The 72089-nt window shown below is 41.2% G+C and overlaps 2 protein-coding genes across 16 annotated transcripts; one reads left to right on the forward strand and one right to left on the reverse strand.

Annotated features, from left to right (window-relative positions):
* Nucleotides 1–459: 459 nt before the first annotated feature.
* LOC140496032 (uncharacterized) lies at nt 460–23285 on the reverse strand. 4 transcript variants are annotated; one of them, XR_011964140.1, is made up of 7 exons: nt 23173–23285; nt 7860–10308; nt 5750–5897; nt 5533–5635; nt 3863–3939; nt 1659–1713; nt 848–946 (listed from the first exon to the last, which is right to left on the reverse strand). XR_011964140.1 is itself a non-coding variant. In XM_072595484.1 (6 exons), exons 1-6 carry the CDS (start codon nt 23181–23183, stop codon nt 822–824), a joined length of 2865 nt encoding a protein of 954 aa, XP_072451585.1. In that variant the 5' UTR covers nt 23184–23285; the 3' UTR covers nt 460–821. The 4 variants fall into 4 exon arrangements, 3 of the variants coding, with proteins under 3 accessions (XP_072451585.1, XP_072451587.1, XP_072451586.1); XM_072595484.1 differs by lacking the exon at nt 5533–5635 and having other exon boundaries at nt 460–946; XM_072595486.1 differs by lacking the exon at nt 5533–5635 and having other exon boundaries at nt 460–946; nt 23157–23275.
* Nucleotides 23286–23383: 98 nt separating this feature from the next.
* On the forward strand, nt 23384–52047 carry LOC140496033 (uncharacterized). 12 transcript variants are annotated; one of them, XM_072595487.1, is made up of 7 exons: nt 23384–23515; nt 28303–31030; nt 36191–36329; nt 37646–37801; nt 39381–39493; nt 45582–45636; nt 51581–52047. In XM_072595487.1, exons 1-7 carry the CDS (start codon nt 23505–23507, stop codon nt 51703–51705), a joined length of 3327 nt encoding a protein of 1108 aa, XP_072451588.1. In that variant the 5' UTR covers nt 23384–23504; the 3' UTR covers nt 51706–52047. The 12 variants fall into 12 exon arrangements, 5 of the variants coding, with proteins under 5 accessions (XP_072451588.1, XP_072451590.1, XP_072451589.1 ...); XM_072595489.1 differs by having other exon boundaries at nt 39393–39493; XM_072595488.1 differs by having other exon boundaries at nt 37646–37795.
* Nucleotides 52048–72089: the final 20042 nt, after the last annotated feature.

Consider the following 72089-nt stretch of genomic DNA (forward strand, 5'->3'; position numbering starts at 1 on the left):
TCAATGTGTTTATTGATGAGTTCCAGATGGAATGCCATGCTTCAAGAAATTCTCATGCGTGTCTCTGTTTGGCTTGTCCTAAGATGGATGTGTTGTCCCAGTTGAAATGGTGTCCATCCTTATCTGTATGTGAGGATACTAATTAGAGTGGGTCATGTCATTTTGTAGCTAGTTGGTGTTCATGTATCCAGGTGGCTAGTTTTCCGCCTGTTTGTCCAATGTAGTGTTTGTTACAGTTCTTGCATGGCATTTTGTAAATGACATTAGTTTTGTTTGTTGTCTATATAGGGTCTTTCAAGTTCATTAGCTGCTGTTTTAGTGTGTTGGTGGGTTTGTGGGCTAAGTAATAATTCAAGGAAAAACCTCAGGTAATTTTTATTGTGGACAAGGAGTGATGGGAGTCAAATGGATAACAGCCAAATGATGCAGCGAATCTTCAGCAAATACACTGACAACATGTGAATTTGATAAATTTTATTTGTTTAAAAAATTTACAGAAATACAATGTACACACATACATATAGAAAAGTGCAAGCAAGTCAGTGGAAAGCGAGATTAAATATTGAGGCATCTTGATTTTCAAAGTTAATACTGCAAGACTCAGAACCAGCAATGCTAAGGTCAGAATTAAACATGATTACAAAGTTCAAGAATTAGGTGACAATTTAGGACTTCTGTTCACAAAAGTACATTAATTACTTGTCTCCAGTCAAATTGAAGATGTCAGAGCAATTTCATATTATGTGAATGCTGGTTAGATTCATGACAAGATCCTTTTAAACTTAAAATGTTTCAAAGGTCAGGCATTTCTGCATAAGGCACTAGATATTGGATCCTTCTTCTGGGACAGGTACAAGATTCTCTTTCCCCTGCCGAAGAGCAGCATTTTCCTGCTCCAACATTATGATCTTCTCCTCCAACTCTTTATTTTTTCTCCGAAGCTTGGCTGAAACAACAAAAACAGCTTAGGAATCAGCCTCAAACCATAGAGATTACACTTCTTTCTCTAAAGATTTTAATACCATAGACTTGTATTCATCAGGTTGGGAATAGATCCTTATGCATCTACAAATAGATTGTTTTCAAGGGTTAGGCAGTGAATGATTACCATGTTTAAATTATTGCCTGGAGAGGCTCTTTTATTGTAGTACTAGTTTACTTCTAGTTTACTCCAGACAACACAAACAGGCACTCAACATGAGAGAATGAGATATGTTATTTCTCATCACCAAGTTCCAATTCAACAGAAACACTGAAATAAACCTGCGAGTTGCCCACGTCACAATGCAGATCATGATATCCAAAAAGGGAAAATAGAGTGATTACTTGGATTGCAAATGGACCTTCAAGTTCACAAAGTATCAAACAGGTAAAGATTGTTAGAACTGGGTCTGCTCTTCAATCCTAACCAGATTTTTATGGTGTCCCTATCTCTGATCCAGGAGAACTGGGTTCAAGTCCCATCTGCTCCAGAGATGTATTATAGCATATCTGAACAGGTTGATTTGAAAATCTCTCCCTTGTGAATCCTAAAAAGGAAAGGCTTTTCCTATAAAACACAGAGGACTATATACACCCATTTGAAACAATAGCAAAGACTCTTTTACTAAAGCACTGGAGACATCTCAGATGAATCGATGAACATTCAAAACTCTTACCCACTTCACGTTCCTGCTTGGATTTACATGTGGTTTCCAGAGCTGTAGTTTTAATCTGCAAAGACAAAGGAATTTTGAATAAGGGAAGTCATGCATTTCACAATTTAAATACATTATAAAATGACACAATTACACAAATGCAAAAATAAGAAAACCAGATTTCATGATATTCAGTGTGGAAATGTTACCGGACATGACAGCCAACAAGAAAGATGAGATAGGTATTTTCTGGATGAGCACACAAAGCATTCATTAATAATTAAAGGTTTGAGTCAAGATTTGTGGCCTGGGTGTCAGTTGCTGCAGTTGAGGGTATGTTTGCCAAGCTGGGAAGTTGATTTGCAGACATTTTGTCCCCTGTCAAAGTGACATCTTCAGTGATTTGGAGCCTCCTGTGAAGCACTGTTGTACTATGTCTTCCGGAATTTATTTGGTTTTGTTTGCTGCTTCTGGTTGCTAGTTCCAGTTGCTCATTGTATTGGCCGGTATATTGGGTCTAGGTCAATGTGCTTGTTGATGTCGTCCGTGCTTCTAGAAGTTCTCGAGCTGTCCTCTATTTGGCTTGTCCTATTTTCATTGTGTTGTCCCAGTTGAATTTGCAGTCCTTGTCAATTGTGCGTGTGGCTGCGAGGTACAGCTGTTCATGGTGTTTAGTGGCAAGTTGATGTTCATGGATGCAAGTTGCAAGTTGTCTGCCTGTGTTGCGTGAAGTCTTTGCATGGCATCTTGTAAATTAAGTTTGTCTTGCCCATAATGGGTATAAGACTTTTGTCCTGGTGAAGTGGTGTCTGAGGATGGCTGTCGGTTTATGGGCGGTCATGAATTCCAGTGGTCAGAGAGGTCTGGCTGTCAGATTCGAGACACTTTTTTTGTACATAAGGTAGTGTGGCTAGTGAGTTAGGTTGCTGGGTTGTTTGTCTGTTAGACACCTGCGGATGAAGTTGCAGGGATATCCATTCTTGGTAAATACTCTGGAGAGGTGTTCTTCTTCCCTTCATAGGTCAGGAGTGCTGCAGTGTGTTATAGCCCGTTTGAACAGGTTCTAATGCAGTTTCTCTTATGTGTGTTGGGTGATTGCTGTTTTAGTTCAGGACCTGGTTGGTGTGTGTGTGGTTTTCCTGTACACTTACGTGGTGCATTCACCGTTCTGTATTCATTCTACCATTATGTCTAGGAATGGGAGTTGAATGTTGGTTTCCTCCTCTCTTGTAAACCTGATCCCTGTGGGCATAGGGTTGATCCTCTGGTGTGTGCTCTTGATTTCTATTCTCTTAATGATACCTAAAGTTGTGTTCACGTATCTGATCCAGAGTTTGGATTGGATTTGTGGGAGGGCTGTTTGTTCCAGTCTTTGCATCACTGCTTCTGCAAGAGCCCAGAGGTGTGTGAGCCCATAGGTGTTCCATTGATCTATTCATATATTTGGTTGTTGAGTGTTAAGTGTGTCGTCAAGCACAGGTCTAGTAGTTTGAATACGTAGTCATTTGTTTTAAAGACTCCCTACAGTGTGGAAACAGGCCCTTCAGCCCAACCAGGCCACACTGACCCTCGGAAGAGTAGCCCCCAGACCCATTTCCCTCTGACTAATGCACCTAAAATTATGGACAATTTAGCATGGCCAATTCACCTGACCTGCACATCTTTGGACTGTGGGAGGAAACTAGAGCACCCGGAGGAAATCTACGCAAACTCCACACAGACAGTCACCCAAGGATGGAATTGAACCTGGGACCCTGCTGTTGCAAGGCTGCAGTGCTAACCACTGAGCCACCGTGCCACCCCACTTGTTGATAGGTTCCCGTCTTGTTGTCTGTTCGCCTGGGCCAACACAATAATCATAGGGACAAACCAAACAGTGGACAGCCAGAGAATTTCTATGATAGGTATATGAATTGGAAGGGTTTAGAGAGATATGGGCCAACTACTGGCAAATGGGACTAGATTAGTTTAGGATATCTGGTCAGCATGGACGAGTTGGACTGAAGGGTCTGTTTCCATGCTGTATTGTATGACTGTATTGGCCACTTTGCAGCATAAACGAAGTTGGTACACTCTATATGAGTAAAGACTGAATGTGTTTTTAAAAGTTGAGAGGGGAAAGAAAATTGCTTTCTCAGCCATTAGTTCCAAAATCCACTTTTAGCTTAATATACTCTCATATGGATAATTTTGACTTTTGGTTCTGACATTTGACTTTCTCGCACCTTCATCCCCATCTGCTGCTTACAGTTGCCCAAACATGATTTCATCTCACATCTTGCATATTTGGCAGTGATGTCTCCTGTAATAAGAAAAAACAGTATGCTTTGACAGAATGGATTTAAAAAAGGAACGGCAATGCAAATAGTTATAATAATACATTATAAATAAGTCAGATTGTTTCTGGTCAACCAGTTGAAGTTAAATCACAATATTCGATATTCTGCATCAAGACTTTGTCTTGAAATATTGGTGTGTCCAAGACACACTGATTGTTTGGATGAAAATACACCCTACCTCCTCAAACAAGAGATGGCACAAGTTAAATAAAAACTAAAATAACTGCAGATGTTGTAAATCAGAAACAAAAACAGAAATTGCTGGAAAAGCTCAGTAGGTCTGGCAGCATCTGTGAAAAGAAATCAGAGTTAAAGTTTCGGATCAAGTGACCCTTCTTCAGCACATGGGTTAGTTTGACCTCAAATTAGGGGTTTACACTGTTGTGTCACAAATAGATTGGAACCAATAGGCAAATGGCAGGCCAATGCAAGGAGCAAAAAAATACAAACAGCCTTGGATTTCTTTGGGGACAAATGTATAGACAGACCTAGGTGAATGGGGAAAATTACTTGCAAATGGTTTTCAATATAGGAAAACATGAGGACATCTGCTTTTGGTCTAAAGAAGGTAGTCCAGATAGTTTTGCAATGGTGAGAAGCAAGATGCAGCAAAGACTCAAAGAGACTTGGAGTTTAGGTACATAGATCGGAAAATGTCAATGCTAGTTATGATATTTAGACAACAAAAATATACGAGGAACAGAAGTCATGCTTGAAGTTATTCTAATCCCTTATTAAATCAAAACTTGGAGAATTGAGCACAGTTTTAAAGAGAAGAGGATAAGCTGCCTTTATGGAATTCAGTGTAGATTCACAAAAATAACCAAGACTTGGTGTCATGCTAAACGAGAGATCACGCAAATGAGAATTATATTGCTTGGACTTCACAAGGTTAAAAAGATGATTTTGATCAAAGTCAATGTAATGGACTGGGTAAATTGAAAGAAAACATTTCTACTGGTTGGGGACAGTTTGCAAACTAGAACTAGAACTAGAGTTATCAAAAGTGAAACTAAGAACCTCCTTTATACAGAAGGTAGGAGAGGTTTGGAATTTTCGACAAACTGCAACTGAATCTAGATTCGTATTTTTGTTAGCTAAAAAGGCACAAGGAACACGAGGCAAAGGCAGGTATATGGAGAGTTAAGTCACAGGTCAGCCATGGCATCACTGAAGATGGGACAGGCTCAAGGGGCTAGATGAACCACTCCTGTCCAACGATGGGACTTCGAATATAGATATCAATAAAAGGGTCAGGCTCATATGCAGAAAAAATGTCTTTTGAATAGTTTAGAATTTGCAACAGTAAGAAGTAGGAAGTAAAGGGCTTTTTGAAATCCCATCGGATAAATATTAATATTTTAGGTTGAATGGTCTATAAAAAGTACAAAGAAAATTGGAATTGTTGATGACAAATTTAAAGTCTCATGTGTCACCAACCATATTATTGAGCAATAAAAATTAATCAAAAACAATTATTTCCCATGAAATGAAGTTGAAATTCAATTTTAAAATTAAAGTTAAAAACACATATACCTGAATAAGATTATAAATACCTATTATGACATGACATCAAAATTTGCATATTTGTGATCCAAAACAAGTTCAGCGATATTAAGTTGTTCCTTAATGGTGGCTCCTCAAAATCCAGAATATACGCTGCAGGTGCAAGTGTAAACAGAATATGAAGTTCTTAGCAGCTCATAAGTGTTCATAGCCTCCTTCCCTTTCATTATGCGTTAACGCATCTTTTTTTCAGCATGCCATATTTACCTCTACTCGAGGCAGAAGCCTGTTTGAAATTTGCTTTTGTTTCTTGCACAATGAATTTTGACGAGTTCAGTGAAGACCTTTTGTTTAGTCCAGGTATCTTTGAGATACTTTTAGCCAAAGGTTGATTAGATTTGGCTTTAGGAGTCATCTGAAAGAGAGCAGAGTACTTATAAACAAAGATTTTCTCATTGGAACAACCATTCCAATGAGAGCAGGGACACCGTACAAAGGGTCTGCCAGCACATCATGCTGGATCATATCTATTCAAACTACTTGTTAAAAATGGAATACTAAAGTAGATTAGAGGATAGTGCAGTTGTGCAAATGGGATACAACTTCTGGCAATTGGTGACCATTCCAAAGATTAAAATTCACATAACAAAGGAGCCTGTAAGAACAAATGAGCCTGTTCTGCAAGAACAGTTATAAAGTATGGCAGATGCTGGAAGTCAAAACAGAGCTACTGAATTGGATTGAATTGAATTGAATTGAATTTATTGTCACGTGTACCAAGGCACAGTAAAAAGCTTTGTCTTGCGAGCAATATAGACAGATCACAGAGTTAAGTAGCATAGACAAGTAAATAAATAGGTCAACAGTGGCAAAAACAAAAACACAGGTACAGGCAAATGTTAAGAGTTTTGAGTCCATTCAGTATTCTAACAATAGGGTAGAAACTGTTACGAAATCGGCTGGTGTGTGTGTGTTCAGGTTTCTGTACCTTCTCCCCAATGGTAGAGGTGGTAGAAAAACATTGCCAGGGTGGGATGGATCTTTGAGAATGCTGGCAGCCTTTCCTGGACAGTGGGCCTGGTAGATGGATTCTATAGATGGGAGGTTGGCCTTTGTGATTGTCCAGGCCAAGTTCACCACTCCCTGTAATTGTTTTAGGAACTCTTGAAAGTTCACAAGATTTGTTCCTAGGATGGGAGGGATGAAGACTGATTGGGTAAACTGGGCTTGTATTCTCAGGTTTGAAGACAGGGAGGTGGTCTCATTGAAATGATATACTTAAAAAGGTACAGAGGATTGATGAATGCAAGACATTTCCCCTGGTTGGGGAATTTCAAATCAGGGGGCACAATTTAAAGTAACAAGATCCCTCTAGGATTCGCAATGAGGAGAAAGCATTTTACTCAGTGGGTTATGAATCTTTCAAACTCTCTATCACAGAGGGCTTTGGAAGTACAGTCTTGGAGCATGTTTAAAGTTGGAGATTGAAAGTTGTCTGATTACCAATGACATACAGGGTTATGGGGTAGCAATCGGTATAAGTCATTGATATGTTTGATCAGTCATGAGCATTTTAAATAGATGGGTAGGCTCAACAGGTTGAATGTAATACTCCTGTTCCTTTCTTCCTATTTCACCGGTCATCTGCGTCCAATCCTGGTCACTGTGTTATAGGGAGGGTATTATTAAGTTAGACAGGGTTCAAAAAAGATTTATCAGGATGTTGCCAGGAATGGGGAGTTTGAATTATAAGGAGAAGCTAGATAAGCTGGAACATTTTTCACTCAAGCATAGGCGGTTCAGGAGTGGCCTTATAGTGGCCTTATACCCCTATAAGGCGTATAGGTAAGTAAGGTAGATAAGGTAGTTGTCTTTTCCCTAGGCAGGGGATTTCAAGACTAGGATGCATCTTTTTAAGGTGAGAGGAGAAATTTTTTAAAAAAGACAGGAGGGGCTTTTTTTTTGTTTTATACAGAGTGGTTTGGGTAGAATGCGCTTCCAGAGGAAGTGGTGGAAGTGGGTACAGTTACAACACTTAAAAAAAGATAATTAGGAAAATATATGAATAAGAAATGTTTGGAGGAATATGGGCCAAGCGCAGGCAGGTGGGACTAATTTAGTTTGGGATTATGGTCAGCATGGATTGTTTCCATGTTGTGTAATTATCGATAACTGTCAGTACTTCTAAGTCTGGGAGAACACAAAAACTAGATACTTAAGATTTCCAATTGGGAGAAAAAGAAAATCAGTCTTAGCTCACAGGAAACCAGCCAGTCTTTCATCAAGTAAAGCACTGCAATGTTTGTCCACCATATTACACACAATTTCCTCCAATTGAAAGCAGAATAAATAAGATGGTTATGAAAATATAACTTACATTGGTATTGACTCCAATGTGGCATGATGAAAGCTTGTTATTTCCTGCAGTTTGCCCAGATCCTATTCCACTGGTCAGCTTTTTTGAAACTTGATGAGGTTTTGGAAGGCACGTCTTTGAAACACCAACTGATTGCGTTGAAGGCTTTCTTCCTCTGTCCACAACAGAGCAACCTACTTTGCAGATTTGAACAGGAGGTATAATGTCTTTTTGCGTTCCAGATTTACGTACTTGACTAACACTTTTCCTCCTGGCTCCTGGGAGATCAACACATTTCAAGGAATTCTCAGTTCCGATTTTGGCTTGCCTTAATTGCTGTCCAGATCTTGGTACATTTGAATTTTTTCCACTACTAGTTTCAGTGGCAACAGTGCCAAAACTTCTGTGTTCATCCAGGGACTCTTCTGCTCCAACATGCATGTCATCCTGAAGTATGGCGGAAGAAGCCAGGTTAGATTGGTCAAGTTGTTGATATTCTAGAAAACTTCGCCTCCTTTTGATGTATGGAGTAGAAATATAATTGGGAGCCCATTCTGAACTCACTATGTCATGAACCACGTCTGTCTGCTCACAAGTAATTTGTTCTCCATGTTGGGAGGAGTTTCTTAAATGTAGGTTTCTTTCTAAACCATGAACCCCTTTACGTAATCCTACAGAACAGCTGAAATCACAATCACCACCTGCATTTGCTTTAACTGATCTTTTTTCAATACCTATAGAACTACCCGCTTTCCCCAAATCCAGAATCAAATTTGAGTTACCACTGTTTCCACCTGTCTCCATTTGGTCTAACATTGATCCATAATCCATAACACATTGTCTCCCAAATTTAAAGTTCTCAGAAGTCAGTCTGATTTCTTTCGAGCCTCCTGGTGATAGAGGCACCTGGCAATCGGACAAGTTTGTTACTTTATTGGCATTTTCCAAACTGTTATCATGCTTTGATGCATCAAATGTAGCATTGCAGTCAAAGACAGTTACAATTCTACGTAACTGCTCTTTGTCATTTGTTGATTGAAGTAACTTGCATTCAGACAAGGTATATGCTTTCCTAGCTGTCTCAAAACTATCTTCATATTTTGCTGTAAACATTGCATTTTTCCAGTCATCCACAGTCACAGTGCAGTGAAATGGTACCATTATGTTCGTTGATGGAGGCAGCTTGCAATGAGAGGAGCTAGTTACATTGAGGTCACATCCCTCATCATCTTCATATGGAAAGTTAAAAGTTCTATTTCTAAAATCATCCACAATTGTAGTACCATTTAACTGCACTGTGCAATTAAATGAATTAGTTACCTTCGGGTCATTTCTAATGTGGTTTTCATGCTTTGATAAATTAAGGGTTACATTTACATTATCTGTCACAGGTATTGTTTCATTCAACTGGATTAGCTCTACTTTAGATGAGGATAGAATGCAGTTAAATACAATGGGCAGCTTGTTCTGCATATAACTGGAAGAGACAACATGTTTAAGTACATCAACTTCCCAGTCATTATGGTCACTTTGCAACATAGTTTCATTTAACTGGATCAAGTTTTCAGAAGGGGACACGGGCAGAGCTCCAGCCTCAGTAAAATCATTTGTTTTAACAGGTGGATCTTCAGTTTCCATTTCTGAGAGAATTTGTTGACAGTTGATACTGTTTTCCTGTTGCAATTCTGAAGTGGTGCCATCTTGTGGCAATTTTGGTGGGGAGGCAACTGAACAGTTCAACGGTATAAGTTCATTATTTATCATGGAAACATTAGTCACAGAAGCTGGATTCATTGCATCAACTATATGGAGATGACATAGCTCGCTTTTATCATTTAACTTAGTAGCTATACGTATACATTCTTCTGCAATAGCACTGGTGAATAAATGTGACAAGTTACTTGATTCCATAATGGATAGTGAGCAACAGGTTAATTGTATTTGCTCCTGTTCAGAGGTACTTTTAGAAACATTAATGTCAAGCAAGGTTTGTTGCACTATCACATCTACATCTTTTGTTTTTAAAGGAATTTGACCTTTATATTTGCTGTCAGAACTTGGAAGACAATATGTTGCATTCAAAGAATTTTCTTTTGGCCGTGTAGCCACTTTGAATTTGGTATCCAATCTTCGGGTAGAATTTAGACTGGAAGAGCCTGTGCTGAATTGCCCACTTTTGACAGTGGAGGCACTTGGTTGTCTTAGCATTCGTTTTTCAAGAGGTTTCAAGTTGTTGGTAGCAACTGTCTGTTTCCCCAATTCAGGCTGTGGCTTTTTTGAGCAACCTTGTGCTGGACCTTTTCTGGTCAGGAGTGAACATCTGTGTTGTGATGTTGCTTCAGTATTCATCTTAGCAGCTGGGGGAGCAACTGCATTGCTTGGGGTTCTAATAGAAACTGAGGGTTTAGTGGAAATACACACTGAAGTACGACACTTGGGTGCAGCTAATGAAGACTTCATTGAACACAGTCTGGATTGTGGTGATGTTTTCAGCACAGGAGGTGGGAAAAAGGGGAAAACAAAAGCAGTAGCTGATCAACAAATACCATTTAAAACAAAACGCGCAGGCATCTGAAACCACAAGGCAAATACTTTAAAAGGATGCAAAAACTGAAAGACGTCTGGATGTTGTAAATCAGAGACAAAAACAGAAATTGCTGGAAAAGCTGGGTGCGGCACAGTGACTCAATGGGTAGCACTGTTGCCTCACAGCGCCAGAGACCTGGGTTGAATTTCTGCCTTGGGCAACTGTCTGTGTGGAGTTTGTATGTTCTCCCAGTGTTTACACAGGTTTCCTCCGGGTGCTCCGGTTTCCTCCCACAGTCCAAAGATGTGCAGATCAGGTGAATTGGCCATGCTAAGTTCTTGGGGAGGCGATAGTCTAGTATCACTAGACTATTAAGCCAGAAACCCAGAATAATGTTCTAGGGGCCTGGGTTGAAATCCAGCTATGTGGTGTGGTGGAATTTGAATTCAATTTGCTATCTGGCTCGTTGGTCTAGGGGTATGATTTTTGCTTAGGGTGTTCTACTGCGCAGACTTGTGAGAGGTCCCAGGCTCAACCCCCAGACGAGCCGTGTTTCTTAACTTGACTTGTGCAAAAATGCCCGATTAATTTTATGGGCGGCACGGTGGCACAGCAGTTAGCACTGTTGCCTCACAGCGCCAGGGAGTTGGGTTCAAGTCCCGCCTCGGGCAACTGTATGTGTGGAGTTTGCACATTCTCCCAGTGTCTGCATGGGTTTCCTCCAGGTGCTCCGATTTCCTCCCACAGTCCAAAAATGTGCAGGTTAGGTGAATTGGCCATGCTAAATTGCCCATAGTGTTAGGTGCATTAGTCAGGGGTTGAATGTAGGGGAATGGGTCTGGGTGGGTTGTTCTTCAGACGGTCGGTGTGGACTTGTTGGGCTGAAGGGCCTGTTTCAACACTGTATGGAATAGAATCTAATCTAATTTGGAACCATGTGTGGAGAGAAATCAGAGTTAATGTTTTGGGTTGAGTTCTGCCAGGCCTGCTGAGCTTTTCCAGCAATTTCTGTTTTTGTACTTTAAGGATGTACTAATTTTGGGAAATTTTTAATTTAAGCCAACTGATTCTCAAAGATTTTTTTGTGAGAACCTGATTCTCACAAATATAAAAGAGGGAATTTATTTCTGGGCATTATAATTTCCCATAGCTGAAAGAGGTAGGATAAACCAGAAGACAGTCTTCCTCATTTTCTAATTTGACAACTTCAAAGAAAATTCGAATTGTGAAAGCTAACAAAATTTGAGGGAAATAGTTACAAAACAGAAGAGATGAGAAACAGTTGACAGAGATGCATTGGAACACTACTCACCTACAATGTCTCCTCACTTGGGTGGGTGCAGGTGGAAAGAAATGTAATGACAGAAAACAGAATAACCATGCTTTCTCACGAGGCCCACACAAAAATCAGTCTTCAAAGAGTGGGGTCATCCATCATATTAATAAGTAAAAGGTTCTTCAAACATACGAACAGTAGAAGGTTAATGAAGGATAGAGTAGGACTCAAAAGAATAAGCTGCTCACTCAAGCAAAGGGTATGGCAGAGATACTAAATGAGTACTTTGCTTCTGTCTTTATCAAATTGGCAAATGGTGACAATGGCCCAATTAAAAGTTTGCATTGTGAGCAACTGAGCAGTATAATGAAAGATAAAGAAGTGATACTAAAGGGGCTGGCAGCACACCAGGTCCAGATTGTATGCACCCTTGATTGAGAGGGGTAAAGCAGTAAATTACTGAGCCATTGACAGAAATCTTCCAGGCCTCCTTGAACACAGGATTAGTCCCAAAAGATGACAGGATTGCAAATAGGAGTAAGAAAGGAGTAAAAGGATAACTGAGGAAACTATAGACTTCTTAGCTTGATGTCTTAATATAGGATAAGATAAATATATACTTTGAGAACCAAACGTTAATACTGGACAGTCAACACCACTTTGTCTGGCAAGTCATGTCTGAAATTTAATTGAGTTCTTTGATGTGGTTACACAGGCAATGGATGAGGATGGTGCTATGGATGTTGTTTATTTGGGCAGTCAGAAAGTGTTTAATATGGTGCCACATGGCATGTTGTTAGCAATTTAGAAATGTTTGGGATTGATTGGAACTTGACAGTGAGGATTTGAAGTCCATTGATAGATAGGAAAGAAAGTACGTAAAGATGGGCATTCTTTAGATTGCAGACAAGTTAAAAGTGGTGTTCCACAGGGATCAGTGTTGGGACCCTTGATTTTTCTGATTTATGTAAAAGATTTGGAGATGGATGTTGAGGGCAAAAATCTCTAAATTTGCTGATGATACCAAGCTAGAGATAATACTGAATTGTGAGGAAAATGCTGAGCAACTTCAGAGGATCATTAACAAGTTGACCTAATAGGCAGACACCTGGCAAATGGATTTTAATGCAGAGAAATGTCATAGAAAAGTCATTTTGGTAGAAGAAACACAGACAATGCTTTGAGTGAGTACAAGGAACAGAGGTACCTCCGAGTTCATGTGCTTAATTCTCTTAAGGTGGCCAGGCAAGTTGAAACAGTTGTTAAGAAAGCTTATAGAAGCATGAGGTTAAAAGTAGAAATAAAAAGTATGAAAGTAAGGAAGTGATACTAATCTCTACAAATGATTGGTCAGAGCATATTTAGGCTCCTTAGTTAGAAAAAGATGTTAAAGCCCGAGAGGGAATGGAAAGAAAATCTACTTGAATGATACCAGGAATGAGGGACTTTAGATACATGCAATGATTAGATAAATTGAGCTTATTCTCCTTGGGAACAGAGAAGATTAACGGATGACCTTATTTAGGTGTTCAGAAATGGTGAACATTTTTTATAGAGCAAAGAAAGATATTGTTTCCACCAGTTAGTATATCAGTCACAATTTCACAATTGTCACAAGTTCAAGACTGTAAGCAAGAGAGCTAAGAGTGAGATGAGGTGAAACATCTTTACTGAGGGTTGTTAGGATTTGGAATGTGCTGCCTGGGAGAGTAGTGGACATAGATTCTGTAGGAGGTTTCAGAAGATTTCAAATGAGAGCTGGATATATATAATTTGAAAGTGATGAATTTAGAAGTTAGGGAGATAGGGCTGAAGACTAGGATTTGCTGGGCAGCTCTTGTGGAAGCTGGTACAGACATGGGTGAAGTGGCCTCCATGATTCTATAATAAAAAGACAGACAGATGGATAAAAATATTTGGAAAACTTTAGGAGGAGGTTGGGACGGGGAAAGCAAGGGAATTAGGAAAGATATTCTCCAAACTTTGCCTGCAAGGTCACAAGAGATACTCTATGGAGAATTATTGTCTCAGTAATTTTAAAATTAAAACCTACAGGTCAAATCTTGGCATGTGTTCATTCCAGACATTTTCCTAGCCCTATCTGGAGACAATTTTTTAAGCGAGATGGGGAGGATAACGAAGTTCAGCAGGTAACTAAATTACAAGAGCATAATATAATCTCCATGTACTTAAGTTATCATGATTCAATGTAATCAAGATAGCAAACTAATCAAGAATCGGCATTGCTTTCACATTACAATCAAAATACTCTGCTGCTGCATTGAAAACATGTACGTTCCATTACTGAACCTTCAGCAAGAGCATATTTAAGTTAAAAACCAATGTCTAAAAACTCAAATAAGACATTGAAAAAAGGCAGTTTGTAACATGTGATTTACAGAAATTGGCCAAACATTGTCTCCTAGCATTGCAAGGGCCATTGAAATCCTAACCTGATGAATGACAGTTTCAACATACTAGTCAAAGTCAGCTGATGAGGCCATCAGACCACACAATCTATCGATCACTGAACTCTTGTGGACTATTTATATGCCAGGAGAGGAGATTCTTGCGATGTGGGGAAAAAACAACAGATTTTAGGAGGAGTGTACGTTATCATTCACAGTTTTTTTTGGTTTAAGAAACATTTGTTGACTATCAGATAGATATCTAAAACAAAGGGTAACAAACAGCAGTGGAACTTCACAATATGGAACCGAGGACCCAAGGTTAATACGGGGCAAAAACAGAAATTGCTCGAGAAAACTTAGCAGGCCTGGCAGCATCTGTGGAGAGAAAGCAGAGTCAACATTTTGAGTTCAGTGACCCTTCTTCAGAACTGGTAGTAGCTACGAAAAGGTGGGAAAGGGGTGAGCAAATAGATACAGACAGAGCACAAAGAGAGAAATAAAATAAGAATGTTTGGAAGATACAGTAAAGCGATGGTTGATAGTATGCCAGGGAAGAAGAAAACTGATAATGGGGACAAAGAGTAGGTGACAATGAGTTAGCTGTGTTGAAAGAGATCATGTCACAACAGGTCCCTAGGTGGGTAAAGAACATGAAAGGTGGTGTTCAGACTGTAAAATTATTGAAGTTGATAGAATCCTGAAAGCTGCACAATCCCCAAGCAGAAGAGGAGATGCTGTTCGTCCAGCTCATACTGACCCTCACTAAATACTACAGCAGGCCTGAGATAGAAATGTTGGCCAGGGAACAGAGTGATGTGTTGAAATAGCAGGCAAGTGGAAGCTTGGGTCATTTTTATGGACAGAATGTAGGTGTGCTGCAAAGCAATCATGCAGTCTGCATTTCTTCTCCCCAACATTTGTGAGTAGCAAATACAGACGAGATTGAATGAAGAGCAGGTAAATCACTGCTTCACCTGAAAGGTGTGTTGGGAGACTTGGATAGTGATGAGGTAAAGGAGCAAATGTTGTACCTTCTGCAATTGCATGGAAAGGTGCCTTCAGGGTTCAGGGAGTGGACCTTGGGGAGTGGGAATGGAAGAGGAGCCCTGGAGTGCATGGTCCTTGCAAAATGCTGATAATGCACATAGAGGAATGTAGATCTGGGGATAGCATCCTGTAGAAACAGCAGATTATGATCCATCAGATATAGATGTTATTGAATGTGAGGACCAGAGGGACCCTGTCAGTGTTGTGGGAGGGAGAGAAGGTGCGAGGACAGAATGATGAGAAACAATGGCCTGTCAACCAGGGTGTCAGGGAATCCTCAGTTGAGGAAAAATGTGGATATTTCTGAGGTCCCCTTGCAGAAGGTGGCATCATCAGAACAAATGTAATTGAGATAAAAACAGAGAATGGAACCGAGTTCTTTCATCTGCCACTGCCCCATGCCTAGCTCTTAGTTTCCCCATCCTGAACTGCCTGCTTTTCCCTTCTTCCAAAATTCTACACAGTTCTACTGAGGCAGATCCATTGTTTCCACCTTTCTTGCTCCACTGAACTTGTTTCTTCCTAACAACTTTTTTCTACCTTTGTCTAGTCCCTTCCCATTTACGTCTGTAAACCTGATGCTTTATGTCAGATTCAAAATTTCCAGTTTGCAGGCATTAGTCACCTCCTCTTCACCATGGATGGGCAATCTTTCTAAATGTCCATCCCCTATCAGGATGGACTTGCTCTCACTTCTTCTTGCAAGAAGATCTGAACTGTCATCATTCACAACTACCACGCTCCATCTGCACAACTTCAATTTGAACAACTTTAACTTCTTCTCACTTTATTCAGACCATAGGTGTGGCCACGAGTAACCAAATGGGCAGCAGTTATACTTGTCTCTTTGTTGGACATGTGGAACATTCCTTGTTCCAAGGCAACCCGAGTCAGTCCCAACAATTATTTCTTCAACAAATCAATGATATCCTCGGTGCTGCTTCCCTTGCTTGTTCGGAATTGGAAGGATTCATCAATTGCACCTCCAATGCCCATCACACTCTCACCTTCACTTGGTCCATCTCTGTTCCCTTTATGGGGACAGGCTAGCCATTGATATTCATGACAAACCCATTGACACACACACAGTTATGTAGACTATACATCCTCACACCCTGCTTCCTGCGATAACTCCATTCCAATCTCCAGCCTCTCAGTTCTGATGATGCTACCTTCCACAGGGTGAGCTGAGAAATGTTCAATGTTTTCCTCAGCCAAGGACACCATCATGGTTAACCTTTCTCTTCCCTACTACAACACTTACAGACTCCCCCCAGCCCTCATTTTCCACAGTAGTATCTACATCCAAAGATCATAAGCTGCCATTTCTACCACATCCAGTGGAATGCCACCCAGCAGACCCATATTCCCCTCCCCTCCTTTGTCAGTGTTTTCCAGTAACCACTCTCTCCAAGACATCCTGATCCATTCCTCCTCCACTCCCAACACCACTCTCAGCACCTTCCACACAAAAGCAGAAGATGCAACACATGCCCCTTTAGGCCTTACAATCCAAGGCTCTAGACACACATTCCAGGTGAAGCAGCAATTTACCTGCACTTCACTTAATCCAGTTCACTGTATTCACTGCTCACAATCTGGTTTCCTCGATCCTGGGAAGATGAAATGCAATGCATTTACTCAGTCTGCAGTACACCCAATGATCCCGAGCTTCTGGTTGCCTGCCACTTCAACATACCACTGTGCTCCCTGGCCAACATTTCTTTCTCTGTTCTGCTGCAGTGCTCCAGTGGAGCTAAGCACAAGCTAGAAGAACAGCACCTTATCTTCCACTTGGGAATGCTGCAGCCTTAAGTACTCAATATCAAGTTCAATAATTTTAAAAGCCTGAACACTTCCTTTATCCTACAACCTGTCATGACATGATCTGCTTTCAGTACAGCCAACCCATTTTCACAAACTCATTGCCCCCATTTATCAGCTTTTCACCTATTCCTTTGTCTGCCTAACTCTCTATCTCTGGGTTCCATCTCCACCTATCCACACACCCCTTCTCACCACCACCTCCTCCTGCCCCTCCTGCACCCACAAACCCATTGCCACTGTAATCACATAAATACCACCTTTTCCTAGCTACTATCAGTTCTGAAGACTGGTCCATGAACTTGAACATAAACACTGCATTCACACCACAGATGCTGCCAGACCTGCTGACTTTCTGCAGCAATTTCTATTTCTGCTTATGTTTGACTAATAAAGGGAAATATCACATGTACTCTTAATCACTTCATCTAATTGTATTCAGGGATGTATGGAATGTACACCAAGGTCCCTCTGATCCTCTGTACTTCTCAGATTCCAACCATTCAATGTGTACTTCCTTGATTTGTTAGTCCTCCAAAGGGGCATCACCCCAGACTTAAGACCATAAGGCACAGGAGCAGAAATTAGGGCATTCAGCCAATCAAGTCTGCTCTGCTATTCAATCATGGTTTTTCAAAAATGGGTTTTTCAATCCCATTTTCCCACTTTCTCCCCGGAACCTTTGATCCCCTTAGCATACAAGACTTTATCTAGTTTTTTTAAAAAAAACTACTCAATGACCTAGCCTTCACAGCCAAGAGTGGCAATGAATTCCACAGATTCACCACTCTCTGGCTAAAGACATTTCTCCTTATCAACATTCTAACAGGTCTTCCCTTTACTTTAAGGCTTGCCATTGGGTCTTCCTAGTCGCTCCTGCCAATGGAAATCTTTTTAGGATTAAATTCTATTTGCCACAGTTCAAACCCACTGACCAGCCGGTCTATGTGATCCTTTAGTCTGAGGCTTTCCTCTTCACTATTTATCACACCACCAAAATGCACCATCTGTAAACTTACAGACTTCCATGTCATAGAGTCATAGAGTCATAGAGATGTACAGCATGGAAACAGACCCTTCGGTCCAACTCGTCCATGCTGACCGGATATCCCAATCTAGTCCCACCTGCCAGCACCCGACCCATATCCCACAAATTCTTCCTATTCATATACCCATCCAAATGCCTCTTAAATGTTGCAATTGTACCAGCCTCCACCATTTTCTTTGGCAGCTCATTCCATACACGTACCACCCTCTGCATGAAAAAGTTGCCCCGTAGATCTCTTTTATATGCTTTGACAAAGGGTCAGTTAGACTCGAAATGTCAGCTCTTATCTCTCCTTACAGATGCTGCCAGACCTGCTGAGATTTTCCAGCATTTTCTCTTTTGGTTTCAGATTCCAGCATCCGCAGCAATTTGCTTTTATCCAATTTTGGATCCTGTTTGGCAAACTGCCCTGGATGCCATGTGTTCTTAGTTTCATAATCATCTGCCATGAGAGACCTTGTCAAAAGTTTTTACTAAAGTCCATGCAGACTACATCAACTGCACTACATAGAACATAGCACAGTACAGGCCATTTGGCCTTGGAATGTTGTGCAGACTTTTTATTCTACATGAAGACCAAACTAACCAACATCACCCTCAGTTTACTGTCATCCATGTGCCTATCCAAGAATCAGTTAAGTGTCCCTAATATATTTGACTCTACTACCACTGCTGGCACCGCATTCCACACACCCACCACTCTCTGCATAAAGAACACACCTTCTGACACCTAGCTTAAACCTTTCTCCAATCACCTTAAAATTATGCCCCCTTGTGATAACAATTTCTGTCCAGGGGAAAATGTCTCTGACTGTTCACTCTATCAAGTCACATCTCATTCCTTCTTTACTCCAATGAGAAAATCCCTAGCTCCCTCAACTTTTCTTCATAAGACATGCCCTCCAGTCCAGACAGCATCCTGGTAAATCTCCCCTGCTTCCACATTTTTCCAGATCAGAACTGAACACCATATTCCAAGCGTGTCTAACCAGAGCTTTATAGAGCTGCAGCATGACCTCACAGCTCTTAAACTCAATTCCCATGCTCATAAAAGCCAACACACCATATGCCTTCTTAACAACTCTATCAACTTGGGTGGCAACTTTGAGAGATCTATGGACATGACCCCAAGATCCCTCATTTATAAAAATCACAAAGAGCAGAGATTCCGGAGGAATACCACTGGTATCAGAATTCCAGGCTGAATACTTTCCATCTACTCCCACCCTTGGTCTTCTATGGGTCAGCCAATTCTGTATTCAGACAGCCAACTTTCCCTGTATCCCATGCCTTCTTACTTTCTGAATGAGCCGACCATGGGGAACCTTATCAAGCACCTTGCTAAATCCACATACACCATATCCCCTGCTCTATCTTCAATGTGTTTTGTCACATCCTCAAAGAATTCATTAAGGTTTGTGAGGCATGACCCGCCCCTCTCAAAGCCATGATAACTATCTGTAATCAAACTATGGTTTTCCAAGTAATCATAAATCCTGTCTCTCAGAATCTTCTCCAATAATTTGCCCACGACAGATGCAAGACTGACTGGTCTATAATTCCCAGGATTATCCCTATCCCCTTGAACAAGGAAATAATACTTACCACCCTCTAGTCATCTGGCACTACTCCACTGGACAATTAGGACATAAAGATCATCGCCAAAGGCACAGCAATCTCTTCCCTCACTACCTGTAGTAACCTTTGGTGTATTCAGTCTGGTCCAGGGGACTTATCGATCCCTATGTCTTTCAAACTTTTCAGCACATCCTCCTTCTTAACATCAACCTGTTTGAGCATATCAATCTGTTTCATGCTGTCCTCCCAAACGCTAAAGTCCGTCTCAGTAGTGAATACTGAAGCAAAGTATTAATTAAGGACCTCCCCTACACCTCCTCCGACTCCAGGCACATGTTCCCTCCACTATCCTTGATCGGCCCTACCCTCACGCTAGTAAACCTCTAAATTTAGAATGCCTTAGGATTTTCCTTAATCCTACCCACGAAAGTTTTTCATGCCCCCTTCTAGCTCCTAAGTCCATTCTTCAGCTCCTTCCTGTTGACCTTGTAACTGTGTAGAGCCCTGTCTGATCCTTGCCTCTTCAGCCTTAAGTAAGCTTCCTTCTTCCTCTTGACTAGGTGTCCACATCCCTTGTCACCCAAGGTTCCTTTACCCTGCCCTCCCTTTCTTGCCTCATGGGACAAACCTATCCAGTATTACCAGCAAGTGCTCCGTAAAGAGCCTCCACATTTCGGTCATGCATTTCCTGGAGAACATCCGTTCCCAATTTAATCACCCCAGTTCCTGCCTAATAGCATAGTAATTCCTCCTCCACCAATTAAATACTTCCCCATACTGTCCACTCCTATCCATTTCCATGACTATAGTAAAGGTCAGGGAGTTGTGAGCACTATCACCAAAATGCTCTCTGCCAAGAGATCTGGCACCTGTCCTGGTTCATTGCCAAACACCAATCCAATATGGCCTACACTTTAATAGAACATAGAACATTACAGCGCATTACAGGCTCTTCGGCCCTAGATGTTGCGCCGACCTGTCATACCAATCTGAAGCCTATCTAACCTACACTATTCCACTTATGTCCATATGCTTGTCCAATGACGACTTCAATGTACTTAAAGTTGCCGAATCTACTACTGTTGCAGGCAAAGCATTCCATACCCTTACTACTCCCTGAGTAAAGAAACTACCTCTGACATCTGTCCTATATCTATCACTCAGGTAAAAACTCAGGTAATGACTGCAGATGCTGGAAACCAGAGTCTGGATTAGTGGTGCTGGAAAAGCACAGCAGTTCAGGCAGCTCCTCTCATTTATCTCTCCACTCTTCAAGCACTCTGTCTGTATTCCTGAAGGGCTTTCGCCCGAAACGTCGATCTTACTGCTCCTCGGAAGCTGCCTGAACTGCTGTGCTTTTCCAGCACCACTAATCCAGATTATATCAATCACCCCTCAATTTAAAGCTATGCCCCTCGTGCTCGCCGTCACCATTCTTGGAAAAAGGCTCTCCCTGTCCACCCTATCTAATCCTCTGATTATCTTATATGTCTCTATTAAGTCACCTCTCAACCTTCTTCTCTCTAACAAAAACAGCCTCAAGCCCCTCAGCCTTTCCTTGTAAGACCTTCCCTCCATACCAGGCAACATCCTAGTAAATCTCCTCTGCACCCTTTCCAAAGCTTCCACATCCTTCTTATAATGCTGTGACCAGAACTGTACACAATACTCCAAGTGTGGCCACACCAGAGTTTTGTACAGCTATAGCATAACCTCATGGTTCCGGAACACAATCCCTCTATTAATAAAAGCTAAAACACTGTATGCCTTCTTAACAACCCTGTCAACCTGGGTGGCAACTTTCAAGGATCGGTGTACCTGGACACCAAGATCTCTCTGCTTATCTATACTACCAAGAATCTTACCATTAGCCCAGTACTTTGCATTCCGATTACTCTGACCAAAGTGAATCACCTCACACTTGTCCGCATTAAACTCCATGTGCCACCTCTCAGCCCAGCTTATCTATGTCTCTCTGTAACCTACAACATCTTTCGTCACCATCCACAACTCCAATGACCTTAGTGTCATCTGCAAATTTACTAACCCACCCTTCTACGCCCTCACTTTAGTTGACCTATCCACATATTGACTCAGGAATCCTTCCTGGACACACCTGACAAAACCTGCTGCACCCAAACTATTTGAACTAACAATGTTCCAATCAATATTAAGAAAGTTAAAGTCACCCATGACAACCATCCTGTTACTTCTGCACCTTTCCAAAACCTGCCTCCCAATGTGCTCCTCTGTGTCTCTGTTGCTATTGGGGAGTCTGTAGAAAACTCCCAATTAAGTGACTGCTCCTTTACTGTTTCTGACTTCCACACATATTGTCTCTGTAAACAAACCCTTTTTAACCACCAGCTTTCTTAAAGGTACTGTACATCCGCATCTTCAAAAACACAGTAACCATTTGAGGTCAGAATTGACTAAAGCTAGATTTTCACGTGAAAGTTTTAGACTTCTGGTTTCCTTCCTAACGGAAAGATGTTGTGAAACTTGAAAGGGTTCAGAAAAGATTTACAAGGATGTTGCCAGGGTTGGAGGATTTGATCTAAAGGGAGAGGTTGAACAGGCTGGGGCTGTTTTCCCTGGAGCCTCAGAGGTTGAGGGGTGACTTTATAGAGGCTTACAAAATCATGAGAGGCATGGATAAGATAAATAGACAAAGGCTTCTCTCTAGGGTCAGGGAGTCCAGAACTAGAGGACATAAATTTAGGGTGAGAGGGGAAAAATATAAAAGAGACCTAAGGGGCAACTGTTTTCACACAGAGGGTGATACGTTTGTGGAATGAGCTGCCAGAGGAAGTGGTGGAGGCTGGTACAATTGCAACATTTAAAAAGCATTTGGATGGATATATGAATAGGAAGGGTTGGGAGGGATATGGGCCCGGTGCTGGCAGGTGGGACTAGATTGGGTTGGGATATCAGGTCAACATGGACGGGTTGGACTGAAGGGTCTGTTTCCATGCTGTACATCTCTATGACCTCCCTTTCTGCATCTGTGATACTATCCCTGATTAGCAATGCCACTCCACTACCCTGAGCTAGACACCTATTTACCTCCTCAAAACAAAATCAACACTTTAGATGGTTTATCAAATACTTTGTACGTTGCAATGGCTGATCAAAAATCAGCCTATTCCATTTTTGAATATACTTAACATCACAGACTTTTTAACAGCAGAATTTGTAGGCAAAACTCAGGAGGTCTGGCAGCATCAGTGGAGAAAAAGGAAAGTTAACATTTCAGGTCCAATCCTTGAAGGGTCACTGGAACCGAAACGTTAACTCTGCTTTCTCTCTCCACAGATGCTCCCAGACCTGCTGAGTTTTCCCAGCATCTGCTGGAGTTGTTTTGACAGTATTTTGCCCATTCTCTCTCTCTCTCTCTCTCACATGTTGAAAGTTTGGTCACAAGATTCAGCAAAGTGAATGAATAATCCAGCAACCTACAGCCTCAGTAAACGGAAAGTTCACATTTACACAAACGTATTTTCATAAGGACAATTCGAGTGTTTTACAGTGAAACACGGACTGTACGGGAATGCTAGAGGATGAGGGGGGGGGTTCTATTTCACCCTTTATCGGTAAAAAAAAACACTTTTTTGAGCGCTCACCGTCCCGACATGGGCCTGTCAACGTCCTTCAAGTCCAAGCAATTGAAGCTCAAATCTCAGGCAAACTACAAACCGCTACCACCTCCCCTCCGAGGGAGAGGGCTAAGCGCTATCCGTTTCCATAGCGACCGACGCTGGCGGTTGGGAATTTGAAATCGGTGACCGTTGGGGCGGCTCTCGCGAGATCTGCATTGAATGGGCGGGGCTCAGATTTAAATGGCCGCGGTGTCCACCCGTCTCGCCCGTTTTTGCTGCTTTTGAGTTCGGAGTGACGGTCAGCCCGTGGTGCAGGCCTCACCTGTTCGCCGGGCCTGAAATCACCTAGCAGAGTCATGTTGGGAAGGTGAGTGTTCCAAAACCCGCTCCCAGGGTGAGGAAGAAACAAATAAGGTTGAATGAGTTTCGCCCCCATACCAGCAGGGTCTACGTTTTACTGCAAACCAGTGGTTTACACATCGCCTTCCCAGTCTTTGAATCGTTAAAGTACTGAAGGATTTTTTTCAGCCCAAACTGTCCGCATGAGCTCTCTTAAATCAGCACCTCTTGGCGCCATTCCCCTACTTCTGTCCTAATCCTACACCTTTCCATCATTTCAAATAACAGTCCAATTCCCTCTCGAAGTCCTTAATGCAAGGTGTCATTCTGTATTGCGCATTAACTGAAATGCTTCAGCACCCTGAGGATGGGAATGGCCAGCAAGCAGGCGGTCAAGAATCTCAGTGCAAACCTGAAGAGCAGTCTTCAGACTAGGCACTTTACAACCATCAAGACCCAACATGGAGTTCAACACCTTAAAATTGTCGACCCACTCCTATTCCTTCAGTTTCTTTTAGTTTACTTGTTGCATTCTCTGTCACTATCTCCCCTCTTTCCTGCGTGACCCCCCCCCCCCCCCCCAATCCGGACTATCTGTTCTTTCCAGTTTAGCAGTTAAATGCCATTGTCCTTCCATTCTCACATTCTGATCACTTAATCTGCAATATTAGCAGTCTCTGTCCCACAGCACTCTGCCATCTCTTCTTTCCACACCCACACCTCTTTTCTCTTTCCCCCCCAGCCAGCCCTCAACATTATTGCACAAATGCTGCCTTCTCCACACTTCATGTCAGCTAAGTCATCTATACTACTAACATTAGTTTGCTGTCCATCCATGGATGCTGTCTTGGATGTCGTGATTTCCAGTTTTTTTTTTGTTTTCAGTACAGATTCAAGAATCTGCAATAATTTGCTGTCCTAAACAAAAGGGAGAATCCCTACAGTGTGGAAACAGGCCATTAGGCCTGACAAGTTCACACTGACCGTCCAATGAGTAGTCAATCCAGACCCATTTCCCCTACACTGTTACTGTACTCTACATTTACCCTGACTAATGCACCGAACCTGCACATCCCTGAACATTATGGGCAATTTAGCAAAGCAAATTTACCTAATCTGCACATCTTTCAATTGTAGTAGGAAACTGGAGCACTCTGAAGAAATCTGTTCCTGGCTTGGGTTGGAGGTTTCTGCAAAGTAGTCATTCAGCTTGTATTTAGTGTCCTGTGTGAACAAAATCTAAGTTAGATTTTGAAAATTTAAGCACTTGGGGTTTGCAACAATGGTAATTAGTCATTATAAAATCACATGTTGTGGATGCTGGAAATCAGAACAGTTGAATTTGTATGATTCTTCTTTAGAACATTCTAAAGAGGTGTCATTGTGGTCTCAACATTGAGCTCTGTTTCTCTCCTCTTGGGTATTGCCAGAACTGCTGAGATTCTCCAGCATTGTGTTAATTAATGATAACTGGTGAATCTACCTTGAAAATGTAAATGGTGCAACGGTTGTAAACCTTGGGTGAAGTTCACATCGTTTCTGATTTATAATCTGAGCAATGCTGAAGGATGTCCAGTCCTCTATATGGCACTTGATTATCTTTAAATCATAATATGGAGCCTTGATGAGATCACATTTAGAGTACTGTGTACAGTTGTGGTCTCCTTATTTGAAAAATGGTATAAGCATGTGGAGGCAGATCAGAAGCTTATTTAACTCCTTGCTTTTTTGAATTTAAGGCAAACTTTTTTTTAATTTTAAAAAAGCATGGGCTGTACTGCTTGGAGCTTCATTATACTCCTTTGAAAAATGCTCTCTTACAGAGACTTTTATAGGGAAAACACCAGAAAGACTTCTGCCAATGTTGGAGAGATTCAGAATGGGAAATAGCTTAAGAACAGTTTAAGATCTCTCCTTTTGAAGACTAATGAAGATAAATGAGTTGTTAGTGAAACACTCTTGTTTGAGTGCTATTCGCAGATCCCTGTGACAATCTGCCTGCAATCAGCTTTTGAAAGTTCTTGTCTAATACTGAGAAAGGTAATTTTGACCAGTTTACAACTTCAACTTTTAGATCTGTTTCATTCCTGATGAAGGGCCTTTGCCCGAAATGTCAATTTTCCTCCTCGGATGCTGCCTGTGCTGCTGTGCTTTTCCAGCACCACTCAAATCTAAACATTTAGATCTGGTCTATTCTTTGTCATCACTATTTTAAAAACTGCTAGAATTATGGCCACTGGCCCCAAAGTGCTCCCTCACTGATACCTCGGTCACCTGCCCTTCCTTATTTCCCAATTTGTATCACCAATAGCCAATGGGTGAGCTGCTGGAAGACTGGCAGTTGGTTAGTGGGATGCCACTATTTAGGAAAATTGGTAAGGAAAGCTAGGGAGCAATAGACCAGCGAGCCTGACATTGGCTGTCAGCAAGTTGTTGAGGGAAACCTGCGGGAACTATTTACATGCCTTGAAAAAGCAAAGACTAATTAGGGATAGTCAACATGGTTTTGTGCATGCGAACTAGTGACTGAGGTTGATTTGAGGTTTTTTTTTGAAGTGACAAAGAAGATTTGAAGGCAGAGCCCTGGTGGTTATCTATATAGACTTCAGTAAGGTATTCAACGTTCCACAAGGTAAACTGGTTAGCACACTTAGATCAAGTGGAGTACTGGGGGGGCTGAGCCATTTGGATACAAAATTGGCTTGAAGGTAAGAGACAGAAGATGGTGGTGGAGGGTTGCTTTTTGGACTGGTGCTGGGTCCACTGCTTTTTGCCATTACATCAAATTTATGTATGAGGTATGATTACTAAGCTTGCAGATAACACCAAAATTGGTGGTGTAGTGAACAACAAAGAAGGTTACCTCCGATACAATCATATCTTGATCAGATTGGCCAATGGCTGAGAAGTGGCAGATGGAGATAAATTTAGACAGAGTTAGGTGCATTAGTCAGTGGTAAATATGGGGAATGGGTCTGGGTGGGTTACTTTTCAGAGCGTTGGTGTGGACTAGTTGGGCTGAAGGGCCTGTTTCTACACTGTAGGGAATCTAATCTAACAAATGTAAGGTGCATCATTTTGGTAGGGCAAATCAGGGCAGAGGTTATACACTTAATGGTCAGGATTTGGGGAGTGTTGCTGAACAAAGAGACCTTGGAGTGCAAGTTCATAGTTCCTTGAAAATGGAGTTGCCCATAGACAAGATAGTGAAGAAGGTGTTTCGAATGCTTGCCTGTATTGGTCAGTGCATTGAATATAGGAGTTGGGGTTTATGTTGTAGCTGTACAGGACGTTGGTTAGGCTACTTTTGGAATAATGTGTCCAAATCTGGTCTCCCACCTATTGGAAAGATTTTGTGAAACTTGGAAGGGTTCAGAAAAGATTTAAGGATGTTGCCAGGTTTGGAGGATTTGAGTGTTGCGGGCAGGCTGAATAGGCTGGGGCTATTTTCCCTAGAGTATTGGTGGTGGAAGGCGCGCGCGCGTGTGTGCGTGTGTGTGTGTTGTACGGTTTTAAATATTTAAAAGGCATCTGGATGGGTATAAGAACAAGGAGAGTTTAGACAGATATGGTGAAAGTGCTGGCAAATGGCACTACATTAATAGAGAATGTCTGATTTGGCATGAATAAGTTGTTTAAGGGATGTGTTTCTGTGCTATGCATCTTTGGCACAATGTTTGAATCGTTCTATTTTGGTTTAGCCGTTGCCCCTAATCACTCTTTCACCTTTGGTTGCATTGTCCTTACCAGCCTTTGCATATAAATTGTTCATTTGGAGAATTAAAAAGAAACATCCATGGGTAATGTGGTGATGGGAGGGGGCAATATAAAGTTCAGATGTGTGTAAGAGCAGTGGATACAAAAATGTGAACTTGAAGGCTAAATAGCATACTTCCGCTCCTAAGTCCTATACCTGTGTTCATGCGGAGCTTGCATATGCTATCACTCTTCCAAACTCAGTCCCTAGCTTGGACATCAAATTTTGGATTGTCTCAACTTTAATGCACTAGTGAAATACTCAGTCTAGAGTATCTGATGTGGCTGGAATTTGTTCCTGCTAATTTCTATCTGCACATACATCACTTTGATTTTTTTTGGCCCCTGGTTGTTACTTTATACTTTCACCCTGATTGCTCTGACTTTAAAACCTTGTTTCCTCCTGTTTTTCTTTTGTCCTTGTCACTTTATAGTATGAATGATTCCAACTCCTTGATGATGTCTTGAGGTAAACTTATTGCTACTTTTGCCAATACATTATTCTCTCTCCAACATTTTTCCTTTTAACAGTATCTTTTCCACCAATCTTGTCCTTGCTGAAATTTTGCCTTTGCTTGAAATTGATCTCTGTATCTTCTATTTCTAGCTCTGTATCTTTTTAACTCTCCTTAATCCACTAGGGTGAAGAATGAATGTCTAGAGCCCCAACATATGTCCTGTATGCTTCCAGTTTTCCTAAGTACCTTTGTCAAAATTTGTTTGTCTTTTATAATTCTTGATTTTCAGAGAGGTCAAATTAGAATGACGGAAGACTTTTGTTTTCTGTCTTGTAGCTAATAGAAGTAATTCCAAAAATAAACTTTATTTTTGTCTTTTTTGCATTAAATAATTAGTTAGCTGATCTTCAGATTTTGCTATCAAATGTACACATTTTTATCACTACAATCTTGTTTCGTTGCTTGCCTTGTCTCAATGTACAGTTTTAAAACAATGTTGCTGATCACCTAATGTTCGTTCCCTTATTTTTTTTCCTTTGTTTCTTCCCCCGCACCCCCCCACCACCCCTGAAAAACCATGCCGATAAACATCATTGTGCAGGCTTAAGTCAAGGAAATCTTATTTAGATGTACCCAAGAGTCGTGTTTCCACTGGTACCTCAAGTAATACAGTTGCTTTCCCAACTACTAGCACGAATAATGAAGCTGCATCACAGCACAGACGTTCACTCCTGACCAGAAAAAGTCCAGCAGCAGGATGTTCAAAGAAGCTACTGCCTAAATTGGTGAAACAGACTATTAATGCTAACAACTTGAAAGCTTTTGAGAAACAAGTGCCAAGAGCACTAAGTGTCTCCACTGTCAAAAAGGGGCGTTTTAGCACAGGCTCCTTCACTCTAAATTCTACTCAAACGTTGGATGAAAAAGTGGATGCTGAATTCAAAACAGATGCGCACTCCAGTGAAAATTCTTTGAATGCAACGTATTGTCTACCAAGTTATGAAGCCACACGTATGAGGCACATTCCTCAAAAAGAAGACTTGGATATGATAATCCTACATCAAAATTTGCCTAACGTTGGTATTTCTAAAGGTAGACCTGAACAGGAACAAATAGAATCAAGTGTTTGCCCTCTTCCTCTTATAGAACCCAGTAACTTGCCACCTTTATTCACCAGTTTCATTGCAGAAGAATGTCTACATATAGCTGCTGAATTAAACGAAAAAAGGGAAACCTATCCTCTCCTTACACTTGATACTGCAAATCCAATTCCAGTGACTGGTGTTTCCATGATAAGTGAGGAACCAGTACCATTGGATAGTTCTGTATACTCCTGCTGCTGTTCTAACACCCCTCCAGCAAAATTGGCACTTCTCTGCCACTCCAAATTACAAGAAAATATCTTGGAGGATGTGAGTAGTCAGCTAAAGCTAGCAGAAATCAAAACTGGAGACTTAACTGTTGGTACTAGAATGAGTAATGACTATATTGAGACTGGAGCTCTGCCTTGGTCCCCTCCAGAAAATTTGATACAATTCAATAAAACTATAACACAAGGTAACTTAAATGATGAGGAAGATACTGCTCTAAAACATGATGTTTATTCTAGCGATGTCCTGAATGAGTCACCTCTATCCAATGTAGAGTATATCCAGTTAAATGTACCTAAAGTGATGAATGATGCATCAATCACATTTTCAGACACAAAGAATGATGCCTCTTCATGTTTTGTGCCAGCCAAGACCCAGTCTAATTCCAATTTGTCCCTTTCGAAGGTAGATTTGGTATTGAGTGAAAGAAGCTTATTAAGTGATGAAAAACAAATTTTACCAAAGCACAGAAGTTTTGAAAATGAACTTGAGCCACCTGATTTGTTAGGTTGCGCGCCGTCTCTCTCTTTGTCAACAGATTTAATCCAGTTGGATAATACAGTAACAGTGCAAGATAAAAATGTAACATTTGTTTTATCAAAAGACGAAAACAGTTTTCGAAAAAGCCTTCAGACTTCTGCCTTATCTAATTTTAAGCAGTCCATGTCTCCTCAAGATTTATTGCAATTAAATGTTACTATGAATGTGGATGACTTAAAAAATACAACTTGTGATACCTCAAAATATAAAGATTTAGGAAATGATCTCCGTTGCAAGCTGCCTGTATCCATGAGCAAAGAGATTCAATTAAATGCTACCATGATTTTGAATGACCATAAAAATGCAACATTTATTGCTTCAAAGCATGAAGGCTGTCTTACAAATGATATTTTGTCTAATTTGGAGCAGTCTCTAACTACAACCAACCAAGATGAATTAAATAGGATAATAACTGTCAGTGATTGCAAGGATGCAACATTTATTGCACCAAACCTTAAAGATAGTTTGGCAAATAATCCAAACAAAACAACCAACTTGGCCGATTGCAAACTGTCTCTATCTTCAGATTCAAATGAAGTCAGACTGACTCCAAAGAAACTTAAGCTTGTGAGAAAAGCTGAAGCTCTGACTTCTGGATCAGAGTTGGAGCAAGTAAAGATGAGTGGCAAAAATAATCACTCCAGTTTGTCGTTGAACTTCGGGAAGGGCAGTTATTCTACAGGTATGGAGAAACTATCAAATGAAGTAAAGCCAGGTGATGTCTGCATTTCTGTAGAATTACATAAAGTAGCTTGTGCGGTAGAAACAAGTCTCCCTTTCATAGACTCCTTCCAGAAAAAGGAACAAAGTATTTGTGAACATGCAGATTCCTTTCATGATCTAGTGAGTTCAGAATGGGCTCCAAACTGCATTTCTACTCCATGCCTTGCTGGGAAGCCTACTTTTCCAGAATATCTACAACTTGACCGTTCTTTCCTGGCCTCATCCTCCACCCTTCAGGCTGATGTAAGTGATGGATTGGGCAAGTGCCCAAATGAGCAAGACAAGACCATAGATGTTGCCAAAAGCTCTGGCACTGAAGTCACCGAAGCTAAATCCAGTGGTAGAAAAACATCAAATGCACCTAGCCAGCGATTGCAGCAAACCAAAATGGGAAGTGAGAATTCCTTAAAACTCATTTCTTATCTCCCAGCAGCCAAAAAGAAAAATATTACTAAAGCATCAGTGTCTGAACTATGCAAATCTGGAGTTCAGAAGGATACTGTACCATCTTCAGCTCAAACATGTAAAATAGGCTCTTCTGTCGAAAGAGGAAAACCTTCGATTCAACCACCTGGTTTTTCCAAGTTGTGTCTTCCAAAGCCTCGTCAGCTTTCAGGAAGGCTGGGCCGTGCAGTAGCAACTGGACAAATGTTAGGAAATAAGATTCCATCATACCACATTAGAGTCAATGCCAAAGTAAGTTGTGGTTTCACACCCTCCTTCTATACCATTTTATATTTCACTAAAGCAATGCATTTCTTTTTGTAGTGGCTAACGTTATGTACAAGTAGTACAAGGTTTTGACTGATGCACAACTCTATCATCAAGCGATACAGGAGGGAAACAGACCCCTCAGTCCAACTTGTCTATGCCGACCAGATATCCTAGATAAATCTCGTCCCATTTGCCAACATTTGGTCCATATCCTTAATATAACCATCCAGATGCCTTTTTAAAATGTTGCAGTTGTACCAGCTTCCACCACTTCCTCTAACAGCTCATTCCATTCATGCACCACCCTCTGTGGAAAAGGTTGTCCCTTAGATCCCTTTTAAATCTTTACCTCCTTGCACTAAACCTATGGCCTCCAGTTTGGGAACCCCCCCCCCCCACCAACCTGGAGAAAAGGCCCTATCTATGCCATGATGACCATATAAACCTCGGTAAAATCATCCCCACCCCCCCACCCCAAAACCAAGGCTCTGATGCCCATGGGGAAATTAGCCCCAATGTATTCAGTCTCTCCCTATTGCTCAAACCCTATAAACCTAGCAGTACCCTTCAATTTTTTTCTGAACCCTTTCAAGTTTCTCAACCTCCTTCAATAGCAGGAAGATCAGAATTGTATGCAGTATTCCAGTAATGGCTTAATTAATGTCCTGTATAGCTGCAACATTACCTCCCAACCCATATACTGTATGCTTTGCCCAATAAAGGCAAGCCTACCAAACACCACCTTTGCTACCTTATCTACCTGTGACTCCATTTTCAAGGAACTATGAACCTACACTACAGTCTTTTGGCAACACTCACCAGGACCTACCATTAAGTAGATAAGTTCTACCTGATTTACCCTAACAAATTGTAGCACCTCACATTTATCTAAACTAAATTCCATTTGCCTTTCCTTGTCCCATTGGCCAATCTAATCAAGATCCCATTATACTCTGAGGTAACCTTCACTGTCCACTTACCTCTAATTTTGGTATCACCTGCAAACTTTACTAACCATGTGTACTATATTCCCATCCAAATGGCTTGTATAAATGATGAAAAGCAGTGGACTCTGCACTGATTCTTGGGGCACACAGTTGGTCACAGGTGTCATGTCTGAAAAGCAACAATCCACCACCACCCTCTGTGTTCTACCTTTTGATGCAGTTCTGTATCCAAGTAGTGAATTCTCCCTCTATTCTGTGTGATCTAACCTTGCTAAGCAGTTACTTTGTCAAACACCTTATTGGAGTCCATATATATCACGTCCACCCACTGCCCTCATCAATCCTCTTTACTACTTCAGAAAACTCAAATCAAATTTGAGACACAATTTCTCACACACAAAGCCATGCTGACTATCCCTAATCAGTCCTTGCCTTTCCAAATACATGTACATCCTGTCACTCAGGATTCCTTCCAACTTCTGGATTAGTGGTGCTGGAAGAGCACAGCAGTTCAGGCAGCATCCAAGGAGCTTCGAAATCAATGTTTCGGGCAAAAGCCCTTCATCAGGAATAAAGGCAGTGAGCCTGAAGCGAGGAGAGATAAGCTAGAGGAGGGTGGGGGTGGGGAGAAAGTAGCAAAGAGTACAGTGGGGGAGGAGATGAAGGTGATGGGTCAGGGAGGAGAGGGTGGAGTGGATAGGTGTAAAAGAAGATAGGCAGGTAGGACAAGTCATGGGGACAGTTACTGAGCTGGAAGTTTAGAACTAGGGTGAGGTGGGGGAAGGGGAAATAAGGAAACTGTTGAAGTCCACATTGATGCCTTGAGGTTGAAGTGTTCCGAGGCGGAAGATGAGGCGTTCTTCCTCCAGGCGTCTGGTGGTGAGGGAGCAGCGGTGAAGGAGGCCCAGGACCTCCATGTCCTTGGCAGAGTGGGAGGGGGAGTTGAAATGTTGGGCCACGGGGCGGTGTGGTTGATTGGTGCGGGTGTCCTGGAGATGTTCCCTAAAGCACTCTGCTAGGAGGCGCCCAGTCTCCCCAATATAGAGGATACCGCATCGGGAGCAAAGGCTACAATAAATGATATTAGTGGATGTGCAAGTAAAACTTTGGATATGGAAGGCTCCTTTAGGGCCTTGGATAGAGGTGAGGGAGGAGGTGTGGGCGCAGGTTTTACAGTTCCTGCAGTGGCAGGGGAAAGTGCCAGGATTGGAAGGTAGGTTGTTTGTGGGCGTGGACCTGACCAGGTAGTCGCGGAGGGAACGGTCTTTGCGGAAGGCGGAAAGGGGTGGGGAGGGAAATATATCCCTGGTAGTGGGGTCTGTTTGGAGGTGGTGGAAATGTCGGCGGATGAATTGGTTTACGCGAAGGTTTGTAGGGTGGAAGGTGAGCACCAGGGGCATTCTGTACTTGTTACGGTTGGAGGGGTGGGGTCTGAGGGCGGAGGTGCGGGATGTAGACGAGATGCGTTGGAGGGTATCTTTAACCACGTGGGAAGGGAAATTGCGGTCTCTAAAGAAGGAGGCCATCTGGTGTGTTCTGTGGTGGAACTGGTCATCCTGGGAGCAGATCCGGCGGAGGAATTGGGAATACGGGATGGCATTTTTGCAAGAGGTAGGGTGGGAAGAGGTGTAATCCAGGTAGCTGTGGGAGTCGGTGAGTTTGTAAAAAAATGTCAGTGTCAAGTCGGTCGTCATTAATGGAGATGGAGAGGTCCAGGAGGGGGAGGGAGGTGTCAGAGATGGTCCAGGTAAATTTAAGGTCAGGGTGGAATGTGTTGAAGTTGATTAATTGCTCAACCTCCTCGTGGGAGCACGAGGTGGCGCCAATGCAGTCATCAATGTAGCGGAGGAAGAGGTGGGGAGTGGTGCCGGTGTAATTACGGAAGATCAACTGCTCTACGTAGCCAACAAAGAGACAGGCATAGCTGGGGCCAATAAGTGTGCCCACGGCTACCCCTTTGGTCTGGAGGAAGTGGGAGGATTCAAAGGAGAAATTGTTAAGGGTGAGGACCAGTTCGGCCAAACGAATGAGTGTGTCAGTGGAAGGGTACTGTTGGGGACGTCTGGAGAGGAAAAAACTGAGGGCTTGGAGGCCCTGGTCATGGTGGATGGAGGTGTAGAGGGAGTGGATATCCATGGTGAAGATGAGGCGTTGGGGGCCAGGGAAACGGAAGTCTTGGAGGTGGAGGGCGTGGGTGGTGTCTCGAACGTGTGTGGGAGTTCCTGGACTAGGGGGGATAGGACAGTGTCGAGGTAGGTAGAGATGAGTTCAGTGGGGCAGGATCATACTGAGACAATGGGTCGGCCAGGGTGGTCAGGCTTGTGGATTTTGGGAAGGAGGTAGAACCGGGCAGTGCGGGGTTCCTGGACTGAGGTTGGAAGCTGTGGGTGGGAGATCTCCTGAGGTGATGAGGTTCTGTATGGTCTGGGAGATAATGGTTTGGTGATGGGGGGGTGGGGTCATGGTCGAGGGGGCAGTAGGAAGAGGTGTCCTCGAGTTGGCATTTGGCTTCAGCAGTGCAGAGGTCAGTGTGCCAGACTACCACTGTGCTCCCTTTATCTACTGGCTTGATTGTGAGGTTGGGATTGGAGCAGAGGGAGTATAGGGTTGTGAGGGTGAGAGGTTGGAGTGGGGGAGGGAGGTAGACAGGTTGAGGCGGTTAATGTCCCGGCGACAGTTGGAAATGAAGAAGTCGAGGGCAGGTAATAGTCCAGCGCGTTTTGTCCAGGTGGATGCAGTGAATTGGAGGTGGGCGAAGGGGTCCTCAGAAGGTGGGCGGAAGTCCTGATTATGAAAGTAAGCTCGGAGGCGGAGGCGACGGAAGAATTGTTCGACATCACGGCATGTATTAAATTCATTGATGTGTGGACGGAGGAGGATGAAGGTGAGTCCTTTGCTGAGGACTGATCGTTTGCCCTCAGTGAGGGGGAGGTCCGGGGAGATGGTCAAAACTCGGCAGGGCTGGGAGCTGGGATCTGGTGTGGGTGTAGAACTGGGAGTGAGGGCGGAACCTGTAATTGGAGTGGGTGTGATGGTGGGGGGAATGGGGGTGGAGTCATGAGCAGGGGTAGTGTTCCCCTTGGGGTTCTGGGGGGTGGGGATAGTAACAGTGGGGTCTGTGGGGGGCATGTCAGCAGAATGCAGGTGAGTGGCGGGGGCGGAAGTGGTCGTGACCACGGCAGTAGGGGTGGCGGGAGTCACTGAGCGTGTGGCATTAGTGATGATGTGAAGGGCAGAAGTGATGTCAGGTGTGATGCATGAGGAATTGAGGGGTGGAAGTGGTTGTAGGAGTGGCCATGATGGGGGCGGAAGTGACATCATCAATCAGCGTGGGGGTGGTAGCTGCGTCAGTCGCATGGCTAATGGTGGAATAGGTTCCTTCCAACTTGCTCACCACTGATGTTAGGCCTACTGGTCTGTAGTTCCCTGGATCTTTTGTTAAATAGTGATAACACGTTAGCCAACCTCCAGTCTTCTGACACCTTGCGAGTGGTTATTGATGATACAAATATCACAGCAAGGGGCTTGTCAATATATATCTTAACTTCCCACAGAGTTCTAGGGCACACACAATCAGGTTCTGGAGATTGATGCACCTTTAATGTGTTTTAAGACTTCCAGCACCACCACTTCTAATATGGCTATTTCTTAAGATGTTGCTATTTATTTCCCCATGTTCTGTATCTTTCATGTCCTTCTCCACAGTAAACACTGGTCAGACATCGGAGCTCGGAATAATATTTTCTTCTCTTCAACCCCCACATCCGTGATTGTTTATTTTCTCCCCCGCAGATTATTATTTTTCTACATTTGCCTGATGCATTGTTTCTTTAAGGTTTCCAGAGTTCGGTATTTGTGGTGGTTGGAAATAAGGTTGATGTTCTGCTTGTTCATAATGTGAGTTTTAATCTTTTGGGACAATTATGGCATGACAACAGGTCTCTTGAAACTTGCTATTTCTATTTATCTTCAATCAAATTGTTTGGATATGTTATGAACCTCTTCCAGGACAGGTGCAACGTAAACCCTGACATTTTAGACCACAAGTAGGGACAGAACCACTGAGACAAGAGCTTTGGGATTGCTATTTGTATGTCTGAACATAATCGAATCAAGGTATTAATATTAGTTTCTGGATTTGGAATAATTCTTTCAATGGGGAAATATTTGGTTTATCAAGCCTGTTTTCTTTCAGATGTCTCCCAAAATCAAATCTACGCCACCTTTAACTAAAGCTATCTCAAAGATACCTGGCGTGAAGGGAACAACTTCAGTGGTATCATCAAAATTAACTGTGTCGGAAACACAAAAATCAGCAGAACTTTTTAATATAGGTAATTATGGGATGTTGTAACTATTGTAATATGTATTAATGCGCATCAATTAAATTGGGGAAGGATACTGCGAAAACATGCTGAACTACTATAGTACTTGATACTGTTTGCTTATTGCTTCCTACTACAGGTTCATGCAGATTCATGAACTAAACTGTATTGCTGAGGTACCTAGATTCTTAAACTGCCCGGAACTATTGCTGGGAGAGAGACTAAACCTTTTTTAAACACAACTCTGATATCCTCTGAAATTTGTTCAATTTTGTTTTTTAACGAACTGAAAACTAAGTTACTGCCTTTGTATGGTTACTCTACCTGTTCTCACAGTATAAACCCCTTTCTGTTAACACCATAGGAATCTGCAATCATCTGCTTTTGTCAAATGTTGGATTTGGTCACTGTTCAGGAAGAACTCCCTAACCTTGCTCTTCTTTTAGAAAATAAACCTTTTCAAAGGAGTAACCAACAGCCATCTGTCTGCATTTTTGATATATGCGTTTTAAAAAAGGATAAAGAGCACATGCCAACAAAAAATCCAAAAGTATTCTATGGGAAGTGAAAAAGATGATCAATGTTGTTACTACCTAGTAAAAGCAATATTTTGGGACTGAACAAAATCAGTTGTTCTGCAAAGCTAAATTTACAGCTCTGTCCAGAGTTGTTAACCTACATAACCACCTGCTATTCTAACCTTGTTCAAATTGCTATGTGTTATTAGACTATTATTCAACACTTACTAGTAATAAAAACAGATTGGAATTGATCCATAAGTGTCTAATAATTATTACATCTTAATGTGTTATGCTGCAATTTAGACATTTTTCTTCAAGTTTTGTAGATTATTTTTGCTATATGCCATTTTGCCTTTTTGAGTGATACTGTCTGGTTGCTTTTTAACATGACACTTAAATCCTATCTAGGATATTTTTTGATCTGTCAATTTTGTTGTAGTACTTCAGCTAGCATCCAAGATAATAGCAAAACTTGGTTGAGTTGGTCATTTTTAAACTATAAGATTGATGCCAATATTGCATGTGCTTCTAATAAGTCTGTGCATCCTCCTCAATAGGCGAGATAAATAGTATTGTACCAGCTTAACCAGAATTAATTTAAGAGCTATAACCAATTTTAATTTCAATTTTTTTCAAAATTGTTTCTTCAGATCCCCATCATTCAAGTGGCTATTTATTCCATTCAACTTAGGTGGGGAGTAGGAACGTCACAATTTCTGAATCTTCTTTCTCCCCTTCCAGTTTTTACTCTTTTTATTCTTGCATTTTTTTGGGGTTTACTATTTTAAAATTTATCTTACACAGGTATGGCTGACCCTCCACATGCCATCAGAAAAGCAAGCAAACCTTTAGTTTTGGACTCCCAAAATTTTGTGACTGGCATAAAACGCCCAAACAGTGCAGTGGAACAGAAGAGAAGACTATGTCCACCCCCAAAGAGATCAAAGACAGCTGGTAAAGGTTTAATAGTTTATTTTTCTGTCTGCTAGAATAGAGCCCTATATACTTACAGATGTTGCTTTGAGGACATGTGCCATTCTGCAAATCCAACTAACCATCTTAACATGGTTGTAGGTATGCACTCTATGTAGCAGATGTTACTATATTGAAAAATCACATCCAATGTTGACAGTCAAGTTGTTCAAGCCGGTCGTGGAGTGTAAAATCACTAGGCTTAGCAAACTTGTTGTGAACAGCTGAAGGGACATGTTTCATACAATCTGTGGGACGTACAGCCTCATACATGTTGGCACTACAATTGTTGCATTCTTACTCCTTTGTGTGATGGTTAGAAGGACTGTCTTTTTAGCTTGATACCAGTACCTTATTTATGGTGAACACCACTCATTGCTGCTGTGCAGCTCAAGTTTGTAGAGTGGCTAACTTAACTTGCATTTGAGCAAAAAGTAATCTTACTTTCCAGAGTAATTCTAATTGGCTTTACAGTTTGCTTGTAGCTTTTTTTGGGCAAGGTTTCCTGTTGGGATACATAACAAATGTTGCATCCTATTGCAGATGTATTATCTTTTGTCTATTGACTGCTTGGCACTCATTCTTTTTGCAATTATTGAAATCAATATTTTAAAGTTAAGTATTTACAGAATCCATTTGCAAGAAAATAAATGGAACTGAAGGTGAGCACTCATCTATTCATTTGATATGTACTTGAAAATATGAAGCAACCCTTTTAGTACTTTTGGGTTTCAATATCTATTCAAATGTTCATTTTAGTTTTTCTTGAATAAGTCAGACCCTGCTTCCTCAGACTTTTCTTGTATACTGTCAAAGGGACAGCTGACATTATCAAGATTTGAAGAAAATATTTGAATATTTTAGAACAATATTAAGTTTTGCTTTACCTATCGAGTGGTTTCACTATCTTGGGATTGTTTTCCTTAAGTCATTTAATTTAGCTTTTTGATTAGCAAAGGGATTAAGGGTTAAGAGGAGAAGGGAGAAGAGTAGAATTGAGAAACATGTATCAGTCACGATTGAATGACAAACTTGATTAGCAGAATGGCCTAATATGGGTTTTAATTTGCTGATTCACTTGTTGTTAAACTATTGCAATTGGGACGTAAATTGAAAGTTGGTGCTTTCCTTCCTCTCTTTTTTTGGCTTTAATGAGAGGGTACAAGGTTTATCTGCTCCATTGTACAAAATGTGGGACCACTGACCCCATGATTTTAAATCTTTGTTTTTAGTTTCTATAGGTGCATTTTACAGTCTAGATCAGTGAATTGTTTATGCTGTCAACAATTTTCAGTTGTACATTTAGCAAATTGCGCTCCATCATTGGTTGTTCTATTGTTTTTCTTCCGTGGATGATTTCTTGTTCATTGGAACAGACTGAATAAAAGAATCTTCTGGGCACTGCAATTTAACACTTCTAATATTCTAATTTTGTGGCTGCTCCTAACTCTGGCGAAACTGCATAATTATGAAAAATTCCCGTGAGACCTGGTGTTTCTGAAGTTGAGTATCATACTACTTTTGATTTTTGCTTCTTTTTTTAAAAAAATACATTCTGTTAAAACAGCTACTTTTGCAGGCGAGGTGGCGATCAAACAGACAAAACTAAAACCGTTACTGGGGGACTCTAAACAGAAGATGACAAGAAAGAGTCTGACATCAGAGTCAAAAGTCAATATGGTATGAAAATGATTTTGAATATAAAAATAGTACTGATGGGAAGACTTTTTACTGTCTAGGTCAAAACATCGACTCTATTGCTCCTCTGATGCTACCTGACTGGTTGTGCTTTTCCAACATCACACTTCCAATCTCTGAAATCTGGCTGGTGCATTTTTCATACTAAATGGCATGACTTTAAACTGATATAGTCCATTCAGCATTATAAAAGCCAAAATTGCCTTCACCCTTTCTGACAAAGGTACCGGTGTTAGAAACAAAATCAATAAAATTTAGACGAGCCCACCAAAACTGGAAATAAGACAATTTATTCTACAACCTTGCAAGAAAGGGCATCAAAAGCAGAAGCAATTGAGCAATGAACATTCAAACTAGTACACAGTTATACTTTTGAGCTGCTTGAGGTCACCTCTCCCGACTCTTACATTACCCAATCTTTCTTATTGTCTTCTACCACTACCCAGCTGCGCTCTGCCCTTATTGCCCCCTTTTCTCCAAGTTGGCAACCTTTCCCTCTAGGTGCTGACATAAGGTTAAACTTGTATCTTGATGTTCTTTTACTTTGCTTGTAACATCTTCCATTGTTCATAAGTACATTCCATTCTTGAACAAACGTTTTAACATGTATCTTTTTCATGCTTGGTTTATGCATTTCAGCTGTCTCAGCTATTTTGCTGAGACTATTATTTAAAATAATTATTTGCTTTAATAATTCTGCACTAAAGTTAGTACTTAATTATGCACAATTATACATTAAAGATAAAGATACATTTCCCTAATGCTTGCCTAGGTGGTATTTTTCTTGTACCCCTTTTCTGCACATACACTCTCTTGCTTTTCTATTTCTGCAAAACAACACACTTCCCCATTTCTTATACCTGCCAGTATCCTCTGAGCAAGTCCAACTTAGAAATATAAGTTGCTTGTTCCACGTCTTCAATGCGGAATTGGATGTGCATCAGTCTTTATAACTGTATCTTTGTAATAGACCGCACTACCATTGGGTACCTTTTTAGGTTTGGCACCATTACTATGGGCGAGCACCAGTCACTGTAACACCCTTTGGTTATGTCATCTTGGAGCATGCGTTCAATCTCCTTTTTGAACCTGTGCCAACTTTTGAGGGATATGCCTACATGGATGTTGCTTAATTGGAACAGCATCTCTATATCTACATCATGCATAATTAGGTTAGTATTTCCCAGGTTATTTCCACACCTGTCCCCATGTAATAGTAATAACTCTTTCAGGTCATTTTGATTTTTCTTTGGAAGGTAACTCAATTTATCCCAGTTTTTGACAACTTCCTCATTGTCCAATTTAATTTGAGGAATGTCCATTTCAGAATCCTCTGAATTTTGTTTGTCTCTGTGCTGTAATCAAGGACACATTCTTCTCTTGCTTTCCTTCCTGTCAAAATGCCTTTTGAGCATATTCACATGACAGCGATTTCTTTCTATCTGGAGTCCCTATCAAGTAGTTCACCTCACTCCATTTCCTTTCTCAATTTCCACTAAACCTTGCTTTTTAGAGGTTCATCTCCATTGGAAATAACACCAAAATCTTATTACCGATAGCAAAATTGTGAATTTTTGATTTCTTGTCTGCTTCCTGTTTCATTGTATGCTGTGATACTTTTAAATGTTGTCTAGTCAACTCCCCAGATCTATTTTAATTTTTCCTGAATGTTTGACACAGTCCAAAATGTGGTCTCTGAATTCTGGCTTACTAATTTCTCTGTAATCAATTTCAGATGTTCTCTCACTTCATTCCCAAAAATGGACTGAATTTCAAATGGACTGAAGTTGGTGGCTTCATTAGGTGCATCTCTGATCACAAAGTACAAACAAAAGTCCCTTATCCCAATCATCTGGATAGCCTTAGCTATAAGCCCTCAACATGGCCTTTAATGTCTGATGCCTCCTTTCTAGTGCTTCCTGCGACTTAGGATGGTACGCAGTAGATTTGAATTTTTTTATTTCTAAGCTATCCATGACTTCCTTGAATAATTTTGATGCAAAGTTTTACCCTTGATCTGATTTGTATCTCCTGTGGGTAGTCTGTATATATTTTTTTTTTAAAAACAAAGTTGAGTAACTCCTCTACAATTCTCCTAGCTGTGATATTGTGTAATGGAACAGCCTCTGGAAATCTGGTGGACACATCCATTATTGTTTAAAAAAAACTGATTCCCATTTTTTATTTTAGGTAGGAGTCCTATGCAATCAATTAAGACTCTTGTAAAAGGTTCCTCAAATGCAGCAATAGGTATTAAAGTTGCAGGTTTTATTACTGCCTGTGGTTTTCCAATTCCCTGACATTCCCCCTCCCACTCCATCAAGGACATGCAGGTCCTTGGACTCCTCCATCGCCAGACCATAGCAACACGATGGCTGGAGGAAGAGCGCCTCATCTTCCGCCTAGGAACCCTCCAACCACAAGGGATGAACTCCGATTTCTCCAGTTTCCTCATTTTCCCTCCCCCCATCTTGTCTCAGTCCCAACCCTCAAACTCAGCACCTTCTTCCTAACCTCTCCGCCCCCACCCCCACTCTGGCCTATCACCCTCACCTTGACCTCCTTCCACCTAATGCATTTCCAATGCCCCTCCCCAAGTCCCTCTTCCCTACCTTTTATCTTAGCCTGCTTGGCACACCTTCCTCATTCCTGAAGAAGGGCTCATGCCCAAAATGTTGATTCTCCTGCTCCTTGGATGCTGCCTGACCTGCTGCACTTTTCCGGCAACACCTTTTCAGCTCTCAATTCCCTGACATGTTAAATTTTGTCACACATGTCATACCAGTCGAGAATGCAGTGCTGGAAAAGCACTGCCAGTCAGGCAGCATCCAAAGAGCAGGCAAATTGACACTTCAGACGTAAGCCCTTCATCAGGAATGCTGCCTGATTGGCTGTGCTTTTCCAGCACCACACTCTTGACTCTGATCTCCAGCATCTGCGGTCCTCACTTTCTCCAAAAATCAACTGCATCCTAGTGCAGTCCAGGCCAGAAGACTGTTTTTGTATTTTAGCTTGGGTTTTTCTCACTTCTAAATGACCCCCATGTGGAAGCTCATGTGCCACTCAACACCTTCTTTTTCTAATTCACTGGCAATATAACTTGAACTTCTGTCCATTTCTCATCTGGCTGAATGTGTGATGGTCTCCATTTCCTCATTAAGACATCATTTTTTACGATAATGACATTCAGAGATACATTCAGATTCTTTGTGTATGCCTTTTGATACAATTGCTTTAAATGTTCATCTATCTGCTTCTGGTTTGTCAACCATTTGATCAAACAGGGTCTCTGCTAATTTCACTTTAACTTTATCTTTGATCTCTCTTATTTCAACTGGTGACTTTGTGGCCTTGTTACCAGACATCAAGGAAAAATACTAAGATGTGTGTCCTGGATAGTTGCCTGATTTTCCACTGGCTTTTCAACCACAGTAAGTAGCAATCCTACCTGTGATCCAGCTATATCGTTAGTAAGGGTAAATTGTATTCCTAGAACTGAAAGTTTGTCCAGTACTCCTACCATGACTTCTCCAATCTTCACTGGATACTCTGACCTCATTCTAGATAATTGACCACTACTTGTCTCACTGTAAATTCCTGTTACTCGCTCCTTTTCTGGTAATAGTCTTTCAGAGGTACACAGCTCCTCATTTTTCAATATCACAGATTGAGGATTCTGTGTCTCTTAATAATGTAACCCCTACCTTTGTAGGTATGTTGTTTAAGAAGGTCTGGCACTTCCTCCTTTCCAACCTCTGACTAGCTTGTACATTCTAGTGCAGCTTTCTAATCTCCATTGTGCTTTCTGTTACCACTCCAATTAAATTCACTGGCTTGACCTGTTTTCCTATATCTGGCTTCCTAGGGCTTTTCTTAACCTAACACTGATTTTATGTGGCCTACTCTATTGCAGTGAAAACACTGGAGCTTTTTAATTTCTCTGCTCCCTTCAAGGGTTTCCTTTTTACCCTGTGGTAAATTATCTATATGATCACCTCTGGGATCTACCTTTCCCTTTCCATTTAAGGGTTTTTCCTTTTCCCCAGTTCCTATCCCTCATGGATTGAAACTAATTTTGGAATCCAAACTTTGATTTATGGACAACTCATAAACATATTGGGTGGCACGGTGGTCCAGTGGTTAGCACTGCTGCCTCACAGCACCAGAGACCTGGGTTCAATTCCCGCCTCAGGTGACTCTGTGTGGAGTTTGCACATTCTCTCCATGTCTGCGTGGGTTTCCTCCAGGTACTCTGGTTTCCTCCCACAGTCCAAAAATGTGCAGGTTAGGTGAATTGGCCATGCTAAATTGCCTGCAGTGTTAGGTGAAGGGGTAAATGTAGAGGAATGGGTCTAGGTGGGTTGCTCTTCGGAGGGTCTGTGTGGACTTGTTGGGCCGAAGGGCCTGTTTCCACGCTGTAAATTAATCTAATCAGCTATTTCAACAGCTCATCTTGCGGTTTTAACATTCTGCTCTTCCGCGTGTGTTCTCACTACTTCAGGAACTGAATTTTTGAACTGGTGACTAAGTGCCAATTTCTGAAGTTCAAACCCCTTCTTTCCTTCCTTCCTTCTCTCTTTTTTTTTTTCTTGTGCTGCTAAAGCAATGCATTCTTTTTCTCTTTCCTATGTTTTTAATCGTAATTCAATCTGTTTCATTTCTGTTGCCCTTTTCTTGTCTTTTGCCTCTATCTAAAGTTGCTTCATTTTCAATGGAACTTTAGCCATCTCTAAAGATTGATGTATTCCCAGCAAATTTAAATGCTGAGCTACTGCTGTAATTATCTCTCCCTACGGACAAAAGTAACTCCAACTTCAACTTGACTGCTAATACCAGCAGCTTTTCCTTGTTCACCTTGTGTAAAGCCCTCAAAGTCACTTCTTCCACCCCCTGAAAACTCTTGGTGACTGAAAGAGCCGTTGCTATCTCAAGCACTATTTAAACCAACCAAATTCAACACCCAGAACAAAAGATACTAACACCTACCACTTGCTGCCTTAGAGACCAACAATCCTAATCTCAAATTGGAAGCACAGAACAAACCTCCGACAAAACCCCCAGTCTGTTATGGACCAGGTCAAACCCCTCAAGACATTTCAAGAAGGTAGGCCAGGTCCTAACTTTAAGTTGTTTTAAGCAGGTGTAAAAGTGTATATTCCAGGTGAGATGCCACTGGTCAAATCACTTAGTTTTAAACAAACCAATTTATGTAAAAGATAATCAAAGCACAAACAAAAGAGAACAGAATAAAGAATAACTCAACCTATCTGAAAACCCACCTGATTTTCCCAACTTAATTATGTTGTTCCCAATATTTGCAACAATCCCATAAACATCCCTGAGCATAAAGTAAAATCAAACACCGGGTCTTGCAGAAAAGAAATCAGATCAGCACGGACCTGCTTCTTTGGGTCCAGCAGCTTTTACAACACCACTGTTAAAACCCAAACCAGATCAGAGAAAAATTAAGGTGAGAGAACTGGCTGCTCTCCTTTCATTGTACAAGTGTTATCTTTCAAAAACTTGAGAGCCTACTGCTTGAGGCAGTATCTGTTAGCAATAATCTGGCCCTACTACCCTTCAACTTAGACTTTTTGGAGTCTGTGTCTTTTATGACCTCTGGGAGGGGAAAAAACACAAAGGACAAAGTAACCTTGTTAAAGGAGCAACATTGTCAAATTTCTCCCCCAGAAGCTGATTTGAAAATTACAGTCTGGTCTGTAATTTACAAGTCTCTTATTTGGAGAACCGATTTGTCACATGTTTACTTTTCATAATCTCATGTTTTGTTCTTTCTGTCTCCAAGACTCTGTTGATTTTTTTTTCAACAAGTAAAGCCATCCTCCTCTGGTTACATTTGTTTGTGTAGTATTTGGGATTTCTTGATTCTCGTGGGACATTTTTTGTCTCTTTCTCAGAAGCTCTTGCTCACACGTTGTCCACAATCTCCAGTAATGAGAATAAATCTAATGAAGTATTTTTATATATTTCCACTTTCATGATTTGATGTTGCTTGAAAGAAATTGAAATAGTGGATTCTATTTGTTCTGAATGGATTTTGTCTTTGCAGGTTAAAACTGCAACAGAGGCATCAACATTTAAATCCAAGCAGGAACTTGAAATGGGTAAGGCTTTTATTTCTCATTAGACTGATCTTGGCTATATTTTTTAAAGAGGTAAATGAGCAGGTTTTTTCTTTTCATCCCTCAAGGGCATTAGTTCTCTTTGCTAACATCTGGGTCCAGTGACAACATTGAGACCACTGTCTCAGTAGTCCAACAGTCTCATATAATCATTGTCATGGAATCATGTGCTACAGACAATGACCCAGAAGAGGGTGGTGGTGGAGTGTTGTTTTTTCAGACTGGAGGCCTGTGACCAGTGGAGTGCTACAAGGATCGGTGCTGGGTCCTCTACGTTTTGTCATTTACGTAAATTTATTTGGATGTGAGCATAGAGGTACAGTTAGTAAGTTTGCAGATGACACCAAAACTGGAGGTGTAGTGGACCTCACATTACAACAGGATCTTTATCAGGTGGGCCAATGGGCTGAGAAGTGGCAGGTGGCGTTTAATTCAGATAAATGAGAGGTGCTGCATTTTGGGAAAGCAAATCTTAGCAGGACTTATACACTTAATGGTAAGGTCCTCGGGAGTGTTGCTGAACAAAGAGACCTTGGAGTGCAGTTTCATAGCTCCTTGAAAGTGGAGTCGCAGGTAGATAGGATAGTGAAGAAGGCGTTTGGTATGCTTTCCTTTATTGGTCAGAGTATTGAGTACAGGAGTTGGGAGGTCATATTACAGCTATACAGGACATTGGTTAGGCCACTATTGGAATATTGCATGCAATTCTGGTCTCCTTCCTATTGGAAAGATGTTGTGAAACTTGAAAGGGTTCAGAAAAGATTTACAAGGATGTTGCCAGGGTTGGAGGATTTGAGCTGTAGGGAGAGGCTGAACAGGCCGGGGCTGTTTTCCCTGGAGCATTGGAGGCTGAGAGGTTGACAAAATTAAGGGGCATGGATTGGATAAATAGACAAAGTCTTTTCCCTAGGGTTGGGGAGTCCAGAACTAGAGGGCATAGGTTTAGGGTGAGAGGGGAAAGATGTAAAAGAGACCTACGGGGCAACTTTTTCAGAGGGTGGTACGTGTATGGAATGAGCTGCCAGAGGAAGTGTTGGAGGCTGGTACAATTGTAACATTTTAAGAGGTGTTTGGAAGAGTATGGGCCGGGTGCTGGCAGGTGGGACGAGATTGGGTTGGGATATCTGGTTGGTATGGACGAGTTGGACTGAAGAGTCTGTTTCCATGCTGTACATCTGACTCTATATCTGTCATCCCTAACCCTGAATATGTCCTCTGCCTCTTGCAGGCACAGGTGGTGCAGAGCTGGGCGGGAGTTGTTCTGGGAGTTCCCAACATTGACTATCAACACTGAAGTCTCATGAAACCAAGTCAAACATCAGGATTGCTGATTGCCATGTACTATCCTCCTTCAGCTGACAAATTGGTGCACCTCCATGTTGAACAATACCAAAAAGAAGCATGGAGGGAGGGCATATCATGGTCCTGTTCATGGATTCTCTTGGCTGCAGCACTGGCATTCAAATTGGTCAGCTCTGAAAGGACATTGGTACAAGACTTGGGTCTGCAGCAGGTGATGAGGGAAAAAACAAGCTGGGCTGCATCTGCACCAAGATGCATCTGTTTATGGTGGTATTGTTATGAGTCATCGTTGTCCAATCCTTTAGAGATAAAATTCTGCCCTCCCATTGAGAATACCTTGCTTTGTGTTGTGTGGCTATATACTAAGTGGGGTAAACATCAAACTGATAAAGCAACTCCAGATTGGGCATTTGAAAGGCAGGATGAACCATCAGCAGAATCATAGTACAACAAAATCTGCTTCATGGCCAAGCATATCCCCCATTCTACCATTGTTGAGCCAGGTGGTCAATCCTGGTTGAATGAAGAGTGTAGGAGGGCTTGTCAGGAGCATAACCAGGCATACAAAGTGAGATGTTGACTTGGGAAAACTACAAAACGGAACTACTTCTGTGCCAAACAGCATAACCAGCAGCTAGTGGATATTGCTAAGCAACTCAGCAATTGATGGATCAGATCTAAGCAGTGTCCTACTGCATCCAGTTGTGAATGGTGAACTATTCCCTGGAGGATGAAGCTCCACAAATATTCCCATGTTTAGAGGGGAAGGCCAGTAGAGTGAAGGTTTTTGCAACAGTCTTCAGCCAGAACTGCTGAGTGGATAACTCCCCTCAGCTGCCTCTAGAGTGGGATTGCCTGCCTATGATGTGATGGCCATATTTTAAGAGGGTGGTGTCAAGGAGCCCTAGCAAAACTGGAATTCAAAGTGCAGCTCTGATTGGAATCATACCTTGCACAAAGGAAGATTTTTGGAGGTCAGTATCTCCACTCCAGGGCATCTCTGCAGGAGTTCCTCGGTAGTGTTCAAGGCCCAACTATCTTCAGCTGCTTCACGATAACCACCTGTCTGTCATAAGATAAGTGGGATATCCACTGACTGAATAATGTTCAACTCCTTTGTAACTCCTCTGATGCTGTATTTGGACATAAGGCTGAGGCAGAGAAGTGTTCAGAGTGTGGTGCTGGAAAAGAACAGCAGGTCAGGCAGCATCTGAAGAGCAGGACAATCGATGTTCTGGGTATCAGGCATGAGGCTGGGAGCCTTGGAGGTGGAGAGATAAATGGGAGGGGGGTGGGGCTGGGGGAAGGTAGCTGACAGTGCAATAGGTGGATGGAGGTGCAGGTAATGGTGATATGTCAGAGGGGAGGGTGGAGCAGATAGTTGGGCAGGAAGATAGTCAGGTAGGACTGCTTATGAGGGCGAACCTGACGAGGGAGTCATGGAGGGAATGGATTTTGTGGAAAGCGGATGGGATGGGTAGGGAAATACATCTCTGGTGGGGTCTGTTTGTAGGCGGCAGAAATGGCAGAGGATGTATACAGAGGTTGGTGGGGTGGAAGGTGAGGACCAGCAGGTTCTGTCCTTGTTGTGGTTGGATTTGAGGGTAGAGGTGCGGGAAGTGGATGAGATGCGCAAGAATGCATCATCCCCCACAGGGAGGGGAAATTGCTCTCTCTGAAGGAGGAGGCCATCTGGTGTGTTCTGTGTGGAACTGGTCCTCCTGGGAGCAGATGTGGTGGAGGCAGAGGAATTGAAAATAAGGGATAACTTTTTTTTAACAGGAGGCAGGGTGGGAGGAGGTGTAGCCCAGGTAGCTGTGGGAGTTGGGGGGTTTATAAGATGTCAGTGTTGAGTCAGTCACAGTTGATGGAGATGGGGAGGGAGGTGTCTGAGATGGTCCAGGTGAATTTAAGGTCAGGGTGGAACATCTTGGAGTTGTGCACCTAGAGGTGGTTGAACAGTTCAATGCGGTGCTGATGCAGTCATCACTGTAGTGGAGGAAAAGGTGGGAAGTGGTGCCGCTGTAACTATGGAAGATGAACTGGTCTATGTAGCCGACAGAGACAGGCATACCTGGGGCCCATCTGGGTGACCATGGCTACCCCTTTCATCTGGAGGAAGTGGGAGTATTCAAAGGAGAAATTAAGGGTGAAGACAAATTCAGCCAAATGAATTCGTGTCAGTGGAAGGGTACTGTTGGGGACATCAGGACAAAAGGATGGAGGTGTATGGGGACTGGATGTCCCTGGTGAAGATGAGATGTTGGGGGTCGGGGAAACGAAAACCTTTAGAGGAGGTGGAGGGAGTAGGTGGTGCCCTGAACATATGTGGGGAGTTCCTGGACCTGGAGTGGGGGGGGTGGAGGGGATGGAAAGAGGAGTGTTGAGGTATGTGGAGATGAGTTCAATGGGGCAGGAGCAGGCCAAGATGATAGGTGGACCAGAGTAGTGAGGCTTGGGGATCTTGGGAGTAATATGTGCCACAAATGCCAGGCAGTCCAGCCATTTTCCCTTGACATTGAATGCCATTATTTTCACTGAATCCCACAATATCAACATCCTGTGGTTACCATTGACCAGAAACTGAACTGGGCCAGCCAAGTAGTGGCTATAAGAGTAGGCCACAGGCTAGAAATACTGCAGCAAGTAACTTGCCTCTTACTCCCCAAAGCTTATCCATCAATGAGGCCCATGTCAGAATGAGTGTCACTCCAACAATCTGAAGCTTTATCTACAAGATACACTGCAGAAATTCACCAAAGTTCCTTTAACAGCTCTAGTTATGAAGATGGGTCAGTGGACCCAAAATATTAACTGATTTCTCTCCACAGATGTGCAGAGATTTTCCAGCAATTTGTGGTGTTTCAGATTTCCAGCATCTGCAGTTGTTTTAAGTTTTAATTTCCTTGGACAGCACCTTCCAAATCCATGCCAGTTCCACATGAGGATAAGGACTGTAGGTTCATAGGAACACCTCTACCTGCAAGATCCCCTCCAAGCCCCTCAGCATCCTGACTTTGAAATATGTTGCAGTTCCTTCACTATTGCTTGGTCAAAATCCTACAATCCTCCCTAACAACATTGTGAGTCTGGATTAGTGGTGCTGGAAGAGCACAGCAGTTCAGGCAGCATCCAACGAGCAGCGAAATCGACGTTTCGGGCAAAAGCCCTTCATCAGGAATAAAGGCAGTGAGCCTGAAGCATGGAGAATTTTCAGCATCTGCAGTCATTGTTTTTAACATTGTGAGTCTACCTACATTGACACTGCGGTTCAGGAAGGTACACACCACCAACTTCGTGAGGGCATCTAGAGAAAAGCTGGTCCAGCCAATGATGTGCACAGTTCAAAAGTAAATTTTAAAATAATGAAACCACAGTTTGTCCACTGAGTTAAGTGAACATCAGTTGCTATAGTTTAGAGGGTGATTCTGTCTGTGCTTTGGCAAAATGTAGAATTCAACATTTTTGGGTTGGGAGTGTTGAAGTGTAATGATTATTGTCACGTTCTTTGAGTTGGTTGAATAACCTGTCTGGTTTCAGATCAGACATAAAAACAAGTGGTATTTGAATTCAGTGAATAGTCTTGCTCAAGAAAAATGTTTCACCTTTTTATTATTTGCAACAAAACTGGACAGTTCAGTTCATGTGAGAAATGCCACAAACTACATAAGAAAAATGCACATGTAGCTATGGAAGGGCATATAATCACCTTGCATATTGGAAAGACCTTCTCTTCTGGTTGAGATTGACAAGAGCCAATTCTAGCCATCTCAACTTGTTAATGTTTGGCCTATTGAACTGTTATTGGTATCAGGGTACTTTGTCAACATTTGAAATGTCTACCATGATGTCTACATGGCAAGTTGCAGCTGTGGCATTGCATCTTTTTAGTAGAAGGTAAACACTCATTAGGCACTCTTGCAGAGCATTATGACTTACTGAAAACAGCAATTGATTTCCGCATCATTCTAAATAGCCTCCTGTCAGAGATCAAAGTAGAAACAGCCAGAGGAAGGTGCTGAAGTTAGATATAAGCAGGGCAAATGAGAGTAAAGGGCTTAGTCTGTTCAAACTGCACTTTTGAAGGCCACATCCAGAGGATCCTTCCAAATAGTCTTGCAGCCCTTAGCTCGAGTCACTTTTATTTATATTTAATTTTTTAATCTGTGATGCTTTGTTAAATGAAAGCAACGCTCCAACTTTGCATATGCTGTACTCCACTTAGCGGTGGCATTGCCCACAAACTCCAACCTTTGGGAACTTGGAGTTCATTTAATCCACTAGCTGTTGCCTGTTGAGTATTGTTTTTGGCTTGTGCTATCCTGTTGGCAAGAAACATTGTTACATTAATGTTGCTATTCATCTATTTCTTGGAGATAAAAAGTGAGACATCTTGTCCTGCCCTGATAAATACCTGTTCTGCATTTATTTAAAATCTGACAAACTAGCACTGTAATAAAGGACCTTTTCTAGCAATAATTTAAATACTAATGATTCATTTGAGGCATTCTGCTCATGGCTACTCTGGGAAGATAATAAAGATTAATATTTCACTGGATTTCTCAAGCTTGGAAAGCACTTTTTTTTGTGTGATATAACTTGAGCCTGTTTTTTTTTGTTTCAGCCAAGCTTCAGAAAAAAAACAAAGAGTTGGAGGAGAAAATTGCAATGTTGGAACGACAAAATGCTGCTCTTCAGCAGGAGAAAGAGAATTTTGCTCTCATCCTGGAAGAAGGATCCATTGTCTAGTGCCCATTGTCCAATTACCTCATTTTCAAATATGTTAGGATCTTGCAAACCATTCAAAGAATGTGTAATAACCTTTTCAATCTTTAATTATGTGTCTCTGGTCAAATGTATAACTGGGCAAAATGCTAGTTTGTCAGCTAATTCTCAAGAGAATTTTTGTAACCATGTTGAAATTTAGCCCCAAGGATTGCATATTCTGAATCATGACGAAGACCTGTGAAAATCATGCTGCTTCAATATTTAATCTGTGGTCTCCCTCTAACCTGCTTGCTCTTTTTAAATGTGGGTATACAATGTATTTTTATAAATGTTCAAAATAAATAAAATTTATCAAGGAGCTGTTATGCTATCAGTATATTAGAGTAAATGTCAGACAGCATGGAAATAGACTATTCGGTTCAATTTGTGCATGCTGACCAGGTTTCCTAAACTAAACCAGTCCAATTTGCCTGTGTTTGACCCATATCAGTGTCAACCTTTCTGATTCAAATAGCTGTCCAAACGTCTTCTAAATGTTGTAATTATACCTGCATTTGTTGTGTTCATTGGCAGTTCATTCCACATGCAAGCCACCCTCTATGAAAAATTTCCCCGTTGTCCCTTTTAAATCTTTCTCTCGCCTTTAAAATTATGCTCTCTAGTTTTGAACTCCTGTACCCTAGGGAAAAGACCTTGCTATTCTCCTTTATCTATGCTTTTATGAACCTCTACATGGGGCAAGCAGCCAAAGCCTTCTCCTTTTATAACTCAAACCATCCAGTGCAGTTATATCCATTGTAAATCCTTTGCATCATCTTCAGTTTAATAATATCCTTCTGAGAGCAGAGTGACCAGAACTGCACATATTACTCCAAAGGTAGCCTTATCAACATCCTGTATGGCTGCAACACAACATCCCAACTCCTGTACTCCCTGGTCTGAGCAATGAAGGAAAGTGTGCCAAATGCCTTTACCACAACTTTCCACAAGTGTGACACAACTTTAAAAAAAAACTATATACTTGAACCATCATGAAAACCAGCCTTCCTTCCACTGACTCTAACTGCTGCTTTTTTTTTCTGTTGTTTCAAGAAAGCAGCCAGTACAATCAAAGATCCCTCCCTCCCCAGTTGTATTCTATTGCATCTTCTGCCTGATGAAAAAGTTTGATAACACCAATACTTTCAGGCACTGCTTTCTCTCTGTTATCAAACCAATGAACAGACCTCGAATTAGAGTTAGTCTTTCTCAACACCTCTGTTGATGTAAAATTATATTCTGTTCTGTTACCCTGATGTACTTGTTGGGTATGATTTGCCTGGATAACGCACAATAATGCAGTGAAAAGTATCTTGAGACGTGACAATAATAAATCCAATCTATTTGACAACACTCCCTAGAGCCCTGCCATTAACTATGTTAGTCCTGCACTTGTTTGTCTTGCCAAAATGTGACACGTTGCTTTTATCTAAATTAGGCTCCAATTGCTGCTCTTCAGCCCAGTTGATCGAGATCCTGTTGTACTCTCATAACTTTCCTCACTGTCCACTATACCACTAATTTTGATATCTGCAAATTTACTAACCATTCTTTTTGTATTCTCATCCAAATCGTTTACATAAATGACTAGCAACAGTAGACTCTGCACTGGTCCCCACAGAAAACTGCTGCTCACAGGCCTCCATTCCAAAAATAAACCCTACTTCCACCCTCTGTCGCTTGCCATCAAGCCAATTTTGTATGCAATTCCCTGGAACCCAAAGGATCTAACTTCATATTTTCTGAAGAACTGTTGCATCATTTGACACTCTTTTTGTCCATGGTTTTGTTGATTCTTAGTTATCCTTGATTTTGAGTCATATGCTTGCTTTCATTCTAATTTGTTTGATTCTGAAACTAAAATCCAGAGGGTGACTTGCAGGCTTTGCTACGTGTGTACAGATTGTATTTGAATGATTGGATAGACATGTTGTACAGGGGTTTATGCACCTATTTTTCTTTAACTTTAGTACCATCTATACATTTACAGTCATAGAAATGTACAGCATAGAAACAGACCCTTTGGTCTAATTTGTCCATGCACATCTCCTTCAACCCTTCCTATTCAAATACCCATCCATATGCCTTTTAAATATTGTAATTGTACCAGTCTCTACTACTCCTTCTGACAGTTTGTTCCATATGTACACTGCCCTTTCGGTGAAAAGGTTGCCCCCTCAAGTTGCTTTTAAATCTTTCCCATCTTACCTTAAGCTTATGCCCTCTAGTTTTGGACTCCCTCATCCTGTGGGAAAGGTCTTGCCTGTTGACCTTTTTTGTGCTCCTCCTGATTTTATAAACTTCTATAAGGTCACACCTCTGCCTCCAACATGCCAGAGAAAATAGCCCCAGTCTATTCAGCCTCTTGCTAAAACTCAACCCCTCCTACCCTGAGAACAGCCTTGTAAATCTTTTCTGAACTCTTTCAAGTTTCACAACACCTTCCCTATAGTAGGGAGAGCAGAATTGAATGTGGTATTCCAAAAGTGACCTAACCACAGTGTCCTGTGTAGCTGGAACATGACCTCCCAACTTGTATACTCAATGCATTGACCACCCAGCCCTAACCACCCATCGCTTGGAGAAAGCATGCCTCATCTTCCACCTTGGGACCCTGTAATCACACAGGATCAAATGTGGGTTTCACCAGTTTCCTCATTTCCTCTTTTTCCCCCCCCCCACCTTATTCCAGTCCCAAACCTCCAACTCGGTCCTGCCCTCTTGACTGGTGGTCTTCCCATCTATCTACTCCACCTCCTCTCTGACCTATCACTTTTTTTCCCCCACCTTCATCTACCTATCACATTCACAGCTCCCTTCCCCTAGCCCCACACCCCTCCTATTTATCTCCGCCCCTACGGCTCACAAGCCTCATTCCTGATGAAAGGCTTATGCCCAAACGTCACTTCTCCTGCTCTTTGACTGCTACCTAACCTGCTGTGCTTTTCCAGCACCACACTCTCGACTCTGATCTCCAGCATCTGCAGTCCTCACTTTCTCCTCTTATCAAATACCTTCTGGAAGTCCATACTGCTTTATCCATATTGCTTTTTATGCCTTCGATGAACTTTAGCAAAGTAGTTAAACATGATTTACCCTTCATAAAGTTATGCTGACTGATGAATTATATTTTGACTTTCCAAATATCCTGTTATTACTTCATTAGTAATGAATTCCAATAATTTCCCAAACTATCTGGTCTGTAGTTTCCTACTTCGTGCTTCCCTCCTTTTTTGAATAAGGTTGTTATGAGCATTGTTCCAACCCACTGGAACCTTTCCTCCATCTGAGAAATTTGGTATAACTCATGGATCCATTATTTGCTGTTACTTCCTTTAAAACCCGAGGATGTAGGCCATCAGACCTGAGGACTTGTCTGCCTTCAATCTCAATAATTTACTCAGTACCTTTTCCTTAGTGATTGATCCAAGTTCTTCCCTTTCTCTAACTTTCGCATTAACTATTACTATCAGAATAATGCTAGTATCCTCACTTTAAAAACTGAAGTGAAAAATTGATTTAGTGACTCTATTTATATTCCTCATTATTAACTCCCTAGTCCCATCCTCCAAAAGAAAACATATCCTTTCATATCCACTTAGAAGCTTTTGCTATCCATTTATATTTGTGCTAGTTTTTCATATTTACATTTCTCTTTTTATGACCTTGATCTTCCAGCCTGCCAATCAATGATATGCCTCAGTTTTTAACTCCCTTGCTTAGCCATGAATGTTTTTCCTCCCCCTTATAATACTATTTCTTTCTGGAATGTATTTTAGTCATCGAGGAATACAGCACGGAAACACCCTTTGGTCCAACTTATCTAGGCCGACCAGATGTCCCAACCCAATCTCGTTTCACCAGCCAGCGCCTGGCCCATATTCTTCCTATTCATATACCCATCCAAATCCCTTTTAAACGTTGCAATTGTACCAGCCTCCACCACTTCTGGCAGCCCATTCTATACATGTACCACCCTGTGCATGAAAAAGTTGCCCCTTATGTCTCTTTTATATCTTTCCCCTCTCACCCTAAACCTATACCCTCTAGGTCTGGACTCCCCCCACCCCAGGGAAGAGACTTTGTCTATTTATCCTAAACATGTCCCTCATGATTTTATAAATCTCTATAAAGCCAACCCTCAACTTCCGACGCTCCAGGGAAACCAGCCCCAGCCTATTCAACCTCTCCCTATAGCTCAAATCCTCCAACCCTGGTAACGTCCTTGGAAATCTTTTCTGAACCCTTTCAAGTTTCAGACCATCTTTCCGATTGGATGGAGACCAGAATTGCATGCAATATTCCAAAAGTGGTCTAACCAATGTCCTGTGGAGCAGCAACATGACCTCCCAACTCCTGTAATCAATACTCTGACCAATAAAGGAAAGCATATGAGAACAATTGAGTCGCTCCTTAAATGCTGGTCACTACTCATCAACTGTCCTACATTTTAGTTTTTCCGCCCAGTCCACTGGGCCAGATCTGTCCTCATGCCCACATTCGTTTAACTCTAGAATATTAGTGTTTGGGCTCCAGATTCTCACCTTCGCTGAATCTGAAATTCTAGCATGCTGTGATCACTTTTCCGAAAAGGATCCTTTGCTATGGGATCATTAATTAATCTTACCTCATTATACAATCAACGTTTAGCTTTCTCCATGGTGGTTCCAGAACATATTGCTCCAAGAAAAAAATCTCTAATACATTCACTAAAGTCTACCTCAAGGCTATCCTTGCCATTTTGATTTGATTAATCCAGTTTGGTATCCGACATATTCTAACCAGTAAAGCTGATCTTGACTGATTAGTGCCTCAATGCTAGACAAATTGGCCAGAAGATGCTGCTATTGGATTTCCTTTCTGATGGTGCCCCAGGTGGTACTTCTCCATTGCCAGATGTTGCTTGTTGTCAAAAATCCCCCAATGACAATGGGAATCATTGCCTTGTAAGCAATACCTTAGTCTCAGGTCCACATTAACAGATGAACATTTGAATTAGAAGCAGACATCGGCTGGTTGTCTCATAAAGGTAAAAACAAGGACTGCAAATGCTGGAAACCAGACTCTAGATTAGAATGGTGCTGGAAAAGCACAGCAGGTCAGGCAGCATCCAAGGAGCAGGAAAAGGGTGATGAGAGAGCCAAGAGAGACTTTTGCCCGAAACATCGATTTTCCTGCTCTTTGGATGCTCCCTGACCTGCTGTGCTTTTCCAGCACCTCTCTAATCTGGTTGTCTCATAAAGCCTTCCGAGACATTCAACAACATCATGGCTTGTTTAGAATTCCATTTCCAAGTACTACCCCAGATGTTGAAGGAAGTGCTGCTACCTCCAATGTGTATGGAAGTTTTACTTCAAAAGTGTTAAGAATTTTTGCCCACTGCTGAGAGCAAATTAGTTTGTTGCAAGTTTTTAAACATACAAAGTATGTCATTTCAATTAAGACTTGGTAGAAGAGTTTGTGCATGGATTACATGTGGGAGTTTGGATAATGGCTTCAGAATTAACACATCTATAGTAGATTGATCTTGCTCTGTTTAGAGGGACAACAATAGCTATACTATTTGTGCTAGACTTTGATCACAAACTCAGGTGCGGGTTTAGTACATGGTTAGTTTCACCCATTGTATGCAGTCTTCATTTCATGCTGACACTCCTTTTCTATTCTTAAGATAGCACTCCTCTTCCTCCCTCCAATACATTGTTCTCAACTTCTTCCTTTTTCTTTCATCTTCATTGCCATCTGTTTCCCCCTTCCTCCCTCTCCCTTTTGATATTGTTATCTAGTTGGATTATCCAATGTACCAATTGTCTCTCTTGGCTCTCTCATCACCCTTTTCCTCCCCCAGCTTGTGCATGAAGAAGGGCAATTTCACCTAGTTGTAAAATATACCAGCATTTTCAACCAATATGAAATCAGTCCTGAAGAAGAGTTTTGGCAAGAAACATTGACTTTCTGCTCCTCTGGCGCTGTCTGACCTGTGTTTTTCCAGCTTCACATCTACTGACTGAAGCCAGAATATATGGTTTTATACTGAAAAGTCTTTTCTTTGCAAATACTCTTAATACTTACTCCTCTATTACCATGGGGAAACAACAGTTTTCAATATCAAGATTGGGAGCACAAAATAGTCTTCATTCCTATTTCTGGTCATTGTCCAGTGGGTGTTTGTTGCCTTGTGTGTGGGCCTGGAGTTACTTTGCAAGTGCAGATGAATTCTTAGTGCCTCGGTACTGTGTTGAGAAATTATCCCTGCTATACTTAATTTTGGCCACACGGTGACAACAAAACATCATGTATTGAAATTGAACAGTTTGGTTCTGAGATGTTCTTGATTTTACTTTTTAAATAGTCAGTCCCCATCCAAATTATATTCTGTCTAATAATCATCTGATCTTCTGCATTTTAAAAAAATAATATTTTACCAGAAAGTTGGCATTTAAATTGCTTCTAGATATTGATCTTCCAGCTGCTTCCAGTGGTCCTCCATGAACATTCTCTTTCCAGCTTAAACAGCTAGCACACACTGCACTACACATCTAATAGTCACACTACATTACTGGCTGCCTTGTGCCAAACCTGGCTCTGTTTATTTCACCTGACCATTAAGGCTACTCTGTTTGGTAAAGAGCTCCTCTATAAACACTGCAGACTCCCTGGATAGGCTACATGGATTCCACTTTGAGAATCATTTGTAAATATATCAGTCTAATTATATTTTGGTTTATATCAATTTCAATTTCTTCCATAATAAATCCAATGAGGTCTTATTAGCAGTAACCCCTATTTAAATTTGTCAGTACTGTTAAGACCTTGTAAATACAGAAAAATGCTAACAGGAAGTTATACCCATTAAACCACCAAGCAGCTGGTTCCATCAATTCTTTCAAGAATGATTAGTTTTGAAAAGCATGTATAATTTGAAATGAATTTTAAATGTCCTATATGGTGTATATTGGAAATGTTCGTTGCTCAAACATTTTTTATAGATTTATACATGGTTTATTTTTTCATTGATTTGATGAATATTTTGTTCCCAATCAAAATCGAGATGGTGACAATTCATCTCCCACTTCACTGTTTAAAGCGGAAATGAGTGTCATATCTTCAGATTGATATAGAGTAACAGAATCCTACAGCATATCTTGAAAGTATGTCCTCTGAATCTAATTTTATGTGCTCAATTTTACATAAAGTACAATTGAACTTGAAATTGCAAAACCTCAAAGCTCAGGAAATTAATTGACAATTATCACTTTGGTAAAATGCTGCCTTGGATGTGGTGTATGGCACAATTTTGTTCCCTGGCTTTTTCAGAACTGTGATTGGCCTAACAAATATAAAATTTAATTATTGCTGAAAAAGGAGACATTTTGTTGAAGCATTTTGTCTAGAATCATCAGGGCATTTTGCAAGAACACAAATTCTAGGAGATAACCAACATTTATAATGCAGTACGTATTTGTCTACTTGTGAAATATCCTAATGAATGCAAGATAGAAAGCTTCAACAAAATGTCTTTACTCATGCAATACTCACAATCTGTACTACCAAGTGACTATAAATATAAAGTTCTCTAGAGTAAGTCAACAATGAGGGTGAAAGGATCAATGGAAATAGAAGAGGATAAATCACACTGATCAAGGAAGTTTCATTTTTCCTTCTGAATCAATTTGTTTACTAGAGAAGAATCTGGGGTTTGGGGTCATGCGGCCATTTGATCTTGGTGTTAACCTTCCAAACAGAAGATTATGAGAAATGAAGATGAGTCAGGGTGCAATAATGAACCAAAGACAAAGAGTTCTAGCTTGAGTTCAACTGAAATACAACTTGAATGTTACATATGATGAATTCTGCCACTGTCTCAGTATGGTAAGTGTTGTGGCTGTCATCATTAGAATCATCTGAGATGCCTTGTGTAAATTTACTGCCTTGAATCTTTTCTCTTGGTATCAGGAAATGAAATTAGATCTGAATGGGGAAGAATGCTCACACTAAGTTTTCGCAAAAGATGTGCTCAATCTTGATGAACAGTAAACTGGTTTATTACATTGTACTTAATAGTTAGCTATATTACATCTGAGGGAGAAAATAGACTCTTGAGAGCCGCTTCTTTGAAGATTCTATAATGAAATTCATCAGGTCCTAGGGACGTGTTAGGCCCTCAGTTCCAATAATTTGTACAGTTTAGTTTCACTTCCCCCGTGATTATGATTGTCTTGAGATTTTTCAACCTTTCCATTTCCTGATTTGCAGACATTTCTGGGATGATATTTGTTTCCTCTGTAGTGAAGCGCAATGCAAAATACCTGTTCATTTCATCTGCCATCCCCTTATTAATTCCCCAGAATCAGTTTTCATCGAACAAGTGTTCATTCTATTAGTTCTTTAGTTTATTTATCAATAGGAAATCTTTTTATCTGTTTTTATATTTTTAAGTAGCTTTCTTTCGTAATCTAGTTTTCCCCATCTTACTAAGCTATTAGTCATTCTTTGCTTTGTTTAATATTCTGTCAATCCTCTAACCTACAACAAATCTTTGTGCAAATTTATATTTTTTCTTTTTGTCTGATGCACTCCAACGTTTTGGGTTAATCTCAGATGGTAGGTCCTTCTGTTGGAATTTTTCTTTCTCATTGGAATATACCTATTCTATGTATTCTGCAAAGCACCTATGTGCCTCCTACGAAAGTGGATAAAATGGAAACACAGAAAATAGGAGAAGGAGTAGGCCAATCCACCTAGCAAGACTTCTCTGCCATTCAATATGATCATGGTTGATTATCAAGCTCAAAACCCTAATTCTGGCCTCCCCTAAATCCCTTGATCCCTTTAGGCTCAAAAGCAAAATCTACTTCAACCACTTTATCTGATAGTGATTTCCATAAGCTTACCACGCAATGGGTGAAGAAAGTTTTCCTCATCTCAGTCCGAAACAACTCCTTATCTTGAAACTATGTTCCCTGGTTACCATCGGGAACATCCTTTCTGCACATAACCCGTCTTGTCTTGTTAGAATTTATAGGTTTCTATGACTCAATCTTTCCTCATTCATTGGTCCTGCCATCCCAGGAGTCATTTTGGTAAACCTTAGCTGCACTTCCTCTAAAGTAAGAACATCCTTCTTCAGAAAAGGGAGACCAAAACCGAGTACAACACTCCAGGTGTGACCTCACCAATACCTTGTATAATTTCAGCAAGACATTTCTGTTCCTGTACTGAAATCCTCTCACTATTGTTGCGAAGTTGGGCAAAGTACTTGTGGATTGGGAGGCAGGAAGTTAGAATTTGATGTTTGTAAAGTGCTAAGGGAGGGCATCATTGCGTTGTCCTTGTAAAAGATCATGTGCTCATTCTGTGCTTAGAGATTTAAACCGGATGTCTGTCAGCAGTAGCTTGAAAGTTTGCAAATACACAGAGAGCACCTGAAATGAAAGATTTGGATTGAAAACACCATACAATCAGCAAGCCAACCAGCAGTTTTTAACCAAGACAACAGGCTTTTAAATTTAGCCAATCAACTTGAACTAGGTACTTGAATACCAAAAACCTACTAAATTTAAATCTGATCATTTTGACAACATAGGACTAACCCTATTCTAAGAAATATTGATATATCATCAATGGTATAAAAAGAGAGGGGCAGTGGACAAAGACCCCAGAGCTAGCTGCCATCAATCAGAGCTAACAGTCTTCAGCTCTCAAGAGAGAATTATTGGCTCTCACAGCCTCCTCTATGTTTTAGAAAAAGCACTATCTAAATAACAATAGCACCAATGACACAACTAGTGAATATTCCTGACAGAAGAATTGGCAGAGAAGGAATTCCTGACAGAAGAGTTGATGGCGAAGGCCCAGAATATTCTGGAAGACACATAATCCGGCTATAATTTCGAGAGACTAAATTCTATTTTTTGTTGTATGAGTGGGACTTGTATTTATTGGAACAGCATACCATTAGAATTTTTTTAAATTCAGGAATAGTTAGTAGTTAGCAGGGATTTATTCGGTTTGTTAATAGTTAGGTTAATTTTTTCACTGTTAAAGTTAGATAAATAAATTGTTACTTGTTGATTTTAGAGTGAATGTCAGGAAATTATTTTATTTAACCACAAGAAGTTGCTGAAAAGCAAGTTACATCACTTTACACACTCCTTTTGGAGTTGAGGTGTTCCTCTTTGGATGTTTTGGTTTTAGTTCTCAGAAGGGGGGGTCAACCTCCGCTTTATAACGCTATGAATGCCAACATATAGTCTGCCTGCTACATCTACAAGCTTACTTTCAGCAACTAGTAGATAAGGACTCTCAGGCTTGTTAAACATTCCCCTCTCTCAATTTACAGCCATTCAAGTAATAATCTGCCTTCCTGTTTTTGCTACCAAAATGGATAAACTCACACTTATCCATATGTCCCTGCATCTGCCATGCATTTGCACAGTCACTCAGCCTGACTAAATCATACTGTAACAACTCTGCATCGTCCTCACACCTCACCCTTTCACCCACCTTTGAGCTAATATCTTTCTTCAACATTGTGATTATACCATCTTTAACCAGCAATGCAACTCTACCTCCTTTTCTTTTTTTTGTCTGTCCTTCCTTATTACTGAATGCCCCTGAATGTTCAGTTCCCATCCCTGCTCACCCTGTAGCCAAGTATCCATAATCCCAACCCTATCATGCCCTTTTACAACTACTTGTGTGATTAATTCATCCACTTTATTTCGAATGCTCCATGCATTCAGTCACAAAGCCTTAAGACTTGTCTTTTTAATATTCCTTATCCCATTCCTTTTTTTTATTTTTGCCTGGATGGATTCTGGCCTTTGATTCTTTTATCTACACTTCTTCTATTCCTTTTTCTGTCTTTTGTTCTTGATTCCCCTTCTCTGACTCCTTGCATAGGTTCTATGCCCCTGCCAATATCTTTTAAAGCCTCCCCGACCACTCTCGGAAATATTCCCCCTCATACTTACCCACGTTATATTCCGCATGCCAGGCTTTCACCCATTCACTCAGCCTGGGATTCCCCTTGGATTCTCTTTGCATGCACCCCTCACAACAAGTTCAGTACCATCTACAAACTTGGAAATATAAAATATTTGTCTCACACCAAAACATTGATACAGATTGTGAAGAGCAAGGCCAAGCCATTGATCTTTGTGGTACTCCACTGTCACAGCCCACCACCCCAAGAATACCCATTTATTCCTACACTTTACTTTCTGTCTGTTACCTAATCCTCAATCCAGTACCTCGAATCCCATGTGCTTTTGTTTACTAAGACCTCGTGTTGAACTTTATCAAAAACTTTCTGCAAATCCAAATACTCCACATCTCCCTTTATTGACTCTACTAGTAACATCTTCAAAAATCTCTAACATGTTTGTTCAACATGCATTCACCTTCATAAAACAATGTTCTGTCCAATCAGACAATTATTTTCTAAATATCCAGTAAACATATTCTTAATCACATCACACCCAGTGTGGGGCTCAAACATTTTAAATCAAAACTGACTTGAATAAAGGAAGTGACTCTATTGTAGCTAAAATTCCAAGGACCCCCCAGGAATCTATATGGAATCTTGCAGTCCTCAACGCACAAATTACACCAGTGTACTGGTGTAATTTGTGCTAGATAATATCATTCCACTTTGTTTCCCCATGATGAGGTCTGTGCTGCAGCCCCACAGAATAGGTTTTGCCAACATTGCTGCCTTCCCCCAGGTGCAGGGCACTGTAGACTGGAGAAACATTACATTGAGAGCATGATCTCCATAATGCAGCAGAGCTCATCTGTAGAAAAGGCTGCTATCCAGGAAGTGTAAAAGTCAAGTGTGATGATCGGCTCACATCTTAGAAATCTGTGCCAAATACTCTGGGAGCTGCTGACGTGGCTATAGCTGTGACTCTCAGTTCTTGCCTTATTTCAAGGTCTGGATGCCTTAGAAGGATAAATATTGGGAGGCAAGGGCCACCCTCTGTAACCATGGCTGATGACTCTGTTACACAGCCCTCTGACTGAGGACAAGTGTGGACTCAGTGCAGCCTGTTCATTAATCAGGGTCATCATGGACCAGTAGATTGGCCTGAAGGTGAAGCTCCAAAGCTTGGATTAGTCTAGATGGTCCTTGCAGTACTGTCCATACAGGGTGCATCGCACAATCCATGCATGCTATACTCTGCACAACTACAACAATCAATAAGAAGATCTGATGGTCTCTGAAGATTTAGAACTGCGGAAGCAGGCTTCAGAGGAGGACGTTGAAGACAATGAGCAGGAGCAACTTCACCTTCAGAATGATACAACCTTGGAACGTTGGGCAGAATAAGCCAGACAAGACTTAGTATTGACCCCTACTTCCAATAGATGACAATAAGTTGGGGTCAGCATTCATTCACTGTAAATTTGTTGTTGCTTGGAGGAAAGCTATTTACTCTGAGAAGATGCAGCTTTTCTTTCTTTGTTTATTCTTCGCTTTTCCTCTTGTTTAATGAAAGTTAACATTTTGAATTAATTAAAGACTGTCAAGCATGTGAATCTCCCAGATTGAACAATGACAAGATATCATTATACACTGGACATTAGGGTAAGAATATCACCCCTTCACACAGGGGTTAGGTGTTATGACACTAAAGGATAATGACAATCAATCAAATTGGTGATGATGTAAAGGGGCAATAGTTTGATGATTTTGAGCTTCTATTTGCAGTGAAGTGTCACCCCGGTATCCCTTGGGCCTCAAACTTTCTTTTTTCATTTTACTTCCACTACATGCACTTTAAAGGGCTATTCAGGGCTGACAGTATTAGACCTGATCAAACCCTTTCTCACAAGGTAGTTGCCATATTCTGTGATCTAAAGCTCCAGCATCATAGACAACTAGCTTGATAGCTCCTGTGAAAGGGTAAGTACTCAAAGCAAAAGTAAGCTTAGGGCGTTAGGGGCTCGGTGCCACAGTGCCAAGTAAGTATGATGCAAGGTATATAGAGTGACTAACAGATAGAGTGCCAGTGCACAAGGTGGGTAGGGGGCTATGTAAGTGATGGAGTGTTAACAACAGGTCAAAATGGAAGGGATATTGAGTCTGGTGGGGGAAGGAGGGTGTCAGAGGTAGGGTTTGTTGGGTCCAGTGGCATTTGTGGTTGGGAGTTTTTGGATCCAGTGATAGTAGTGTCATGAGCTGGGTAGGGTGGATGATGTTGAGAAGTGTCATGTCTGATGATGGGGAAATATCAGGTCCTGAAGAAAAGGGGATTGTTGGTTCCAATGGGTTATCTAATCTGACTAAATGATGGAACTAGCTTAAGTAGCCGATGACCTATTTCACATTTGATGTTCCTATCTAAGAGTTATATGGTGTAGGGGCACTACTAAAAATGAAAGGAAAATGGTCTGGAGATTATTCTTGAGCAGCATTCCAACTAGCAAATATTATTTAGTGATTATCACAATGTAATATTTATTGCACACTGTAAGTACCATTTTCATCTTCAGAACTCACTAGTCAGTCCCATCTCAAATCATTGCAACAGTAAAAGAAAACACAACTATTTGCCAAGTTCGCTTTTTAGGTAAATGGAATCCATAGTGTGCTACTCAGCCACATTGAGTAGCAAGATCTCAGCTTCAATACCCAGTCCAGATCAAGGTAACAAATTTTAGGAATGGGGTCAGGTATGCTATCTTGGACAAGGAAGGTGAAAGCAAACATATTCTGAATGCTATTCAGTGCTTGAGCATGTGTGGGTTGACCAGGGTTACAATGCTTTCTTAATTGAACAGGTTGCTGCCATTTTCAAGTAGCTCTCAGCCAAGAAGAATAGCCATCTAGATGAGATATGAGTCACTTTTGGAAGCTTAGGGCACCTGCATCTCTACCAGATAGAATTAGAAAAGGAACAAAAATTAAACAGACTGCAATGATAATTCACCCCTTGATAAAATTCATAAATTGTTACAGATGATGAAGATGAGACAGGATTCAGCTGTCAGTTGCACGCCTGAGCTTTGCTCCTAGTTGATGGATTCACCTGACCCCACCTCAGTTGGATTATTGCCTTGTGTAGCTAGAGGCCAGCAATGTAACAAACAGAAACTTCTGTGTGCTGCATAATGCGATCAAAGGGCAGAAGGGAGAACAATGTGTCAGAACATTGGCTTTTCACATTGGTGTCCTGGGTTTGAACCTAGTCCAGACTGATGGAATGAATCCACTCTCTCATCCTATCCTGTCAATCTGGAATACTCTCAACCAAGTAGCTATTGGATTTGAAGACAAGGGCAAAATGTTCCCTGACTTGGTGATCACTCAAGACTTGGTAGCCTTGACAAGTGTTCCAGTAATTCACAAGATTAGACAGCAAATTTAGAATAATATGCAACTCTTACAAGTGTTATCCCACCAGCTCAACTGGCAACATATTTGGGAGCACTGATGCCGTTTGTGAAACCAGAATTTGATACTGGATGAGAAAGGAGCATGATTTGTAGAAAAATGTGACTTTTACTTTAGAACACTTGAATTCTAGTTAATTTGAAACAAATGTTTACTTCATCATTCATAAATTTTAATCAGTGGACAAACCAAATGTTTCCAAAAGCTGTATTGATAATCATTTTCTTCAAGACAGGGGTACTTCTATTTCTCCATGAATATATTATTCTCACTCTTTTCGTCAAATACCAATTATTTGCTCCCTTTAAACCTTCCCACCCAGCTCATAGTCAATATGCTCTCCAAATTGCAGAGACATTCTTCCTCTCTAAGTCATCTTGCTTGAGAGTACAAAATAATTGTGATATGAAGATGTGGGTGTTAAGAAAGTTAAAAGCTAGCATTTATCCAGAAGTTTCCATGCCATTCAGACATACCAAATTGCTTAGATACAATGGTGAGAATGATCAGTCTTTGTCCTTTGCCTGATGTTTGGGCAAACTGCAGATGAAAATGTAGTGGGCATCTTAGAGACACCAGGAAATGGGAGAAGAGTATACACTAACTTGAACCCAATTGAAGTTATGTATTTTTTTTTAAGTTTAACCATTTTTCACACCACGTCTGGAGCAGGTGAGATTTGAACTTGTCTGCCCGGTCCAAAGGGTTAGGGGCACTACCGCTGTGCCGAAAGACGGCCCAACCCAGTTGAAGTTATAACATCAATAGGAGTGTGAAAGACCATTTCTGATACCATTGTGTTTTCAATTAAATACAACTAAAAGTAGGACCTTGGGTAGCGTTGAAGATGAGAGAGAACTCGGGTCAGGTACATAATTCTTTGCAGCTTGCATCACATGTAGACTGGGTGGTTAAGAAGACATTTAGCACACTTGCCATCATTGCTCAGACCTTCGAGTATAGGAGTTGGGATGTCATGTTGAAGTTGTACAGGTTCTTGGTGAGACCTGTTTTGGAGTTATTGCATATAGTTCTGGTTGCCCTATTATAAGAAGGATATTATTAAGCTGAAGAGAGTTCAGAAAAGATTTACCAGGATGTTACAGGAATTAAGGTTTTGAGGATTTGGATATGCTGGGACTTTTTTTGTCTGGAGAGTAGGAGGTTGAGCTTTATAAAATCATGACAGGTATACGTAAGGTGAGTAGTGAGTCCCTGGTGGGGAGGTGGGGGAGGGGGGTGGAGGGTGGTGAGGGGGGGGGGAGGGTTAGGTAGAGAGTGTGGGGGGGGGGGTGATTTCATGACTAAGGGCATATCTTTGAAGGTGAGCAGAGAAAGATTTATAAAAGACATGAGCGGCAACGTTTTACTCAGAGAGTGGTTCGTGTGTGGAATGAACTTTCAGCGGAAGTAGTGAATGCAGATACAGTTAAAATGTTTAAGACATTTAGAAAAGTACATTATTAAGACATGTTTAGAGGGATCTGGGCCAAGCATAGGCAGGTAAGACTGGTTTAGTTTGGAATTATGGTAGACATGGACTGGTTAGACCGAAGGGTTTGTCTTCATGCCATATGATTCTACGACTCTATAACTATTGTAATTATTTTTGTGCAGATTAGAAAGAGGGGAAAGTTCCATTTTAAACAAAAACATTGTAAGTAAATATCTTATCTTAACCCACGATAAGTGAAATCTAATTAGAGATTAGTAATTAATGCACTGACCTAATCATTTTCACTTGAGGATAGAAATTCTTCAGCATGATATTTTTAATGAGCTGATTAACATGTCAGAGAAAATTTCTCTGCCTACCTATTCTTTCCCAATTATTTCAAAGGGGCAGTAATTCTACACAAACACTATTGTCCAATTAGCATTGACGGTATGATTCTGAAATTTAGCTAAGTTAAAAACTATATTACACATCTCTGCCTTATCTCAGTGTATGTCTTTTTTTCATAACACAACTTTGTAGCTTATGAATACTAATTTTAGTATTGGTCAAACCTCAGCAATTTTTACCAAGTATTTTCCTAATATGATATACACACAAGAATGAACACATTTAAGAATCACATTTTGAAGCACATTAAAAAGTTTCTATCATATTGAAAATTTAACTTCACTATTTAAGAGGGGGCAGGAAACAGGAAACTATGGGCCAGTTAGCTTAGTTGGCAGAAAATTGAGATCAGGCATAAATGAGTCTTTGTCTGATTGGAAAGAGGTGATAAATGAAGACCTGAAAGGGTGTGTACTGGGGCCTCAACTCTTTACAATTTACATCAATGACTTAGGTAAAGGGGGTGTAGGCTAGATGTTTAAATTTCCAAATGACACCAAGAAAGGTAGAAAATCATAAAAGCACAACACTGTGAATGCTAGAAATCTGAAATAAAAACAAAGAATGTTGACAAAACTCAACGGGTCTGGTAGCATCAAGTGAAAGAAAAAGAGATAAATATTTTGCATCCAATATGACGCTTCTTCAAGAATGCTGCCAGACCTGGCGCATTTCTCCAACAGTTTTTCTGTTGTTATTTTAGGTAGGAGAGTATGTTGTGAAGACTGCATAAAGATTTATATAGGTTGATCGAGGAGAAAAAATTTAGCAGATGGACAATGTGACAAAATGTGAATTTGTTTGTTTTGGCAAGATTAATAAAATAAAGCATTACTTAGATGGGGAACAGCTGCACAATTCCAAGGTGCAGATGGAGTTAGGTGTTTTGGTGGATGGGTCACAAGAACTTGATACTCAGGTGCAGAATGTTACCTAGAAAGTGAATTGGATCTGATCGCCGAGCTGGGAATTTGTGTTGCAGACATTTCGTCCCCTGTCTAGGTGACATCCTCAGTGCTTGGGAGCCTCCTGTGAAGCCTAGTATCTGCAAGTAGTTATTATGCTTTTTGGATGTACTCTGCTTTGTCTAGGATGTCTGTCATTCTGCCTTTGTCTGCTGGTAGTATGATTATGTTCTTATCGTTTCTTAGTGATTTTAGTGCTTCCCTCTCCTTGGTGTTGAGCCTTTACAGGAGGGTCCCTAGCAATGAGGATGTCACCTAGACAGGGGACGAAACGTCTGCAACACAAATCCCCAGCTCGGCGAACAGAACCACAACAATGAGCACCCGAGCTACAAATCTTTGCACAAACTTTGAAAGTGAATTGGGTTTTATAGTTTATTATGAGACGAATTTAACATTAAAGTATGGATTTTATGTTTTAGTTATACGGCACATTGATGAGACGACATATTGAATACTGTGTGCTGTTTTGGACACTTTATTAGAGGGAGGATGTAAATGCATTGGAGATGGTTAAGAGGATGTAAATGCATTGGAGATGGTTAAGAGGATGTTTACTAAATTGATACCTGGAGTGAGTGGTTGTCCTTATGAAAATAGGTTGGAGAGGTTGGACCACTAGCATTTTGAAAAGTGAAGTGTGATTTGATTGAAGTGTATAAGATACAGAATGATCTTTACAGGGTGGATGTGGAAAAGATGTTTCCTATTACGGGTGAGTCTAGATCTAAGGGACATTGATTTATAATTAGGGGTTACCTTTTCAGGACAGGGGTGAGAAGAATTTTTTCAGAGGGTTGTGTGACTTTGGAACTCTTTGCCTCAGAAGGTGGTGGAACTGCAGTCTGAACTTTATAAAGCCACATTGATTGATTCTTATTTGTAAAGGAATTAAAGATTATTGGGGGAATATGGAATTAAAAGCACAAGCAGAGCAGCTATGATCCTATTGAATGGTAGAGCAGGCTAGAGGGGCCAGATAGTGTCATTTTGTTCCTATTTTGTATGTTTATATCTGTTTATAGTAATTATTATTAAATTAATGGAGTCAGCATTACAGTTCAGAGCTGTTGACTTGTCAGAATCACTCTTTGTTTTAATGTGATTGAGTGTGAGTAGGCAGCAGGAACACAGTTGGGTTTCTTGCTTTTGACTGCATTCATAACCAAATCACAGTTACATGTTTCACTTTTCAATCAGCAGAGACATTCAAATCTTAGATCTTGTTACGAAATGTCCAAATTCTCTTTCCTTTTCCTGCAAAGGTCTATTTAAAATTGTATTCAGAACATTAACAGAGTGTTTTGCATCAGTTAGATCTAGGATTTCATTAAGTTCTATTCAGACATCTGTGTCCGATGTAATGAAATTAATAGTTGTACACCAGCCGAAGAAAAGGTTGATGTTCTTCACCGAATGATTTCTTAAACTCACATTTAGTCACATTTAAATGACAGTATTGAATTCAATACTTTTCTTCTATTGATAAGAGTTGTGAAAACATTCATCTTTTACGAGAACAAATGTGTATAACAAAAGCAAACTGTGATATATAGAAGCTTTAGTGTTGTGAAGCATGCAAAGATGCTTCACAAAATTTGACCTCGATTGACCTAAGAGGATAATCAGGCAGCTGGATTAAAGTTTCATTGAACGGTGACATTTTAAAGAAAATTTTAAGAAAGAAAAAGATGTAGAGTGGTGGAAAGATTGAGGGAGAAAATCGCATAACCTGGGTATAAGCAGCTGAAGACACAGCAACCAATGGTCACCAGTGAAAACTGGAAAAGATCAAGTGGCAGGAATTGGACGTGCTCAGAGACTCAGAGGCTGACAGAACTGGAGGGAGATGAGCATTCTAAAATCAAGGTGTTTTCAGATAAAGAGGCAGTGTATGTAAATGAGTTCAGGGAAATGAGGGAGCTGGCTTTGGTGAGAACTAGGATGAGGGCAGCACAGCTATGGATGAGATCAAACTTCTGAGGAGCAGAACATAGGAGGTTTGTGAGGAGTTCATGATGTTAGATGTCACAAAGGCATAGTAGAGTACTTCAGCCAGTGACCAACTGAAGCAAGGGCAGGAACAGGCAATGATGGAATTGGAAGCAACTAGAAATAATGATGGAGTAGATCTGTGGTCAGGAGCTCAAAACAGGGTCAACTGCAATGGTAAGTTTATGAACAGTCTGATCCAGCCTATTGCAATAACCAGGGACAGGAACAGAGCTAATGGTTGGAGAACAGAATTTGGAGGAGGATCGAAGACAGTGCTTTCAGACTTTCCAGTATTTGGTTGGAGGAAATTTCTATTCATCCAGTACTGTTTGTCAGATAAGCCTTCTGGAAAATTAGACAGAAAACAATTACCTCTCTTTCAACCTGATTGTTTCTCTGGAATGTTCTCACCTCTACTCCATTAAGGCCAAAGAATGCAGTCTTGGCAGCCAATTGGTTTAGCTAATCATCAACAGATCTGGACCAAACTATATACTACTGTTTTTTGCTCTTCTCTGTCAAAATTGCTCAATATTCCAGGATTTTTTCTAAGTCACAAAGAACCCTTGGCTTCTCTGTTCTGCCATGAACCAAGTACTTGTTTTATCCATCCTCACCTTTAATAATAAGTGTGAGGAACGCTCCGAGTAGTTGGACCATTCCATATCACCCATCCTTTGTGGAGAAATTTATGAAGAAAAACACCTTTGACCACAAGTCCATCAGGAAGTGGTCAGCAAGTAGTATCCTTGAGACCCTTCAGGAAAAGGAGAGGGCGGATCCTATTGAGTTGACCAGACTGTCAAAGTCATTTGGCAGAATGCCTCATTGCCAGAACTTTCCAACAAGCACCAAGACATGGCTTGGCTGGTGGTGAGAAGGGGTCTGCCTGTGAGATCCTTTATGCACGCCCGGACTCTCAGCCGCACTGCACGCTGCCCTTGAAGCGGCTGCGGGGGGGGGAACGAGACTGTCACACACCTCTTTCTGGAATGTGCCTACGCAGAAGAAGTCTGGAGAGGAATACAGTGGTGTTTGTTGAGGTTCGTCCCGAGCAGCGCCGTGACGCGGGACTTCGTGCTCTACGGTCTGTTCCCCGGGACACACACCAAGACGAACATCAACTGTGCCTGGAGGATCATCAACTCGGTGAAGGATG

Source organism: Chiloscyllium punctatum, chromosome 25, assembly GCF_047496795.1.
Source record: "Chiloscyllium punctatum isolate Juve2018m chromosome 25, sChiPun1.3, whole genome shotgun sequence".
NCBI lineage: Eukaryota > Metazoa > Chordata > Chondrichthyes > Orectolobiformes > Hemiscylliidae > Chiloscyllium > Chiloscyllium punctatum.

Excerpts from the sequence above, each read along its gene's own strand:
- LOC140496033 (XM_072595487.1), top strand. Across the intron at positions 37,802-39,380 it reads ATCAAAGACAGCTGGTAAAG|CTACTTTTGCAGGCGAGGTG; the intron begins GTTTAATAGTTT and ends CTGTTAAAACAG. Across the intron at positions 39,494-45,581 it reads CAGAGTCAAAAGTCAATATG|GTTAAAACTGCAACAGAGGC; the intron begins GTATGAAAATGA and ends TTGTCTTTGCAG.
- LOC140496032 (XM_072595484.1), bottom strand. Across the intron at positions 3,940-5,749 it reads GGCTTCTGCCTCGAGTAGAG|GAGACATCACTGCCAAATAT; the intron begins GTAAATATGGCA and ends TTCTTATTACAG. Across the intron at positions 1,714-3,862 it reads AGCAGCAGATGGGGATGAAG|ATTAAAACTACAGCTCTGGA; the intron begins GTGCGAGAAAGT and ends TTGTCTTTGCAG.